Below are 72,089 nucleotides of genomic sequence, written 5' to 3'. Positions count from 1 at the left end.
AGAGAGTAAGAGGGTTTTGGATTGAGAATATTGCAAATGAGGGAGGTTTAGATGCCTTTTTATAGCTAACAAGTTAGTTTTTTTACCCAAAATAAATAAATAAATTTGTGCCAACCGTTGCCCAATATGCAATCGCATATGCTATATGCAATCGCGTACATCACTTATGCGATCACATATGCTATATGCAATGGCATATTTTTGCATATGCCACATATGCGATTGCATATGTGTCAGATCGCATATGCGATCCACATATGCAGTCGTACATGGCAACAATACGTGGATCACACTGCAGGAAATAGTGGTGATCGAATCCTCATTCCCAAGTCTCGATTATCTCATATTCACACTCTTACGCCACCTCTCGTCGTGCCCTCGAAGTTGGCACCAAGTGGGGTGACTTAGGACCCAAATTCGAGGGTGTGAACTAGATAAAAGTCTCACGTGGGCGGATTCCTCATGTGTTTGCATAGTTAAATTTATGTTCAACTTACAACCAATAATCAGAATCGCATTTATTAACAGTGTTATCCTAAAGCGGGCAAAGATAACTAAACCAAAGGGTATATCTAAAATGAATAAGTCTACAACTCCCTCAAATGGGGACCACGCCACCATAATAAGTATGATATACTAGATGCAAACTAATCAAAGAGGAAAGGGCTCCTCGACTCCTCACTCCTGCTAACCTTTAAGGAAACAACATCGCCCCACCCTACTCCTACATTGCTTGTATATATATATCAAATGGAAGGCGTTAGAGGCCAATATAACAGAGAAATGCATGCAAAGAATCTACTCATGTTGGGGATGCGCATCCAGCTGGAATTGAACGGCCCATAGTGAGTTAACCAACCAGTAAAATACAAAAGGGTATTCTCATACTGACTACCCACCTAATAAATCCACAAAAGAAAAGGGACACCCGTAATCCAGCCACAAAATGCTTAAAAATACACCCATACTGGTTAGGCACTTGCTAAAATCCTCATGCCTCGAATGTGTATCTGCCCAACCATTGTTAACCCTATCCACAAGCAATTCCATTTACAAACAATTCAATTTAAAAGTGAATCAGTTAACAAACAATCCAGCAAACAATTCCTTTGACTGGTGACCTTTCCAAATTTATAACAACAATACGCCAAAGATCCTTTCAATCAAAAGTCTGAATTCGGACGCACAAAAGGGTTTGACCCAAAAAGCCACCTGGCTGAGATATCCAATTAAAGGACAAAGAAAATGGTTTTTTACCCCCACAAGATGGAATTTATCACATAGGTTAGCCCACTAATTCAGGGCGTGTTTTCATTAATTCCACAAGAAATGAGTAATTTAAAACCATAAATATTTGATAAAGTAAAAAATTAGAAGTTATACGTACTTGATAAAGTGACAAATAAACCCACAAATATAATTCACAAAAGTGGCAACTAAAAACCACGTCAATAATTCATTAAAAGGGCAATTAAAACCACGCAAATAGTTCATGGAATTGATAATGCAATTTACATACTTTCGTTATAAAAGTAATGATCTTACTACATAAGCAACTCACACATATGGAATCCAACATCACATAATCATCCATACAACAGGGAAAATTTCAATACCTAATCCATGATTATAAGCATATTAACAATCTAGCACATGTAGTTCGTAGCATTGCAGGTTAGAATTTCACACATGAATGAACTATACACAAGTTTCACATTAAGCATAGACTGGAGAGTTGCGTACAACTTTAGGGCAACCATACAATACACATACAGCAACTAACACCAAACTAAAATGTCAGGAAAAGCTTGGAGGGTAGATCTTCACCTCATACGGTTGGAATTCCTTGGTTTCAACTACTTTGGGTAATGCGCGATTCAATTGCAACAGTTCTTATAGCTTAAAATTGGGAAAAGTCGAAACCATACCATTAAAATTTTAATTTAGCGCTAAACTATTTAATCTAAGTTAAATCAGAGGTTAATTAAGAAATTAATACCTACCTAACTACGGAGTCGAGTTGACTTGACAATCTGGCCCTGAACTTTGGCCCCACATGGGTGATCTAACGCCGATACAACACTACACGACCCATGCATCCAACTGGCAGTTATTAATCACCATTCAGGACTTCGAAATCTAACATGTACGCACCAGATAGGGCACATGCGACATGCACACGCCAATCGAATGGAATGCAACGAGCATGCGCCAATGAAAGGTCTCACAATGCGCATGTGCTGGGGGATTCAAACCACCCTTGCACAACCCCCCCCCCCCAAAGAAATGAAAGAACGATAGAAAATGGATTTTATAATATTATATAAAAAATTGATGGGGTTGCAAGTGTATTGAAAATCGGGGACTGTATATCGAACCAACAAAGATTATCAGTCGAACCAAGGGGAACTAACGGAACATTGGTTTCTTAGGTTTCCAGGCTAACACGAGTCACTCGAATCAACACGGTTGTAGGTGGAACTGATGGAACATGACTACCTCCTATAGATGAAAAAAAAAATAATCAATGTTCTAAAGTCGTAGGGTTCTAGCCTATGTATTTCATTGGCTAATTGTCTAAACAGGACGTTCTATCCAATGCATCTCAGCATGGATTCCATTTAATCACGTAACTGGGTCTAAAGGGCCGAGGATCTAATGAACCGGGTCCCACAGATTGCCAATATGGTTCGACCGGCTAGGGTATGAAGTTTAGTTAAGTCATGGGTTTAAGTTTTAGCGAACAATTCTAGCGTCTTTGAGTATACATACATGATTACCTATTTTAATTTATTTATTTTTTTTAAAATCACTGATAACACCCGAGGACATCCAATGCCCGAGTATTGGAGGGTCGTGGTGTTGTAACCCTCTTTAAAATAATTTCATCCTCAAAAATGTCTAGTGTTTCTATTAAGCTCAAGCTTAGCGATTTAGAGTGTGAATATAATCATACTAGCTCCTAGCGGTTCAATTTTGCGCACATGGTTGGGCCCAAGTTAAGGGATTTATAAGTCAATTTATGCAAGCCTTATGACATATACAGTTATCCATTAAGTTTAAACTTGCGTATGCGACACACCTAAACATGCATTCATAGCTCCCAATTATAAATATGGTTAGATAATGTTTCCTAAATATTCGATTTACCATGACCTATAAATGTAGAACATACTGCATGATACATGGTCTAGATCATGGTAAATCGAACCGCCACTGGACAACTATCCCGAGCTGTTGGGAGGAGCGTGTGTCCCTGCTAGCAGAAGCATGATGTCAATCCTGAAGGTAGAGATATATTTTTCGCTTCCTCCACTCTATGCACTCCAAATGGGCTTAAACGTCATCCAAAGGCAGAGTTGCAAACAATGATAGAGCATGAGGAGAAGTTGGAGTCGTAGTAGGTGGAGGCGAGAGATGAGGAGACACATCGGGTTGAGACATAGGAGGGTCTAATGGGGCAACCTCCAAAGGTTGAGTTGGGGCTGGCTGGGATGACATCTTCACCTTTCTAATGTTGATCGAGTCCACTAACTTCATTGAGACTGGGCGCTCTGAAGTAGTCAGAAGGCCACACTCCTTGTCATGTTGGCATATGAATGACCAAACGATAGGGTTAAGTGGCCAGAAATCAGAACGGAGATGATATGCCACATGATCAAAGAGGGAAGGTAGATCTGGTGGTGGCGACTGACTCGGTATAACACCTCAACCATAAACGAGGTCAGGTCAGTGCAGTTGCCCAAACAAGAGTGAATGTTCGATGTAAAAATAAGGTGGAGAATGTGATACGGGGTTGTCATCTTAGACGCCCTCAAGGCATTACCCTTATACCAATGCACATCCTGGCCGTTGTATAAGAATCAAGTCCATTCCTCCCTTTAAACCTCGGATGATAGGTAGGACATGGGAGGTACGTATGTGGATGGTGGGACTTGGATGAGACTATCGATCTGGGTGGTTGTCACATGGGTGACCTCCCCATTATATTCCACGAAGCTTGAGGGATTAATGCTCGGCTCGCAACAATGGGAGAAAAATAGGTGAATGGTGTTCTCGTGGACGGGCCCCCCCAAATGATAGAATGGGCTCCCATCCTACCTGAACAAGGAACTCCATTACTATGAACCCTTAAAGGTACTCCACCGACGCCCCGCCCTCGCAGACGACAGGGCGAGAAGCGAACTTGACCAATGCAGTACAAAGGCTCTATCTCTTCGTCAAATAGAGAATCGATGGAGGAGGAATGCGAAACCAAGGGCTACAAGGCGGATGGTTCATGGATCGGACAACGACCATGACCACGACGAATAACATATTTGGTACAGGTAAAAGACGAGGGGCTAACGTCGTGTCAAGCCTTGGTTCGACGCTCCTCTCGAGCCGGGGCACACGAATGATGCATTTGGGAGATTTGGAAGGAATAAAGAAATGAGAAAAATGAACAAGATGAAGATTCATGAACTGGAGGAGGAAATCGAGAGAAATCCATAGGGAAATTGAAGTTTTTGAGAGAGAATAGAGTTGTGCATGAGCCAGGCTAGCTCGAAAAACTTGCTCGACTTCACTTGATCTAGCTCGGTTTGACTCGGCTTGAACGACGACTCGAGGTGAGCCAAGCTTCATATGACCTAGCTCGTTTGAAAATAAGCTGAGATCGAGAAGAGTGGAGCTTAACTCGGCTGGGATGGATCTTGATTCCAAGCTTGGTTTGATCGAGCTCGGCTCGGCTTGAATACTACACACAAATGCCCTAAAGGCCCTATCCCACTCATCCCTTTCTTTACCTTTCCACCTTTCGCTTTACAAACCCAGCCCGTCGCACCTACTCGGGCTCCTCTCTCTCTCTCTCTCTCTCTCTCTCTCTCTCTCAATCTCTCTCTCCCCTTCTCCTCCCCATTCGGCAACTCACTTGAGCTCCACTTAACATCTCAGTCGCATGACCCACACCCACCAGGCTTACTTTCTCTCTCTCAACAACAAGGTACCCCTAAATCTAATGTTTGATTTTTTTTTAATTTATATAATTATTTAAAAATAGGAAAACGCCAAATCCCAAAATTGAGATTTGGGGTTTTGAATCTATGATTTGCAAATTGAATGTTTTAAGGATCGAGTTGGGGCTGGGTTGGAGTTGAGAGCTCGAATGATAATCTCGAAGGCAAGCTTGAGCTCAAGTGGAGCACAGACGAGTCAAGCCAAGCTCCAATGGTAAGGTCAAGGAGAGCACGAACAAGTCAAGCCAAGCTTAGCCCACCTCGATTCGACTCGACTCAATGTATAACCCTAGGAGAGAATGAGGCAAAGGAAGGTGGGATCGACACCAACCGAAGAGAGGGAGAAGAAAAATGAAAAAAAATGAGATCAGTTTTGGGGATTTTAACCTAATTTTGCGTTGTCAGTTGGACCGACAAAATATTTTTCTACTCTATAATTAATTACTCCTTAACTCAATCGGTAGAATCGACAGAGTCCTAAAAATGCCCAATACTTGATCAAGTACAAGTGAATGAACTGAATGTGTACGTATAAGGGTTTTCCTAACTTAGGTATGACACAATTCATTTATAAACAGATCACTTTAGAATATAAGGGGGTATAATTCAAGGTTCCAGTGTGGCGACTTGCTTTCCCCAACCCCGAACATAGATTTTGGGTCTAATCAATTACTTTAGAACTTTTAAAGAAACCTAGGGAGTGTCGATCTTATGTTATTTGTTTCCTACTTTAGTGGTTTAGGCAAGATGGAAGAATAGTTATAGTGGGTACAAGCCGGATACACCGATCTTCTACCTAGCTAGGGCAAAGAACTTGTAGTATCACTTTGCAATCCCGGTGAAATTCGGTCTTTTGCCTAGCCGGGCAATGATGCCACTGATAGTCGCCCGGATTTAGTACTTGGGTCAAACCGCGAATACCTTGCTTATGCATGGTTTTGTAAGTACATGGTCCTGAACATTCTAACCTTAGGGGGTTAACTATGAGGAGCAATCTCTATCAAGCCTAATGTACGACCCAATGGGTAGTTAAATTCTCACAGAGTCCTAAGTTTGTTTCTAAGTTCCAAATGGCCATCTTAAGCCGATCAAGGAAGCCTAAAATGATGGATTCCTAGTATATCCGATTTCCCTAACCCTAGAGGCATCCTCACCAGGTTTGATCCTCCGGTCTTATACATTCCAAGATTTGATCATTATGGTTTGTATAGGGCCCATTCCTAATGTATGGTTATCCCATACTCATGCTCTGATACCACCCTTATCACGCCCCCGAAGCCAGCACTAAAGTACGGGGACTTAGGACCCGAATTCAAGGGTGTGAACTTGATAACAGTCGCATGTGGGCGGATTCCCAACATGTCTGCATAGTCAGATTTACATTCAAATTACAACCAACACTCAGAGTCACATTTATTAATACAACATTATCCAAACACGAACAAAGATAACTAAACCAAAGAATATCCAAGTAAATATCCAAAATGAGTAAGTCTAAAATTGCCTCAGATGGGGAACACACCACCGCAATAAGCAAAATGCATTGGATGTAAGCTAATTAAAGAGAAAATGGCTCATTGGCTCCCCACTCCTGATAAGCTCCAAGGAAATGCCATCGCCTCGCCCTACTCCTAGATCGCTAATATATGTCGAATGGAAGACATCAGAGGCCGACACAGTGAATAAATATCCACAAGATTATATGCGCAACATAATAGCCAAGCATAGGTTATGAAAACAGTGAAAATATACAACATACAAACTATATATGGTATTCTAACACAATGCAATGTAACAGCCTAGCAAGTAATTTAATAGATTAAATCATATCTAATATGCAAGGCTGCAAGGAGTCTACTCATAGTTAGGGATGCACATTCAACTGGAAATTAGACAACCCATAGTGAGTCAACTAGCTAGTAAAATACAAAAAGGGCATGCCTATATTGACTAGCCAACTGGTAAAATACATAAAAGAAAATGATGTCCATAATAAACTAGTCAGCCGGTAAAATGTTAAAAAATACACTCATATTAGTTAGGCACCCAGTAAAATCCTCATGCCTCAGATGCAAATCAGCCCAACCACTGTTAACCCCATCCACAAGCAATTCCATTTACAAGCAATTCAATTTAAAAGCAAATCACTTGACAACAATCTAACAAACAATTCCTTCAATTAGTTACCCATCCAAATTTATAATGATTGTATGCCAAAGATCCTTTCAATCAAATGTCTAATTTCAAACACACAAAAGAGTTCTACCTGGAAAAAAGCCACATGGCCGAGAAATCTAATTAAAGGATAAAGAAAGGGATTTTTTTCCATAGGAGATGAAATTCATCACACAAGTTAGCCCACTAATCCAGGGCATTTTTTCCATTAATTCCATTGGAAATGAATATTTGAAAATCATAAATATTTAATAAAGTGACAAACAAAGCCACAAATACAATTCACAAAAGTGACAACTAGAAACCACATCAATAATTCATAAAATGGGCAACTAAAATCACACAAATAATTCATGGAAGTGATAATGCAATTCACATTCTTTCATTATAAAAACAATAATCTCACTACATAAGCAACTCATACATATGGAATCCAACATCACATAATCATCCATACAACATGAAAAATTCCATCACCCAATCCATGATACTAAGCATACTAAAAGTCTAGTACATGTAGTTTGTAGCATAATAGGTTAAAATTTCACACCTGAATGAACTATACACTAGTTTCACATGTGAGCATAGATTATAGAGTTGCATACAACTTCAGGGCAACCATATGACACACATACAATAGCGAACACTAATTGGGATTCCTTGGTTTCGACTACTTTGTGCAGTGCGTGATTCGATTGCAACGGCTCCTATAACTAAAAGTTAGGCAAAGTTGAAAACCTAAGATTAAAATCCTAATTTTACGTTAAATTGTTTAATCTAAGTCAAAGCAGGGGCTAATTAAGAAATTAACACCTACATAACTACAAAGTCAAGTCGAATTAGTGATCCAACCCCATACTTGGGCCCACACGAACGATTTATCGCTGTCACAACACTGCACAACCCATGCTGTAACACCCCAAAATTTTGCCAACTTGGGAATTGGATGTCCTTCGTCGTTACCTCTATTGGATGATTTTGAACTTAAACTTAAAAATGAGAAATAATAGGATTAAATCTCCTATTTTGCGATGCTTTCAAACTTATACATAGAAATTTAAACCCTAGGACCGCCTTGGTCAGTATTGTCATATGTGACGTACCCAAGTACATGAAAATTCAAGTCCAAGTGGCTCGATTCTAACTGAACAAATTTTAACCCCAAGCGCCAGAAGAACTGCTTCTATTAGAAATTGAAATCATCTAGCGTATGAGTGTAAATTTTGGATTATGGATAAGGATTTGGAGACTAGTTATGCCAAGAAATGTAAAGGACTGATTATGCTAAAATAATTGAAAGATAGACTTAGTTTGTTTGATTGCGTTGGTGTGAGACCACATTCCTTCGTTGAATTCTCTTGATATTTATAAGTTTCTTTAAGAACACTTAGAAATAATTTAGTCTTGGTGGAAACTTAAGTATCCCTCAAATTAACATTAGGTCCTATCAATACACCCCTTAAAATTGTTTCCTCAAGGACTTATTACAATTGGAAAGATGGAGTGGCGGAACTATAGACAAGCAAAGTATCCGCAGTATGAATTAAATTCTAAATCCCGATAGTTACTAATGAACTCAATGCCCTGATCATGCAGAATATCTGGATCCACCAGGATTTTGAAAATAATACGACGAACTTTCTACCATGGCTAGGCAGAAGGTTGATGTATCCAGTTGTGGACGCTGGAGGGCGGATTTTTCGAGGGGTCGGGAGATTGACTCTTGATTTCCACTGGTTGCTTCGCTCGAGGGCTTTTATTTTAGGGTAAAGGGGGTTATATTTGACAAGAATAATCACTAACCAATTATTACAATCCTATATTCAGTTAGACCCTGAAGAAACGCTTAAGGTTAAGAACCCGAAGATCATTGACCCTAAAATGACTCATGAGTTTACGTTCTAGATATTTTGAATTAGGGACCGCAGTTATAAAGTGGGAATATGTTAGGCACCCACTCTACCCATACGAATATATTATCTTTAATTCACAAGATCTGACTAATTTATGAGGAATAAGACTAGTTCTCGCATGTAGAAAATATAATGTGATGCAATGACAATGATGATTAATTGATTTGAATTTCTGATGGGCAAAATCCGATTACATCGACAAGCCGCATAGCATACTTTCGAAACGATCAAGTGCATGGTGCAAAATATGTATGTATGAGATGTTTGATAATGTATTGATACTTATGATAAAATGACGACCAACCGGCTAAGTTTATGGTAGACTTGTTCCTGATTATATCGATAGGCCTCAAAGTATATGCTCTCCAGTCAAATATGAAAAACATGATGAAATGCAATGAATATGTCAAAACGACGACTAATTGACTAAGATTTATGGTCGACAGGATCCGATTATATCAAGAAGCCTCAGAGCACACATCCGTTAGTTAGATGCGATAAAACAATGAAATACAATGTAATGCTGATATAAATGAGGAGGAAATGAGTTGAGAAGGGAATGAATGTTGCATGATGTTAATACTTTGGTTTGATGAAACTAATTAAAGCTTAAATGGTCAGATGAGCGGTAGTGTGGCAAGGCTAGATTGAGTAATTCAGATTTAAACTTAGGTGACCCAGGAGGCTTAGACTTTCACTAGTCTAAGCTAGACCAAGGTTGGGCTCTCTCTCGCTCTCATTATAACTCTCCTTGCTAGAGGAATGGACCATGATTTACCGAATGTAATAAGGGACTCCCTCTAAATTCCCGATACTTGAAATGAGAAGGGAAGGGAGCTATTTATAGCAACCAATCCAATTTTCTTGTAATTCATGGTAATCCTAGGGGAAAAATGTGCTTGAAGAGATAAGATTAGAAATTGCCACATGACATCATCTCATAGGTTGGATGAGGTGGTAAAAGGGTAATTTTGGGTAAGTAGATGGGTATCAAAGTAAATACACTTCAGCCACACTTGGGATTTAAAAAAAAGAGAGCTTCACATGTTTGAGGGATGCTGCCCTAAAGTGGGAGAGCGCCACATGGTCGACGGCAACCTGGCTGCCGTTGGTCCCCAGTTGGACTCCTTGCTTTGGCAAGCAACATCCTCTAAGTGTGTGAAGGCTCTACTGTGAAGGTTGCTTCTTTGAGGTTTCACCTATTTCTCTGATCGGGCTTACTTTTGGGTTTTAGTTCGGGCTTGATTTTGGGCTAAACCAGTGAGTTGACTGGCTTGTAGGGTTGGGTAGACTGACCTAGTGAGTTGACTCACCAAGCTGATTCAAGGCTCTAGGGTTATAGGTTTATGGGGTTCATGGCTATGCTGATTGGGTTGACTGGTTTGAATGGGTTGAACGTGCTGAGTTTATGGTTTATGATTGTGATTCTTAGGGTTTAGGCTTCTAAGGTTATGGTTTGGGATTGTGCTTTGGTTGTCCATCCATTAATTCAAACTCAATCAGCTTGTGGTGGGGTGTCTACACCAGCTTGGACCGTTACACAACCTTCCTTCCATGTTGGCCCGACCACCGACAATCAAAAATTTATTACTTCACCACTGAGAAGTATTAAAGATAGCCTATAGGAGTTTAGGCCCAAAGAAGTCATTTTAGTGGGTACTATATAATTAGAAAGTTATGTCCTAAATTATAACCCGTTTTAATGTACGGATCGATGCATAAATTCTTGAGCCTTAAGGGTAGAAATACATTTTAAGGGGGATAGAACATTATAAGCATAATCAAGTTAAATTGGTATATGCATCCATCCGATCAAAGTGGCGGAGCGGAAGCGTGGTGGCCTCATAGCCCACTAGCCCAAGATTGAAGGGAATTGATCCATTTTATACATATGGTTAGATCACTAAGTAAGATTTAAATCATCCTTAGAACGTCAACAATGAATTGATCGAATGAGAAATACTATGGTTAAAGAACTATACCAAGTCATATATGTAAGATCGAATCACAAAAAAATAGTCTCAATAATGGGTACGAGTTGAATTACTATAGGCGAGGCCAGTGTATTCATAAATAGGCTCGTTAAATACAAACCTAATGATGAGGATTTTCTCCTCATTGCTGGGTTCGATGAAATCGAACCAGTTTCGATATCATCGATAATTGTCGGGATTTTTCACCGCTGGTCGCTGGACAGTTTTGGTCCTATTTCGATATCATCAAAGGACCTTAGATGATATCAAAGGTTGTCATTGAGAGACCTTCGATGACATCGATAATTGTCGAAAATTTTCACCCCTGGTCGCTGGACAGTTTTGGTCCTATTTCGATATCATCGAAGGACCTTAAATGATATTGAAGGCTGTCATCGAGAGACCTTCGATATCATTAAAGAGTTACGCAGATGCGATTACGAAAACACAGATTCTGCGAAAATTATTTCATATTTTGACTTTACCTCTTTCTATTCTTATATAAAGGGGTGTATACGGGATTTGGGTGAATTCCAGGGTATTCTAAGGTTTTTCTAAAGGTTTTTTAGGAGGGCTTAGGGCTATCAAAGGTGTGAGAGAGAGAGAGAAAGAGATAGAGGAAGCTCGTGGAAGGGAGATTCTGCTCGTAGAGGTGATCTACTTCGCAGTCCACTTCTCAGCGCTTCTACGTCCTCGTGATCGGTGAGATCTCTCCGTTTTTCTTTTGCTCTCTTATTGTTCATCCACTCATACGTGAGTGAAGAAGGTTTGATCCAAGCAGTGTGTGCTTGTAATCAGTTGTAACGTTCTGCCTTATAGTGGATTGTTGATCTGGACGAGGTCCCTTGGTTTTTACCTCTTTGAGGGTTTTCCACGTAAAATTTCCTGGTGTCGTATGGTTTATGCTTTGATTTATTCCATTGCTTTATTATTCCATAATTTTGGTTTGTTTTAGGAGGCTACGTCCTAAGGTTTTGTGCAAGGCCCCCAACAAAAGTGGTATTAGAGCTGAGTTCATTGAACGGAATGGGATCGATTTCTGAATTATGGAAGGTGGCTCATCAAGGATGATTAACCTCAATGGTTCTAACTGGACCATATGGAAGGCTAAGATAGAGGACTTGCTTTATTGCAAGGACCTATATTCTTCAATTTTAGGCATATCAGCAAAATCCAAGGATATGTCTAATGATGATTGGAAGAAGATGGACCAAAAGGCGGTAGAGTTTATTAGACAATGGCTGGATGATTTTGTGTTCCACCATGTGTTTACGGAGATCTCAGCCGCTAGCTTATGGCTGAAATTGGAAGGGCTGTATGAGAGGAAGACAGCCGGTAATAAAATCTTCCTGATAAGATGACTTGTGAATCTCAAGTTCAAAGATGGTGGTTCTGTGGCCGAGCACATGAATGAGGTCAGCAATATAGTGAACCAGCTCTCCGCTATGAAGATGGTCCTGGATGATGAATTATAGGCTTTGCTATTGCTTAGTTCATTGCCTGACAGTTGAGAGACATTGGTGGTGTCTCTAAGTAACTCCGCACCAGACGGAAAGATATCCATGGAATAGGTAACCAGTTGTCTCTTCAATGAGGAGACAAGGAGGAAGTCTCAAGGGTCTACTCAGCAAGAGGCCCTTGTGACACAGGAACGGGGGAGAGGAAAGAACAGGAAGGGCGGGAAGGCCCGAGATAAATCAAGAGGCAAGTCGAGTACCAGGAAGGATGTTGAATGCTGGAATTGTGGCAAGAAGGGCCACTATAAGCATGAATGTCATAAGAATAAGAATGACAAGAAAAGAAAAGGAAATGAGAAGGAAGATGAATCAGATTCCACTACGGTCGTTTCAGATGGCGACGTTGTAGTTATTCTTTCGGCAGATTACGATATATGTCTCATGGCTACGAGTCAGGACATCGACTGGGTGATTGACTCGGGAGCTTCTTTTCACGCGACTCCACGTAGGGACTCTTCACAAGCTACAAGTCGGGTGACTATAGGACCGTGAAGATGAAAATTTCTGGGGTATCGAAGATCGTAAGAGTCGGTGATATTTGTGTGAAGACCGATGTAGGCTGCACATTGGTTCTCAGGGATGTGAGGCATATCCTAGACCTTCGCCTCAACTTGATGTCAACGGGAATGTTGGATGATGATGACTATGAAAGCCGGTTTGCTGGTGGGCGCTAGAAGCTTATTAAGGGTTCATTGATCACAGCTAGAGGAAAGAAGTGTTACACCATTTACAAGACAAGTGTCAGTGTGTGCAAGGGTGGGTTGAACGCAGTGGAAGATTCTGCTATTGACATGTGGCATAGGCGTCTAAGCCACATGAGTGAAAAAGGGCTTCAGCTATTAGCGAGGAAGTGGTTCTTTTCAGACGTGACAGGTATACCTCTCAAAACCTGTATTGATTGTTTATCAGGGAAACATCATAGAGTTTCATTCGTTAAAACTGCTTCTCATGTTAATAAAGTGCATGCATTAGATTTGGTTTATTTTGATGTTTGTGGTCATATGAGGATAAAAATCTTAAGTGGGGCATTGTATTTTGTCACTTTTATAGATGATGCATCTTGGAGGGTTTGAGTTTATGCTTTGAAACCTAAGGACGAGGTATTTAGTGTATTTAAATTGTTTCATGTTATGGTCGAGAGAGAGACAGGTAGATCATTGAAGTACATCTGCACTGACAATGGTGGTGAATACATTGGCGACTTTCATGAGTATTGTAAGTCCCTGGGTGTACGACATGAACAGATGGTTCCTAAGACCCCTCAGCATAATGATTTAGCTGAGTGAATGAATCGCACCATTATAGAGAGAATCAAATGCATATTATCCCATGCGAAGTTGCTCAAGACTTTCTGGGGAGAAGCAATTCACACATCAGTGTATATGATAAACAGGTCTCCATCAGCCCCCGTTGAATGGAGAAGTGCCTGAGAAGGTGTGGACTAGACAAGATCCATCATACAGTCATCTCGGGGTGTTTGGATACAGGGCATCCGTTCACGTACCAAAGGATGAGAGGTTTAAGCTCGATATGAAGATTAAACAGTGTGTGTTCTTGGGGTACGGTGATGAAAAGTTCGGTTATAGATTGTGGGATTCGACCGAGAAGAAGTTCATCAGGAGAAGAGATGTGGTTTTCTTTGAAAATCAGTGTATATAAGACATTGGTAAGGCAGAGAAGAACCAGCCTAGTTCAGGTGAGCTAGAGGACATGGATCCGATTATTCCTCCCGTGGTGCCTGATAATGGGGGAGTATAGAAAGGTGCGGAGGATGAGGGAGTTCCTTTAAAAGATAGACCAGGGAAGCAGCCCCCACTTGATCCACCTGTTGAGCCACAGGTGAGGAGGTCATTTAGGGACAGACAGCCATCCAAGAGGTACTCATCGCATGAGTACATTATGTTGACTGATGGGGGAGAGCTAGAAGATTATTCTGAGGCCCTAGCCGACGAGCATAATGGGGAGTGGTTGAAAGCTATGCAAGAGGAGATGGAATCCTCGCATAAGAACCACACATATGATATGGTGAAGTGGATACTGCGGTATCTAAGAGGCACATCCAGGTTGAGCCTATACTATGGTGACGATAAACCTGTGTTAGAGGGTTACACAGATGCAGATATGGCAGGCGACATAGACTCCAGGAAGTCTACATCGGGATTCATGTTCATGTTTGTAGGGGGAGCGGTTTCTTGGCAGAGCAAGCTATAGAAGGTCGTGGCATTGTCGACGACAGAGGTCGAGTATATTGCAGTCACAGAAGCATGTAAAGAGATGCTTTGAATGAAGAGGTTCCTAAAGGAACTTAGTATGAAGTAGGAGCAGTACGTGGTCTATTACGATAGTCAAAGTGTTATACACTTGATAAAGAATTCAAGTCAGCACTGCAAGTCGAAGCATATAGAAATTTGGTATTACTGGATCAGGGATACTTTGGAACTGAAGGTGTTACAGCTTGAGAAGGTCCACACGGATGATAATGGGTCAGACATGATGACTAAGGCTTTACTCAAGGGTAAGTTTGAGAAACCAGACTGGCTTGAAGAAGGTGAATTCCTCCTGAGTTGAAAAGGGGGAGATTTGATGGAGATTTTCTCCTCATTGTTGGGTTCGATGAAATCGAATCAGTTTCGATATCATCGATAATTGTCAGAAATTTTCACCGCTGGTTGCTGGACGGTTTTGGTCATGTTTCGATATCATTGAAGGACCTTAGATGATATCAAAGGCTGTCATCAAGAGACCTTCAATGACATCGATAATTGTCAAAAATATTCACCCCTGGTCGCTGGACAGTTTTGGTCCTGTTTAGATATCATCGAAGGACCTTAGACGATATCGAAGGCTGTCATCGAGAGACCTTCGATATCATCGAAGAGTTACGTAGATGCGATGGCGGAAACGTAGATTCTGCGGAAATTGTTTCCTATTTTGATTCTACCTCTTTCTATTCTCATATAAAGGGGTGTATGCGGGATTGGGGTGAATTCCAAGGTATTCTAAGATTTCCTAAAGGTTTTCTAGGAGGGCTTAAGGCCATCAAAGGTGAGAGAGAGAGAGAGAGAGAGAGAAAAAGAGGAAGCTTGTAGAAGGGAGATTCTGCTCGTAGAGGTGATCTACTTCGCAGTCCACTTCTCAGTGCTTCTACGTCCTCGTGATCGGTGAGATCTCTCCGTTTTTCTTTTGTTCTCTTATTGTTCATCTACTCATACGTGAGTGAAGAAGGTTTGATCCAAGTGGTGTGTGCTTGTGATCGGTTGTAATGTTCTGCTTTATAGTAGATTGTTGATCTGGACAAGGTCCCGTGGTTTTTATCTCTTTGAGGGTTTTCCACGTAAAATTCCCTGGTGTTGTGTGGTTTATGCTTTGATTATTTCATTGCTTTATTATTCCATAATTCTGGTTTGTTTTGGGAGGCTAGATCCTAAGGTTTTGTGCAAGGCCCCCAACACCTAATATAAGCTTGAGTTAATTTCATTATATACAAGCCAATTAACACCCAGATTTTTGCCAACTTGCCAACCCATAACCCGAAACCATGTAGGTGCACAATAGGCCCCACTTCATGCATGGTATATCTAGGGGTGCACACGGGTCGGTTCGGTCTGGTTTTGGGGTGAAACTGGAACCGAACCGTTCCTAACGGTTTTGCAAATATTGGAACCGGAATCGGACCGTTACACCCTAGAACCGAACCAAAATCGGACCGTGAAGAACGGTTTGGTCCCGGATCGGATCCACGGTTCTGGGCTTTTAAAAATCCAGCCCAGTTAGTTGATTTAAAAAAAAAAACAAAAAAAGAAGATGAAATAGAAGAAAAAGAATAATTTTTTAGGCCACATTAGTACTCTAAGTCATACGATCGGTTGTCTAATAATATTTACTTTGTATCCTCTTCTTTAAGTTAATGCGCTGATTTTCATATAAAACGATCAACATGGCATTGCCAAGATTTTTTATGGATAGGATTTTTTATGTATATGAAATGTTGGCACAAAAATATGGATGCATCATAACTCATGATACACAGCTGCTGTATAGCCTGTATCTGATCATTTCTCGCATCGCAGATTTCGGCCAACAGGATCATTCATAAAACACACTTCTACTTTAGACAGATACTCTGTGGATTATAATCATCTATGTACGGACACACTGCTTCCATGGATGCTGCCCATAATTCCACAAATCTAGCTGTTCAAATACGGGGCCCACGTATATTGGTCAAACCCTAAAATCACCATAGCTATCAACAAGATGACTGAGAAAAACCCTATAAAGAAAAAAGGAAAGAATCAAAACCTAGAAAGAAAAGGACGTGGACTTAAACAACTTAGGGTTTTTTTTTTTTTTTTAAAAATACATCGAATCGACGGTTCGGATCCACGGTTCCTGTCATGGATCGGTTCTACGGTTTGGATATACGGTTCGGATTAACGGTTCGGTTCGATTCTACAGGACCCTAAATCGGAACCGATCCGTAATCAACGGTTTTCAAAATTTGGGAACCGGAACCGGACCGTTAGCACCCTGGAATCGGACCGATCCGGTTACATGGTTCCAACGGTTAAATGTGCACCCCTAGGTATATCTATCTTGCTTGTATGTTTTTCCAACATATTTTAGGGCATGTTCCAAAAAATAAAGCAAATATAAATTTCAAGTGGACCACAATAAAGAAACGGTGATCGTTGAACACCCACCGTTCAAAACTTTATGGGCTCCACCATAATGTTTGTTGACCATCCAACCTGTTAATAGGGTCAAACTGACATGGATGAAAGAGAAAAATAAATATCATCTTAATCAAAAACTTTTATGGCCCATGAAAGGTTTTTAGTAGTCAGTAACCCGTGTGGTGTGGTCCACTTGAAGTTTGTATTTTTTTTTTTCATTTTTTGGGATCATACGTTAAAATAAGTTGGCAAAACAAATGGATGATGCGAATATACAATGCATGCATCGACCTACGGTTAGGGTCGCACCAACGTAGCCGGTTCCGAGGTCATAGCCAAGTCGCGCTCAGATTCTACCGCCTGCTTGTTGGAAGTGAAAGGACGATGGCCGATTCAAACATGGAAAATATTAGGTACGCTCGTATGATTTTTTCTATTAGAGTTTCACATTTTTCGCCCTTCTATGATTTCTGGCATAGATATGAAGGATTGAGATAGAAAAGTGATTTTGGTCGGATTTCACACACAACTTTTCTCTATTTTCTTTCCCATTTTTATTTTTATTTTTAAAAAGGGTTATGTAAATGTTATTCTTAATTGAGTTTTAGTTCTTCAGTTATTCTGAATTAATATAAAGATTCCGCTTTTAAATGTCTGTAAGTTTTTGAAGTTGTAAGTTACATGTAATTCTATTTGAGTGTAAGTTGTAACTTACTTACAGGTAACTTAGTTTTTGTGTTTGTATAATTTGTAAGTTAGTTACAATTAAGATGTTGTATATTCACACTAACTTGAATTTGAAATATTAAATCATTTAAAAATTAAATTGACACGTAGAAAAGCTTGGATAAAAATATGTAGTTTTATTAAACCCATCAATATGAATAGTTTGACTGATTCTTAAACTAAACTAATCATTATGTGGATCCTAAAAGTGGGCTCGCGTGTTAAAAAAACATGTAAAAGTGGGCCCACTTATATGTAACTTAAAAACTTATTGGGGGACAAAAGTTTTAAATCAAAGCAATATTTGTTTTTCCCTTCATCCAAGTCTTTAAGACCTAATTATCAGGCAGAACGGCTAATAAACACTACAATGGGCTCTAAGAGGTTTTTAATCGTGAACATTCGATTACTAACACTTTCCTATGGTGTGGATCACCTAAGATTGAGATATGTATTAATTTCCTTATTTTGGGATTAAGCCCTAAAATGATATGAAAAAATGGTGGACAACATGGATAAAACACATGCAACATGGTGGGGCCCACAAAGCACCAACCAGTAGCGATCTAGCTATTGACCAATGTCACTAGCCAAACTAGAGTGGACCATCAAAGTGGGTGGGATCCCATATTGTGGAGCCCATTATGATGTGTTTTCCTCACATCCACGTCATTCTTCATGTTAAAAGCTCATTCTGGGAGACGCGAATTGCGTCATAACCCCCCATCTCTAGCCACAAATGGGCAATTCTATGGGTAGGCCTACCAAGATTTATCTGTCTATTGATGCCATCTATCCCCTTTCTTTGGTCAATTTAAGGTATAAGCACAAGAATGAGACAGATCCAACACTAAATGAACCACACCATACGAGGCTCTTGCATTTAATACAACCCAAACTTATTATTTGGTGTGTTCCACTTGAGCGTTTGATACCCACAGATTTGCTCATTTGTGGCGCCGGTAGGAAGTCCCATTTTAGGACATGATAATAAAAAAAAAGAAAATCCAAAATAATTGACCATTAAAAACTTATTGTGTGCCACACAAGTTTGTGAATCATAATATATGTGTCGTCTCTTCTTCAGAAAAGCCTTTAGCAGGAAGTTCTTGCGCAAGAATTCTGCATGCGGCCCACTGCAATGTTTGTGGGAAAGCCACTCCGTCCATCCGTTTTTAGAGCTCATTTTATAAAATGTGAGCTAAAATAAGATGTATCCAAAACTTAAATGGGCCACACAAAAGGAAACAGTGGGGATTTAGTGACCACCGTTGACACATTTATACAGCTACAAAAAGTTTTGTATTGGTTTAAGTTCATTGTCTTTCACTTCATCTCAGTGAAAATGACCTTATAAACGGTTTGGATTGAATATAAACATCAAGGTGGAGCCTAAACATCAAGGTGGAGCCTAGGAAGGTTTTAACGGTAGGCATTCCTTTTCCCACTGGTTCATCTCGTGTGGGCCGTTTAAGTTTCGAATACACCTTATTTTTGGTGGCATGTACTACAATGAGCTCTAAAAACGGATGGACGGAGTGACTTTCTCACAAATAGTGGCTTTGGCAGGAAATCCTCATCCGAGGTTATCAGTACGTCGGATGGCAAATAAATATTCCAGTGCGCCAATAAAGATTTTAATGGTAGGGATTCAGTTAAGATTGTTTCTTGTGGTGTGGCCCACTCGAGATATTGATCAACTTCAGTTTTCGGATCAGATCGTAAAATGAGCTTTAAGTACGGATGTACGGTGTGGATATAAGGAAAGTACATCACGGTGGGCCCCGCAGTCAGGGATCCGAAACCGCCCATGGGCAAACAGCGCCCATTCCTCACTGACGCAGAAGAAAAAAACACGATGAAGAGGGAAAAAAACAAAAGAAATACAAAAAAGAAAAACAAATAAGGTGAGGGCTTACCTTGATAGAGCAGAGAGAGAGAGAGAGAGAAGGAGACGGTGAGAGAGGGAGGGAAGGAGACGTTGGGTCAGAGCAGGTAGGTGCACTTTCGCAGCTGTGTTTCCACTTCCCTCTCCCAAATTCGAAATGGATAGCCGTTGCCTGTAACAAATTAACCTGTGACTTGAAAAAACCTAATTCCCTTGTTACATTTATTGCAATCTTACCTGATAGAAAGTTACAGGTTGAGACTTTGTTACCTGTAACATTTCTCCCCCAAACGCAAACTGTAAGAAAGTCACCTGTAACTTTCTTACATTTTACACAAGTTAGAGGCATCCAAACGGCCGTTTATTTGTTTTTTATTTATTTATAGGTCATTGATGTGAAGGGTTTTTGCAATTTTTGCAATTTCTTCATATTCTGCTGTCTTTGAGGTCATTACGCTCTCATCTAGTTTGAAAATTTTCTTGCATTTGGGAAACACATATGCGGAGAGAGAGAGGGGGGTACGACCGCTGCCTGCTGGTGCCCACCTCAAACCCTTCACCAATTTTCTTTTTCTTTCTCATTTCTCCATTTCTTTTGTTAATCCGCTTCCTCTCTCAATCCGTTTCTCTTCTTTGTGGTGGTTGGTACCATTATTACCACCATTGCTTTGATTAGAATGGGCATAAAAGAAATGTTAAGAATATTTAAATAAAATAAAAGTACATTAATAAAAAAAAATTAATAATAAAATTTCACGATAGGGCTAGGTACTTGCCTCGAAGCGATTCGATCCATGTAAATTGGAGGCCTGCTGTTGATTCACTCTGATACCATTGAAATATGGCCTAGATGGGTGGGCCCACAAGATCTGACCGTCTACACACTCTTCGGACCTTTGCAAAAGCTGAAGATGGATGATGTAGGTCCAATGGTCCACCTAACCATTACGGGAGCAAAGAGAGTCTTATCACCTCGCTGATTCTACGGTTATGATGGCCCTCATATTACAATTAACTGTTTAGATCGGCAATAGGGTGAGCATATGGACAATGAGTTCAATGCTTATTTTCTCCATATTTTCTCCGTGGGGCTCGTTACTATTGGATACCGTTTATGAGGGATTGCTTCCCCTTTTTAAAGAGAAGGGTCAAGAGAGTTTGGATGAGGCTGAGAGTTATTTATCTCATCCAATCTTATCCTTTCCTTGATTTGAAATTGAATTTATAACTCAAATTCAAAACATTGGAGGGAATTTTGAGAAAAAAATGATCGGAATGAAAATTGTGTGAGAGCTACTACTAGTGGTTGCTCACAAGTGGAACTCGTACTTATATCTGAAGCAATAAACAAACATCCATAACCCTCTCACCTATAGAGGCTGAACGCATTACATGTTGTACTGCAAGTCAGGAGTGTGTATGGGTTTGCATATTCTTATAAGGTATGGGTGTTGTACTAGGCATTTGTAAGCCTATATCATTGATGATAGATAACATCTCTACCACGTGGCAAATGACCACAAATTCCAAACACCACTAGAAGTCTAAGCACATTGAAATTAAGTTTCACTGCGTTTGTGATCAAGTGAGAGATAAGAAGGTCGTTCTTAGCTGCATTTCCATCAAGGAGATGTTGGCTGATCCCGGCATATAGCTACAAATCTATTCCAAGTTTATGTAAGGCAGATGGGATTGAGGAGAGCTTGAGTGATGTGATTGTATCATATACCTTTCATATTTCATTAATGAATAAACGTTTTGTATTGACCACTTATATTGACTAGGCGTGTAGATCATCAATATTTGCCTTGAGATCGTGGATGATTTCTACCTTTGTTAGTAGGTTGGTCACTTACTCACAAGGGTTAATCAACCTTGAATGTACAAAAGAGGTACAATCAGGGTGATGTTCATACGTTGAGGTGTGAATCATCCTCTATTGTGAAGAATATAGGATGTGAATACGAGTGATGAGACGTCGTATTCGCCTTCGTTCCTAAAGGACTGAAGATGAGATCAATCAAGTCGACATAGCATAATCACCCCATTTCTCTTCTATGTGATTAATGTTATGACTTGAATAAAAGCTAGGTTGTGAGGATATGACATGAGTCATATCTCATATATAATGACTTACGTATTGTATAACAGACATATGCCTAGTATTGTTTACTTTACGGCGTGAATGGTAGCCACGTGCAGTGAACTTTTATCTACAGACTGCTTTGATTCGATCTAATCATTGCAACGTGCGAGTAGCCAGTCTCATAAGTGACTTTGTGTCCTAGTTTATCCTCATCTTATGCACATGAGGATGAGATTGAGTGTCGCTATTTTAGTGTACAAAGACGAAGGGCCCTTAGATTGACCAGAGTCAGTTATGCTAGGAAAGCAACTTAGTTGATTATGAATTATACATTTGCGCGACAACTATACCAAGTTTCTAGATCCATTAATATGCACTTGAAGACTTATCTACTGACAATATTAAGTTTTTGATAGATATTTGTGAACAATATTATTTTTCAAAAGTATATGTATTATAGTATGACTTTAAAATGATTTAAGTCGATGTTTGTGAAAAAATGAGTTTTCAAAATTACTCAATAAGTTGGATAAGCACCAATCCCATAATGTGATGGAGTGGAAGATGTTGAATATAGGTTCGTGGGGCTTACTTGTGGGCAACCACTAGCAGGTGGGTCCCACACAATTTTCAGTCCTATCCTTTTTATCAAAATTTCCTCTAAGATTTTGAATTTGAGTTTTAAATTCAATATTAAAATTCAATTTTAAATTAAAGATATGGTGAGATTGGATGAGACGGGATAACTTCTAACCTCATCCAAACTCTCCCGATCATTTCCTTTAAAAAAGGGAAGGGATCCCTCGTAAACGACATTTGATAGTCATGCGCTCTAGAGGGAAAATAGGGGGAAGGTGAGCATTATACCCATTGTTGATGCAGGACAATTAACCACTTGCTCTAAAAGCTCGAACTAATAGAGCATGGTGAATCAATCCCTTTATCTCATAGCCTAGGCCCCAAATCCATGGGTTAGGTCCTCTGCTGAACCCTTCTCGTGGGCCCTAAATCCATGCGTTTCGCTCTCTTGTGGGCCCTAAATCCATGGGTTCCGCCTCACATGAGCCACCCGCCTCACACAGGCCCCAAATCTATGGGTTATGTGGGCCACCCACCTCGAGTGTGCCCCTGCATTCCATAGGCCACCCCACTCAAGCCTGGTGTGAAAATGCCCCTGCATTAATTGTCCATCTGGCCTACCCCATGATTGATCTAAAATGTTGATCGTAATCAGGGGCCATCTTAACTGTAAAATCAAAGGGGCGATAAGACATCTCTATTCCTGTATTGGTCAGGTGGACCACTAGATCTGCATCGTCTATCTTTGGCTTTTGTGAAGGTCCCAAGATCGTGTAGACCTTCGACCCTTGTGGGCCCACCCATCTGGGCCATCTCTCACTAATGCCTATAAATAGGAGATTAAAAAAAATAAAGGGATTGTTTACATGATACTACCTCATCAATATGGTATTCACATCCCGACACCTATTTAAATTAACTTTTCATTAAGCTACCTCATTAACCAAGTTAGTTGGTGCACATTTTTGTCATTTATGAATAAAGCACACGTAATCTGACAGAATTTGGAGAAAACTAACGGAAGTTGCCGCTATGACAATTAACTTGATTAATGAGGCTGCTTAATGAAAAGTTAATTTAAATAGGTACTGTAAATACCATGTAAATGAGGCAGTATTATGTAAACATCCCTATTAAGAAAAAAACAATTAGTCCATGGTTCAAACGTTACAAGCAAATAATTATTAACTAGACTATGGCTCAAATTTTACAAGCAATATACATTATTAATCAGATTATGGAATCATCCGGTGAATCAAACTTTCTATGTATAGTCTAATCTAGAAAGGTCTGATAATTTGGACAGTATGAGTTGAGTACTTGAGTTGCAGGCATGCCACGTGTACAATTCTGCACAAGAAGGAGCTGATAAGATGTGTATTCCATATTTGCATGGTTAGGTGGGGTTTTACTTCTACCTTTCAGAAAAAAAGATGGGATTTTTCTTCTGATCTGTGGCGCCCTGGTCCGATATTCCAGACCATTTTGTTGGCCCTGCTGTGGATGTTGTATGCGTGAAAAATCTCCAAGATGGGTGAATCTAAGCTGTAATATTTGTGGTCTAATAGATAGCTGGTTGAGAAGAGAAATACAACAACTGCTCACATTCAGTGTAAAAGAAGTTCACAGATCGATAAATGGGATCTTTCAATCTAGGAGATTTTTGGGATGGTCCATACCGATGGGACTTAGCAGACCAAACAGTGTATATTGTGTACTAAAAACCCCCTTGTGCTGTGCAAAGATGCAGGTCATGTATCATGTAGTTCTTATTGCGAGAGTATCAAACAACTCCGGTTTTGATGTTGCGGTCACGACTGTGCTGTAGCTAGGATGGGTATGAGGCTCCCCTTTGTAAGAGAAAAATAGTGGCTGTTGAGTTGATTGTTAAAGAGAAAAATAGTGACTGGTCCAAACTCCAAGGCCAAAAATCAGATGCTTATTATTATAAACTTCCTAGAGAAACTTTTGTTTGATGTTCCATCCTCAATTTGGTTGGCAATTTAGACCATTTGGACTGTTACGTCTGCTGTAAATACATGTTGAAGAGTCAACCAACATTTTTTAAAATGGTGGTTAACTGACAATAGGGCTTTAAATGGGCTGGGTTAATTCGATGTGCTTTCGGGCTTGGCTTGCTTTGTGATGGGCTTAGGCTAGAGTATCAAGCTTGAGGGCCTTGGGCCTAAAATGCCCGTTTATCACCAGGGGGCTCGGGCTGTGTATAATGGCCCGTCGACCTGGCTCAGTCCATTTAGGGTTTTCAAGGGTATTTTTGTCATATATGGTACATGCATATGATATATAATTATATATACTTAACCCTCCTATTCTTCGTCTCATCTTGATGTATCCGGGCCACACAAGCTGGTTGATCAAAGATTGGGCCCATCCAAGGGTAGTTATCAAGGGGGATCTAGACTATTGAATCACTTGGATTGAAGGTTTGAACAACTTCAAGGGTCCACAGTGATCAGGTGGAAGATCAGTGATCCTAATGTGTCTTGTGGACGATATTAGCAGTCGTTTACTTCGTTGTTAGAGTTAGAGTTGGTTGAACCGGTTTTCTTTTATTATTTTTGTCACATATTTTGTGCCACTTTTTGGGTATCAAACAACATTTGAATAACATGAAAGTGGTTGAAAGCCTATTGAGTTGGCTTTCAAACAAGCTAAAGATCTTGTGATACTGATATTTGTTTGATTTATGACCAATTTACACGGAGCCTATGGGGTTATGATGGGATTTTAGGGTATTTTGGTCATTTTAACATTTTAGTTAAAAAATTGATGTTTAGGATTAGAAGCAATGGAAAGTAAGGATTATGTTTAGGTTTTCTCTTACTTTAAGAAATAATATACATACATGGAAAGGCGCCTTTCTAAGGAGTTTTGATGGAATAGAAAAAGATATTTTTTGTTGGCATGTGCTGCTTTCTTTATCTTTAAGAAAAAAAGGTATGTATCCAGGTTAATATTCTCTTTGTTTGATTTGGTTGCATCACATCTGTGTTCAGACCCACACCATTTCTCCCTCCCTCTCTCTCTAAGGATTATTTTACATGTAAAAGCACAAAGCTTGGGCTCATGCTTGGGCATATCATAAACGTTTTGGGCTGGGGTTGGGCCAGTCATGGACAGGCCTTAGGTGGGCCCATTGATGGCCCAAACTGTGATACGAGTGTACCCCTTATCTCAATGCAATAACTTCGCGATAATTTTGTGAAAAACAGAAGGGTATTTTCATAATTCCATCAAAGGCAAGCCTATAAATAGAGAGAAGGATGGGGGAAGAAGGAGAGGAGCTGCCGCGAGACGCGAAGATTGTGATATCGGTGCTGAAATCGATGGGGGTGCGAGAGTATGAGCCTAGGGTAGTCCACCAGTTCCTGGAGCTGTGGCACCGCTATGTTGTTGATATCCTAACTGATGCTCAAATCTACTCGGAACACGCTGGCAAGCCAGCCATAGATTGCGATGACGTCAAGCTCGCCATCCAGACCAAAGTCAACTCTAGCTTCACCCAGCCCCCACCCCGAGAGGTATGAGTAGCATTGCTTTCTTCTTGTCATCCATACAATTTAACAGTAGTCCAAAAAGAATCAAATACATACGAAAAACCACAACCATCTTGAATATGCAATGTATTATGCATTGATCTTATTGGAAGTTCGCACAAGTGGGGCCCATGGTTCAATGATCCAAACCACTAATATTATGGGCCCTACAATGGATGTTCCATGCACTGAAAATCGCCCAGACTGGAAGAATCCTAACCCTTCAATAGGTGGTCAAAAGATAGATGGTTAAGAATGAAAATATGGCAATGGTTCACATTCAATATTCTATTGCTAGGATCTTCTGGGCCTTGGGGATTTGGTGCATTGGCAGTCCATCCACAATTGGACCTATCATGTCAATGGTTTAGATAATTGAATCATGCCCCCAATTTTGCAAAATGAAATTATGAGCGTGCATGGTTTAATCTCTTGGTTGACATTTTTGCATATCTTGTTAGCATGTGGAGTGTATGATGAGTAATAAAAATGTTGCATTTTCTTGTACTTTATTATTGATTGGATTAGGATGTCTCTCTTTTTTTTTTTTTTTTTGACGGATCAAGTGAGCTTTATTAAAGAGTCTGAAAGGACAAAATGTCTAAACAGCAAAAGAATCACAAATGAACAAAGACTAATACAACCCGGACTTATATCCCAAACAAAAGAGATGTTTCATCCATATTTACACCCTTTGCCCCAGCCACCCACTCTATTACATTCCTTAGAAAGTGATGACACGTCAATCCATGAACTTTGCTTGTTGAGAAAGCATCTTCGATTATGCTCCCGCCAAGTATTCCAAAGAATGGCTAGAATAGTCATTCGCCACGGAGCTTGCCAATCTTTGGGGATGGGGCTGCCATGCCAGGACTAAAACAAGTCCCCAATCGACCCACTCAACACCAAAGGTTTGTAGGAAGGTGGACCATACATGCCTGAAAAAAGAGTAGTGGATAAAGAGGTGGTTAACCGACTCTGTGTCATTGTAACACATTAGGCACATATTGGGGAGGACCATGGATCTACGCTGAAGGTTGTTTGTGGTTAAGATTCAATTCCGCCCTACTAACCAAGCGAACGAAGCCACCTTAGGAGGGGCCCCATAGAACCAAACTGCATGAAAATGCTCCCCTCCTCCCCTTGGCTCCAAAGAGCCCGAGAACCTCTTATAGAATGACTTGACTGAGAACTTCCCGAAAGGCTTATCCGTCCAAACCATAGAATCCTGTTGATCTGGAGAGGGAGAGACATTGTAAAGCCTTTCCAATAAGCGAGCAAGGTTGTTCGCCTCCTCATCTGACAAGCCCCTCCTGCATGGGGGGCACCATACTCCATGCGCTCCTGATATAGAGAAGCAAGAAGCAATTGTAATGTTCATTTGGGGGGCAAGAGATGCCGGCGATGGAAACTCTAATTCCAAGGAACTCTCCCCAAGCCAAGGATCCTCCCAAAACCGGATGCACTGTCCATTATCAAGAGAGAACGTCACCCCGGTGTTGAACAATGGGGCAATTGATATGATGGATCTCCAAATACCGGACGCTCGATAATGCGAAGATGTTTTAATCTCCCATCCGCCCTCTTGGATCCCATATTTAGACGCGATGGTCTCTGTCCACAGCTTACCTCCGTCTGAACCGAATCTCCACTGCCATTTGTTGAGAAGAGCTATGCTCATGAGTTCCAACACTCCTAAACACCTTTTCCCACTTGAGCAAGTGGTATTTGTCTTTGTCGCTTGCTCCTTTCCATAGTAAATCTCGCCTTAGTTTCTCCAATTTGTTCAACATTGGCTTTGGACATTTGAATAAGGACAAAGTACAGTTGGAATTAGGTAGAACAGATTTGATTGCAGTAATATGAGCTGTCAATGTTAGATGACGACACTTCCATCTAGAAAGCTTCCGTTCAAACCTTTCAATAACCTTGTTCCAAAGATGTTTCACCGGTTTTCCTATGCAAAGCAGGAGATCCAAGTATGATGAAGGAAAGGATCCAGTATGGCATCCAAACACCTCCGCTAAAGTTACCAATTGCTCCTTAGAAAGCTCTATGCCTAGCATTTCGCTTTTCATCACATTCACCTTGAGGACTGAAACCTCTTCAAAGCATCCCACTATTTTTCTAAGATTTTCCACCACGGCGATCTCTACATCACAAAATAAAATTGTGTCGTCTGCGAATTGTAGGTGAGAAATGCTGGGCGTGTCTCTTGTCCCTTTAAAGCCTGAAATTGGTCCTACTTCCTCTTGGCAGCATTCTGCTAACCGCTTCCACAGCTACTATAAACAAGAATGGGGAGAGGGGGTTACCCTGCCTCAAGCCTCTAGAAGCTTTGAAGAAGCCTTTGGGATAACCGTTAACAAGAACTGAGAAGGTAGCTGAAGATGTAGATTCACGCATCCATTGAATCCATTTGCCCCCGTATCCAATTCTGCCCAACATGTATTCTAGAAAATTCCAATCAACATGGTCATAGGCTTTTTCAATGTCAAGCTGATAAATCACTCCTTGATCTTCCCCTTATACCTTGAATCAATGCACTCGTGAGCGAGCAATGCACTGTCAAGAATTTGTCTATTAGCCACAAAGGCGCCTTGATTTTCAGATATGACGGAGGGAAGGACCCTCCTAAACCTGGAAGCAAAGCTTTTGACCAAAATCTTGTAGGGGATACCGATTAGGCTAATAGGCTGAAAGTCTTTGATTGAGTTGGCCCCTTCCTTAGGAATGATTGCAATAAAGGCAGCTCCCATCCCTTTAGTCAACTGGTCCTTGTCACAAAATTCAGCTACAAAGTCGACGACATCCTTTTTAACTATTTCCCAGAATACTTGATCGAAGGCTAATGGAAAGCCTTCTGGACCTGGGGCCTTGTCTTTCCTCAAAGAATCAACTGCACTTTTAATTTCTTCTTTTGGGACTGGCTTCTCGAGGGACTCCCTTTCCACCTGTGAGATGCAATCAAACGTTAAATCGTCCAACAAAGGTCTTCTCCTTTTCCCTCTAGAAAGAAGCTTTGAGTAGAAGTTCACTATGGTCGAGCAAACTTGGCCTTTATCATCGATCCGGTTCCCATCTATATCCAAAGAGCTGATTTGGCTGTTTCTTGCCCTTGCGCTTGCAATACTATGAAATAAGCTTGTATTCTTATCACCCTCTTTTAACCAAATTGCTCTCGGCCGTTGCCTCCACTTGATTTCTTCTTCCTTCAAGAATTTAGAATAATCTGCCATCAACGAGACTTGCTTTTGGCAATCTTCCTCAGTTAACTTGCCTCCTTCCTTAATGTCTAAGTTATGAATTTCAGACAACAAGTTTTCCCCAGCGCTGTTCCGTTGCTTAAGAAATTCCTTTTTCCATGCATTTAGCTTTCCTTTGAGCATCTTGAGGTTTTGGGACAATCGGTGACATGCAGTCCCTGACACAGTGAATGTTGACCACCAATTTATAACGAGATCCCGGAAACCTTCGACTTCCAGCCACATAAGTTCAAACCTGAAAGGTTTGGGCCCCCGACTGTCTTCTACAACATCTAATAATAAGGGACGATGATCCGAAATGGGTCTTGGGAGACCGTGTAAAGAAACCAGTGGAAATTTGTTGACCCACTTTGGTGATAACAGTCAAATCGAATCCCAATTAAGTTTTGGAAAAGTTCAATGGTACACCTACGTTTATCCATTAGTTAGGTTCATTTCTCTCTTAATTGCCCACATCTACCTATTTTTCAAAACATTACTATTATATGCTTGGTGGACAAGATAAGCAAAGGTGTCATTTTCAGGACCAAAATCACCCTCTTTTTTTTTTGCACCAGAAAAACTGCTCCCTTGTATGCCCGGAGAGAGAGAAAGAGAAGCTACTCTGTTTGATCTATAACCGAGTTCTGCTTGTTGCAAGGATACTTGCGTGGCTCCTTAAGGTACACATTGCAAGTTCTTCAAATCGGAACTGCACAAATAGTGGGACCTGTTGCTGATGGATTATAACCCAAAAATTGAACTGGAAGTATGATCTGAACTCATCATTTGGTTGACATCTAATAGACTATAAAATCAAAACTAATAAATGGTGCAATTTTAACAAAATAAGTCAGGGAGTAAGATTGTCTAATCAATCAGATTTTGAGTGTATGACCAATCTATGGTGGGTCAGATTTGAGTTCATCCCATGTGTTTGGCAAAGGCCTCACCTCCATCCTAGCTAGTGTTCAGAATATGGTAACATTACATGTATCGAAGCCTGTGGATATGGGAACATGTATCGATATTGCTAGTATCTGTGATATTGGGAAAAAGGTGGGATTTTTCAGTGAAAGTTCCGAAGATGTTAAAAGGACATGTTTACACATTTAGGAATCAAAATATTGCAAAAAACAACTAAATCATGTGCTGTTGGAAAAATCTATTATAATTATAAGCAAAATGATTTTATATCATTCAAATACCATGCAATGCAAGTAATAAAACATAAACAAGAACGGGCGGTTGAAATCACCTAAAGAACATGGTGGAAGGATAGGTGTGATTTTTGAAAAATAAGTTGTTGATGATGGGTCCTAGTAGATAGTAAGGACCTGATTGACAAATCACCTTAAGGGAGAGACATCAGCCATAAGAGGGAAGGTCCATCAGGTTCTAAAAGAGAGATGATTAAGAGATAGAGGGCTCACTGTTTTCAAAGCTGAGTTGTAGAGAGAGAGAGAGAGAGAGCGTGTGTGTCTATTGGTCATTTGGGTCATTTTGGTATCTGTGGTGATTAAGAGTAAGTAGTTATGAAGATCAGTTTGGCTACGATTGTTGCCTGGCTTATTTAGAGATTAGGAAGTTGTAGAGGGGGCTGCATTGTATTTCAAGACTTCTTAAGAGATTGAAAAGTAGTTGTAGGGAAGGCTGCATTGTATTTCAGTTTAAGAGATTGGAAAGTAGTTGTAGGCAAGGCTGTATTATTTTTCAAAGCTCAAATTCTAACAATTTTGGGTCTTTTTGGTATGTGTGGTAATTAAGAGTAAGGAGTTGCCAAAATCAATTTGATTAGATTACGGTTTACTCAGTGTGGTCTCGTATTTTGGCGGATTTTGAGATGGTGTGGTTGATGCCATGTTCAGTGACGGATCTCCTTTGGGTGTCGCATGGAGGTAATGGGGGGAGAAGAGAGGTCTTCATGGCTCATGACTCTTCCGGCTGTGTGGTGGTCCATTTGGACCAAGAGGAATAGGTGCTGCTTCGAGGATTCCTCTAGATCAGCTGAGTTGGTTGTGAGTCAAATTAAATTGTGGGTCTCGGAATGGAAAATTTCCAGTTGTAATCGGTAGTGGGGGTGTTGGCCCTTGTAGGCCTTCTTTCTTTTCCTTTGTTTTTCCCTGTTTTTCTGCTTTGCGAACATGCCTTAAAAAAGAGGTTATGGTTGTTGCCTCACTTATTAAGAGTTCGAATAGTTGAAGAGAAGGTTGCATTGTATTTGAAAGCTCAGCTTCTATTGAAGTTCTATTGGTTATCTGGGTCTTTTTGGTGATTAAGAGTAAGGAGAAGATTATCTCTAAGACTTCTATGGAATTCTTATTCTGAATAAAAGTGGAAGCATACTCTGTAAACTCAAAGAAACTTGACCTGATCGGATTAGATTTCACCGAGACTCAACAAAAACTTGCTTTATTCAAGATTGGTTTGACTCGACTCAGACAAATTCTTATTGCGAACAAGGTGGACGGATACTCCGTAAACTCAGAGAAACTTGACCTGACTGGATTAGATGAGGGAAAATCTCATGTTTGTGATGTTGTTGTACACTTTGCCCGGCTCTTCTGAAAGAGGATGGAGTCATCTGAGGCTCGATAACCTCAAGCCGCAAACTTTTGTATGTGGAAGCCCAGAGCTCAAAAAAGACGATTAAGAAAAAGGAAGTCAAAGAGGAGTTTGGGAGGTGTTGAAGGATGATTTGATGGCTTTTGTTTCAAAATATGTTGGAAGAGGGCGTCTCGCATTGAGATTGGAAGCATCATTTATTGCTCTCATCCTGAAAAAGGAGGGGGCTGAACGTTTAAAAGATTTCAAACCAACCAGCTTGATAGAGGGGATGCTATAAGATATCTGCAAAAATATTGGCATATAGGTTCCTGGAGGTGTTGGGGAAAGTCATTTCAAAGTTGCAAGGTGCTTTTGTTTGTGGTAGACGAATTCTGGATGTTGCTTTAATTGCACATGAATGCATTGGTTCATGACATAGGGAAGGTAGAAAGGGAATAGTTTGCAAGCTTGATCTTGAGAAAGTTTATGATTACGTGGACCGACACTTCTTAATTATATGCTTCTTTAACTTGTTGTGGTGGGAAATGGATAAAGTGGACCAAAGGTTGTGTCAGTTCTGCTAATTTTTTTAGTGTTGGTAAATGGGTCCCTTGAGGGATTCTATAATGCTTCGAGAGGCCTCAAGCAAGGGGATCCCTTGTCCCTATTTTTGTTTGTAATTATGGCAAAGGCGCTTGGTAAGATGATAGAAAAAGGGGGGGCTTAGTGGGTCTCGTTAACGGGTTTAATGTGGAGAATGCGATGTTTCAAGTGTTTCACCATTAGTTTGCTTAATGACGCAGTCCTTCTGTATAGGCGGACAAAATGAGGAAAAATTATTTGGTGTTTCGAACTTGTTTTGGGTTTGAAGGATAATATCGACAAGAGTGAGATGTTGGGCATCTGAATATTGAATGAGAAAATGGAGGTTTGGGTTGCAAAGTTGTCCGTTTCCCATCATCTTACTTGGGTCTTCCACGTTGTATTGGTAAGCTGGTGAAGCACTTGTGAACAAGGTGCTTGAAAGGAAACTTTCAAAATGGAAACGCATACATCTTCCTATGGGTGGAAAATTGACCTAAATTAAGACAACTTTGTCTAACATGTTATATTTCTTGTCCTTGTTTTAATGCCCGATCTTTGTTTTGAACGGATTGGAAAGGTTAACATAAGAATTTGTGTGGAAATGAGCAAAAGAGAAGTAGAAGTTTCACCTTTTCAATGGGAAGAGTTGTGTAAGCCGATAAGTGAAGGGGGAGCAGGTACCAAAGAGTTAAAATCTATGAACTTGGCTCTTTTGGCAGGTGCTTTGGAGATACATGGTGGAAGTAGGAGGTTTATGGAAAGAGGTGATATTTTGCAAGTATGAAGTTAGAGAGGGAAGGTGGTTTACCAAGGAATCCTCCTTCATAGAACTTCGAAAGTGTGAAAGGCGATTGTGAGAATGATCAAGAAGTTTTAAGGTAGGAACTGGCTTTTCATTGGGCAGTGGCTTGTGTAATTGTTTTTGGGAGGATGTTTGGTGCGGGGATAGATCACTATGTGAGATTTTTCTAGGCTGGCCACTTTGTCTCTGGAGGCGAATATTCCCGTATTTCAAGGTTTCTTAATTTTGGAGTGTTCTGGTGTGGTCTCCTTGCTGAAGAAACCTTTTGGATGAGGAATTGGAGGATTTTGTCCAGTTGTTTCCTTTAAATGCTGAAAGGTATGCTTGGGTGTGGAAATGGGAGAGATCTGACAAGTTCTCGATTCGTTTCTTTTTATAAGGCAATTAGTACTCAAGATCCAAGGCCGCAAAGTGCCCAATTGCATTCTTTTGGGCACATGGTCCCACCGCTAAGGTCATGGTGCTTGGTTGGTAGGTAGAGTGAGGTTCTCATTATGGATAACCTTTAGAGAAGGCATATAGTTAGCCCAACATCTGTTTTATGTGTATGCTAGATGCAGAGGCAGTCAATCATTTGTTTCTTGATTGTCTTTGCTAGAGCAGTGTGAGAGTGTTTATTCAGCCTGCTTCATTGTTGCTGGGTGATTCGGAAATTGATTCGGGGTTTTCTCCTTGATTGGCATGGGGGTGGAATAGGCCAAAAAGGAAGCTTTGGGGGCTTTTCTGTTTAGCTGGGTTCTGGGCCATTTGGGGGGAACATAATGATAGATGTTTTTGGAACTGGAGTAGGTAGATGGAGGAATTTTTGGAGGGGCGCTTAGGCCTCCTCAATTTAGCACCTTTCTTCATGTTCCCTAGCTTCTGTCTTGGTCTTGCATCTTATAATTTTTGGTGTCGATATCTCATCTATGCTTCTTCAATAAAATTTCAGTGGCGGTTTTTGCTTGGCTAGTTGGATGGAATAGGGTGTTGACGGTTGATAACTTGAGGAAGAGAGGCCTTGTCATCATTAATGCATGCCCTTTGTGTTGGCTAGATGAGGAGTCAATGAGTTATCTTTGCATGCACTGTCCGTTCTCAAGGGAGGTGTGGGAAAGATTTTTTGGGCTTTCCAGTGTTTCTTGGGTTTTGCCGAGATCAATCGAAGATTTTTTTAGGCAGTGGCATGTTGTTGGTCATGGTAAAGGGGGGCAAAGAGTTGTGGAGGCTTTCGCTCCTAGCCGGACTATGAGTTATTTGGAAGGAAATGAACAATAGATGCTTTCGGGATATATGTGGCAATCCAAGGGGAGTTTTTCTAAGAGCAGAATCAAATGTAGTTGAATGGGCAGGAGTCTCTTATAAAGTTGTGGCTTCTAGTTTAAGCAGGCTGTGGTGTGAGTTGCTTGTTTTGGGTCCTTTTTCTCTCTTTTCTTTTGTGTAATCTTTCGGTTCTGCTGTTTTCATTAATAAATTGTCATCTTTCAATAAAAAATAAAAAATAAAAATAAAAGATAAAAATTTCAGTTATCTTAAAAAAAAAAAAAACAAAACACCAGGCCTTGGTATTCAAGATTCAATCTGTCTTCAGCTCAACTCAACTCAACTCAGTTGACTTTCAAAGCAACTGTGGTTTTGGTTCTTTAAACCATGCATGGAACCAATGCCATTAAGAGTAGTATATGAATACTTGCTTCTTACTTTTCGACATCGTAACACGCAAGGGTCATTCAAGCAATGTGCTTAGATGGTCTTCTTCTCGAGGTTATATGACTCATGATACTTCTTTGTAAAGTAAACAATGTCTGACAGCTACCATCCAAGATTGACAATGTAGTGTGGAAAACAAACGAGATTGCCAACCCCCCTGCTGAAGAGAGGGCATCCTGGTTGTTACTATGTTCACACGCTAGACCCTCTTGCATGTTACCTAACAATATACTTTAGGTTTAATTTGTAATTTGTTGTTTATTCATAAAATTAGCTGTCCCTAACAAAACAATTTAATATTTTAGGGTGCGTTTGGTTGTACCAAATATCATGAAATATCATGATATTTTGCACCAAGTTAGACTGATTATTGATGAAATTTCATGATATTCGGAACAACCAAATTCACCTTTAACAATTAACTTATATTTCTATAAAAGATTAAGGAAAGTAAAGGGTATTAAATCTTACTAGTTCCAACAATGATATCTCTTCAGTCTATTGCATATTTAGCATTAGATATGATCATGATGTGATCAATATCTCTATATAGTGCAAGTAGTGTTTGGCCAATTTTACCCTGCAAGGTGTGAACTATTTGATTTTGGAAGGAAAATGGTATGTTGGCCACTCAACCAAGGGCATTTTTGTCATTTTCAGTTCTTTCATGCAAGTAACCCGCTCCCGCATCTCCTCCTCTTTGAGTGTAGCCTACATGGACGGCATAATATTAGGGAGAGCCCATGCAACAAAGGCTTTGTAAGGTCCACTGTGGCGACTGTTTGACAGCACTCTGTACATCTTTTTCTCCAACTCGTGTTAGGACATCAACCCCAAAACAAGGCATATCTAAAACTCTAGTGGGCCAAAACACCAAAAAAAGTTGGACGGGTTCACCTATTGTTGAGACCATTATGGGGTCTCTCTCTCTCTCTCTCTCTCTAGCTTGCACTTGTGTCTAGTTGCACCCTTTCCCTCTATTACTCTCTCCATTTTCTCTCACCCTCCCCGCTTTACGTGTTACCCATGCCATACTCCCTAGTTACACATGCCATAAAAATTGTGTATTGTAGAGCTCATTGACTATGCAATATTATGAAAAGAAGAATCTAAACCTGCAACCTATTGCATGGTTAGCTTGCAGCACAACAGCCCCGATGGGATAGAGAGGAGCATGGATTTTGGTGGAAAGAGGTTTTGAGATCTTATGGTCCAAGCCTATATGCACGACGAGTTCCCATGCAATGGCTTGCATTGTTTAGAGTATCCCCGATATTACAATAATATCCCCGATATTATCCGTGTCTCTAGCTCAACGATACTATTAACAATGGTAGCGATACTGACAACACTGGTAGTATAAGAAATTCTAGGTATTAGAGATATATCACTAAGTATCACTGATGTATCGATATCGCGTATGTATCGCCAATATTTTCGATTGTGTAAATTCTAGGTGTCGCTTTTATTGCTGATGTATTGATATCGTCTATTTATTACCAATATTTTCGAATGTGTAAATTTCAGGTGTCGCTTGTATCGTCGGTGTATCAGCGATATTTCAATATTATCACCAACGTATCATATCGCCAAAAAATCTATTTATTAAAAAATGTTTGGATGGATGGATATGATGGATGTTTGGGTGGATAGATGGAATGGATTGATGTTTGGATGATTGAATGGGATGGATGGATGGATGGGATGCTTGGATGGTTGTATCATCATGCACGTGTATTGTGTTTATATGTTTATTTATGCATGGATGTAGAGGTGGGCACCGGATGACTCGATCCGGCTAACTCGACTCGTCCAATTCGATCCGAACTGAATGGGTGAGTTGGTTCGAACCGAGTAGGCTTTGCCAAATCCAAATTCAAACCGAGTCGAGTTCGAGTTACCTAGTAACTCGACCTGACTTGACCCGAAACTCGATCCGTTAGACCCGACTTGATCCGAAACCCGTCTCTCTAACCCTACTTGCTGCACCCTACCCCGACCCGGTCCCAAAATCTCTCCCTCCCTCCCTCATCCTCCTCATCTTCCAAGCCTGGCAACCACCCACCACCTTTACCCTCCTCATCTTCCAAGCCTGACCCCTCTCCCTCTCTCTCTCTCTCTCTCTCTCTCTCTCTCTCTCTCCCTCCCTCATCCTCCTCATCTTCCAAGCCCGACAACCACCCACCACCTTCACCCTCCTCTTCTCTCTCCTCTCCACTCTCTTGGTCTCTCCCTCCCTCATCTCTCAATCCGACTCGGTGCCAACTTGACCTGACTCGATACTTCTGTCTGGATCAGACTCGGTCTAGATCAGTCCAGGTCAGACCGGACTCGGATCGAGTTAGGCATGTTGGACTCGGTATCGAGTCGGATTGAGTTCGGGTCAGGCCTATTTCAAAACCGGATTGAGTTGAGTCAGCCCTAACTCGGTCCGACTCGACTTGATGCCCAGCTCTACATGGATGTATAATGTATGAATGCATTATACATGTTTGTTTGCTTGTTTATTAGTTTAATGAAATTTAAATGATTGTTATGTTATTATTAGACTAATTTCTTACGACAACACATGCTTTTGGGTCCCATTAAATGCAAACTTATTATGTATGCATTTTTTTTTGCAATTTTTTTATTCCTAAATATGCAAATATGTATATTTTAGCATCTCTTAAAGTTTCACTGAAACATTCCATCATTTTCCCCATGTTTCCCCCGCATTTTCGGAAATCAGCGTATTATCAGCGATATCGATATCGTTTCCGTATCCCCGGTCAGCAAAACGTGTAGCGATACTAATACTTTGAACACTGATGGCTTGTAGGTGAGCATTCCTCTAAGGAATGATATGATTACAGAAATACCAAAATTATCTACCTTGACATCAAGTGCCAGATACAATATCCATTTTTTTAAAAAAATTCAAGGTAAGTCAATCGATAAAAGGAAAAACAAAGAATAATAAGAAATGATACTTTTTAATTTTTGAAAAGAATAATAAGAAATGACACTCCTGTCATAGGAATAGAAATAGCCCTTCTTGTTGCTTCAATAACGTATTTTCATTTTAAATAGATAAATCATTTGATCTATGATTCACTTGAACAAAACAAGGAAGCCGGGGGAATAAAAGAACCTTCCCTGTGAAGTAAAAGAGGTACTCTTTCTATCGGAGAGTTTCGAATCGTTATCTAAATGGAATATCTGATAAAATGTGTATTATTATATTGATAAAGTTGACATATTTGTAGGATAAGCCTTCAACACTATAACCTAATACCAACATGACAAATCTTGTTCTTAGTAATTTCACAGCTGGGAATTTCTCAGGAGATTTTCAGATTTTCATGTTTTCTCACATTATTAGGAAAATCTTGCTGAAAATATAATATTTTAAAATATATTATAAATTACTAATAATTTAAAAAACCTGAAATATGTAAGTATAAAATTATTTATTTTAACTTCTAAACAAATTTCTGTTAAAATTGCAATAAATTTGCGAAAAATTAAAAAACTGCTGAGAGTTTGAAAATCTCATGATCAATAATATCGTTTAATAAAATTCCTGAGAAAATATCACGAGATTTTCAAAATCGCAGGGATATTTGTCCCAATGCCTGATACAATGGCATAGAAATAAAATGCTGCAACATGGAAGGTGCCTCAAGAAGATCCTCTTTTTGCTTTTCTGGTCTGGGCTTCAGAGCCACTTCCTTGCTTGAAACAGCTTAGTCTTGACCCAGGGTCATGTCTCGGGAGTGTGGGTAGACTAAACTTGACTCAAAAAGTCGAGGAATAACTCATTCATATCTGCTCAAGAAAGAAAGAAAGAAAGAAAGAAAGAAAAAAGACTCGGTTATGTTTAGTTTGCTGATGTGCATGAGCCCCTACTCGTGGGTCCAATGGTTCTATGATCCATCCCGTTTATTTAATAGCTGTCACTGTGGTTGAGGGATGTACTAGAAGCCTATCAAATTGGTAATCCTAACCCTCAGATATTTTATATGTTTTTTCATTGTGGTCCAATGTGGTACTTTGCCTCTCAAATGCGATTCTTTGGCCATCAATAGAAGGTTATGAACTTCCCAAGAGGTATCCCTCCTCCACAGTGCATCAGATCATCTGGACCCAGAATCATGTGGCTGCAAAAGGAAAGGTATCTCATCCATTAAAAAACTGTATGATTTGCTGATGAGGAGCGAGACCCAGCCAGACGATCTGACCCATTCAGGTGTCCTGATTAAATGTAGACTTTTGTTACTGTCCATTTTCATCGGATAGCTAGACAATAGCGTGTCATCCATTGGTGGGCCACTCCAAACCAATAGCATGTATTACTCAAAGGTGGGTTTCACCTGTCGATTACTTTGTCACAAGAAGATGTCGTGCCAACTTTTAGTAATGCGGTTAAGGACTGCATTATTGACATAAAGCTATTTGCTCCCATGCTTTCAGGTGCAACTCGAGCTGGCTAGGAACCGGAACAAAATTCCACTGCCGAAGACCAATGCAGGGTCTGCAATCCCACTCCCCCCTGAACAGGACACGCTGATCAGCCCCAACTACCAACTTGCAATGTCAAAGAAGCAATCCCCCCAAGCAATTGAAGAAATGGAGGAAGAGGAAGAGGGGGCGAAGGCCAACCCTCCACCCGAAGACCAGAAGACAGATCCGCAGCAGCAGCAAACTCCTCAAAGGGTTTCCTTCCCCTTAATGGCAGCCAAACGACCAAGGTGAAAACATAACTCAACTATAGCAACAGAAACCTCTCAGAAACACTGGAAAAACTGCAATGGAATGGATGGTGGACTAGAAGGAAGCCCATGGAATTGGAAATTGCAAGGAGTTTCTCAACTGGTAGTTCTGTTTGTATATCACATGAAGCCTGATTTGTATTGCCGCCTGCCATGGTTTAAACATCTGTTTTGAACCATGTGAAGGTGTTCATGATTTGAATTTAGGGCTTGTTTGATAAAACTTATTTTCAACACTTATCACTGAATTTTGGTATTTTCAATGATTTTATCTTATTTAGGATGTTTAATAAATCTACAAAATTAAGTGTTTAATTTTGATTTTCACTAAAAAAATGGTTTTTTTTTTTTGTTAATTTTTAATTTTTATTTATTTTTTTAGCTACCCTCTCTTGACTTATCACTTAACGAACAATGTGGCAAGTGATTTTGCTCCGTGTCAATAATTTAAAATGATAACAATGGCATTTCTCTTCTAAAAAACATGGCAACACTTTTTGGCCGCCTTATGAGCTTTGATCACAAATATAAATTGTTACTCTCGAGTATTGGTGTATTGCTAGACATTTGGGCTATACATGCGGTAATAAAAATTTGACATTGTGGTCCATTTTTCGAGGTGTTTCTATATTTCTCCTATGAAGTAGACCGCACATCTTGTAATAATCATTGATAGTTTTAAGTGGTTGCATGTCCCGAATGAAGATCGGAGCGTTGAGATCTTGTACGTCGAATTTATGTGTTGCCACCACACATTCGGGCCACATGTATGATAATAAAGGTTTAAACTTTGTGGCATATTTTTTAAGGGAAGTGGATTGCGTAATGAGTAACTCAGTTCACTTGGTGTATTGAGTAAACTCTGTGAGGTTCACCATGATTTATGTATTTTATCCACTCCGTTCATCCATTTTACCAGATAATTTTAGCGCTTGAACCCAAAAATGAAGCACATCTAAAGATCAAATGGATTACGGACCACACCACAGGAAATAGTGTGAATTGAAAATGTCTTGGGGGCCACATAAGTTTTGAATCAGGCTTATATTTGTGTTTTCCCTTCATCCATGTCAGTATGATCTTATGAATAGGTTGGATGACAAATAAACATCAATGCGGGGCCTAGCAAGGTTTCAACTGTGGAAATCATTATTACCACTATTTCCTTATGGTATGATCCACTTGAGATTTAGATTTGCTTCAATTCTGGGATCAACCCCTTAAATGAGCTGGGAAAACGGATTGACGGCGTGGATAAACCACATACATTCATGGTGGGCCCAACTGAGTTTCCTCAGTATGATAAGAGTGTACTCAGTGAGCAATCCGATTTCTTTTATAAGGTCTTTCTAGGTTTCTTTTGCAAAGTGGACTGTACTTATTGATCGTTTCAAAAAAAGTAGTATGTCCAAGTAGAGATTGGAGCGTAGAAATCTTGTACATCGAAGTTGGTGTTGTTGCACGTTGGGCCATATGTGTGGTAATAACAATTTGACTTCGTAGCTCAGTTTTAGTATTTTTAGTCTCCAGTGTTGAGATAATGGCTGCACAATATTGTGTATCGTAGCTAGCAAAAAAAGTTTTAAAAAATGTTCAATTTGATGTCAGTTGTTTGTGTCCCATTTTTGGTATTTTTCTTCCCTTTAGGAGATCTGAGCCTTTTATGATGTCCAACGCTTTAAGCTCCATAAAATTAAGGGCTTGCTCGTTTAGATTGGAGGACAGAAACGAATGTTGAAGATGGTCTATTCCTTCAATGGACCATATTTCCTCATCCATTGATCGGAATTGGACAAAATTTGGGCTAGGTGTGTTTCTTGATGTGTTCTTCAAAATGGTTTGGTAAGATTAGACTATGCTTTGGTAAGATCTGGTCATATCAGATCATGGCCATTCGATCTTGTTTTCAATGGATCTGATTCAATTCAGTTCAAATTGGGCTGAAAATCGTTCTCTAGCCCAATGAATACCCACTGAACACATCTGACAGTTAGAAATGATTAGATGTTACTCCAATCAAAGAGATGTGAGCTATGAATGTCTAGACTTGTTACTTGGTGAGATTAAATGAAGACCTATCACAATCAACCCATATTCAAGCCCAATATATAGGCAGTCTTGATTGGTATGGTACACCTACTAGATATCCGAGCCATTTATGAGATATTTGATGCAGATCTCGCTTGTATGTCTAATTAACATTCAATCTCTCTTTACTTGCAATTCACCATTAAACTTTCTAAAATAGGAGTTAAAACTTACAAATTGAATGACATTCTTTCGGTGGAATAAACAAGAGGAAAGTACTAAATTTTTATCAGATTGCCAACAGGTATGCCAAATTTAGTAGCATGGTAATAACAGGTTTCATCTCACACTCCACAAAAAATAGAAATTGAGATAATATGGGCAAAATATGATATGGTCAATTTTGAGATACTCATAGTTTGTCTTTACTAAGTTTTTATGTGAAACAAATGCTTATTTTAAGATATTAGGACTTTTTCTGAATAAATTAACAAACAAAATTTCCAGTACTTATAAGTATTAAAATTCAGCACTTTAAATTTTCAACATTAAATTAATTTTCAGATGTTAATTTTCAATTAACCAAACGGCACCGTAGTTAGGTTATGAACAAAAAAAAAAAACTGGAAGGTTTTTGTTTAGTGTGCTATGTTGGGCAGGCAAAAGCTACAATGTAATGCTCAACTTGAGAAATTTTTTTTTAAGTGATCCAAACCGCCTAAATTATTAAGATCTGCTGTTGATAGCCCATGCCCCTAAGATTGTCCCAGATGGGAAAATCTGAAACTTTAATTCGTGTCCATCAAATAGATAAAGGTAAAAAAAAAAGCCAAAGATTATTTGAATGAGATCTTCGAATCTGGGGGCTTCTTGGTGCATGGACCATTCAAGGTGAGCCCATCATACGAACGGGTTGAATCAACCATGACCCGAACTCTACAAAACAGAACCAAGAGCCTAGAAGAGATGAGATGCACGTTACGAGCCAGGTCCAAATGTTTAATGATTTGGATTTTACAAAAAAATTCAATCGGTTGTATGTATGTGTTGCGTTTAACTCTGCATTGCCTGGTTCTCTGCTACTACTTCAGAAAGGAATAAGCTGATTAAAACTCCAAAGTGCATTTGCCTCTTTAAGTCCTAGCTTGCAGTGCAAACCATGGGTCTCGCCCTGGTTCAGGAGGTGCAGAATGGTGGGTAGGTTGATTGGTTAACTGGTTTGATGTGGTGGTTGACTATAGTTATGTGGTGGGTCCAAAGATGACTATTGGATCAAGTGATGGTTACTTGGTAGTTTACCCAAATTACAAGCTCGAATTCAATTCTTTATGGAGGCAAATGTTCTCTTAGAGTGGGCGTGTTTGGTTTTTTCAATTATAACGATAAATGGTTGGAAATGGGTAATATTGATTACTTACTATTGTAATTATATTGTGACATTATCTATGTTTAACTGCAACGATGAGTTTGTTATTTTGTTTGTTTCACTCCAAAAATAATAATTTTATAATAAAAAATGTAATGATTATAATTTCCTTGTTTTTTTTACTAGTATATTTGACTCTTGATATACATGCTGTAATTTTTGTTTAAATAAACACGTTGAAATGATGATGGCCACTGATTTACTTTGCATTATACAAGAAATTGAAAAATCAAACACCCTTTTAGGCCCTGTTGGGTTCTGCATAATTACTTGTAATTTAAGGTAAATAAGTAATTATGATTTACTTTGGCATTTTCTCACGTAGGATTTGACAGGTAAAGGGTTACTTTTTTTTTTTTTTTAGCTTGTTAGTACACCCACTGTCATTTCACACTTCACTGTTAGCCACCCCCACTAGGGAACCGGTACCACGACCTCAGTGATGGTAACTGTCACTCAGTCTACCACTTGAGCTATGGATCTGGGTGGTAAAGGGTTACTTGATTCACACGGCGTCCTTCCCATGTGAACATACCAAAACTCCATGGGCCACACCATGATGTATGTGTTTTATCCACGCTCATTTATTTTGGTTGAATCATTTTAGGACATGAGCAAAAAAATGAGATAAATCCAAAGCTCAAGTGGACCACACCAAAGGAAGTGACACCCATCATTGAACCCACTATTTTCTTTGGTGCAGTCCAATTGAGCTATGAATCTACCTCATTTTGAGTTTTTGTCTTAAAATGATTTGAGAAAATGAGTGGATCGTATAAATATAACATGTACATACATCATAGTGGAGTCCACAAAATTTTCACTTTTAGTCGGTTAAGTTTAGCTCAAAATTCAAGATGAAAATTTTCTTATATTTTGAACATATGACACTCCTCATTATTGTGCAGTTACCACAATTTACCTGTATTAACACCAATCAAATAAGTGGATGGTCCGGCTGACGGTTTTATGGTTTGTAACGGGACAGGATTAGGTGCGGCATAAGCCTCACCTAAGACGGTGCTGCCCTTACCATGGCTCCCACATTGATGTATGTATTCTATATCCATGCCGTCCATCCATTTTGGTAGATCATTTTAGGGCATGAACCTTGAAACAGATCCAAACCTCAGATGAACCATACATTAGGAAACAGTGGTGATTAACCATTAAAAATTTCTTGTGGGCCACAAAAGTTTTGGATTAAGCCAATATTAGTTTTTTTTTTTCCTTCATCCAGGTTTGTGTGACCTTATCAACGGGTTGGATGGCAAATAAACATTAGAAAACATTACCGTGGGCCCTAAGGAGTTTTTAATGGTGGCATGGAGGCGTTGGACGTGGACCTTTATGTTCTCTTTTAATGGTCACCAAACGAAGGGTTAGGATCTGCGCATAGGGGAGATTTTTGTGCATGAGCAACTCAAGGGTAGACCAACCATATCAACGTACGGTTTGTCCCATGGGCGAGACATGGTCCCTCTTTTACTTGTTTAGGAACTCCAAGAGCTAATAGGCAAACGAGCCACACTTCTTGATGGAATCTGCGTGAGTCAGGTACCAATAGCAACGGGAACCTATCTTGTGAAGATGGATCCAGACCGTCGAGTCAGTGGGCCACCACTTGGACGAGCCATGGATGAACAAAATGAGCTTAATTTATAAGTTCATGGCGACCAAATCAACAGCCAGATGTTTTTTATTTTTTATTTTTATTTTATAGCCGGGAAGAATTCGTGGATCAGGCCATTTGAAAGCATCTGATTGGCAAAAAGCTTTAGCATTGGACAATCAACAAAGTGGTATGTTGATGGTTAACATTCATCCGCCATGCATTATAGGCGGGCACATCAATCTGGATGGTCTAGATCCATGCATATCTGGTGGATAAAAGGAAAGCTTCGATCCAAATCGTCTGCAACGCCTGTTTTAAGCAACGGCTAAAACACCCAAGCTCTTTGGGGGCCACCATGTTCTATAGGCCAAATCCACTCTGTTCATCAGGTGATAACCCTTGTGTTGGCCACACACACAAACCTATGGAAATCTTTTTAAATCTTCTCAAAAGATTAAAAAAAAAAAAAAACATTCATTCCATCTCAACAGCTTTGAGAACTGGCCATAATTTAGATGTAGATTAGGAGAAAAAAAGAAGAAGAGCCTGGCTCATTATACAGAGCTTAAACAAGCCATTCATCAAAGTTGCAAAAAGAACCAAAATCAAATATCACTTCCAACAAGCAAACAAAAACAAAATTCAAACAGCTCATAAGATGTCTCTCTTGGATTTGAAATTCAAACAACTCTTACCTTTTTCTTTTCTTATTCCCTGTGAAATCTCCCTTGTTGAATTGTCTGAAGTCGTTAGTTGTTTCGGCTGTGTTTTGCTTCTTCATACCTTTCTTCCCTCCGAATCCAAATTTGGAGTCTTTGAATCCCTTACCCTTCCTACTTTTATCCATCCCCTTCTTTCCAACTTGCCTTGCCCGCCCTCCAGACCTATCTCCCGGGGCCACACCGGGCCTCCTCTTCTTTGACCTCTCAAATGCCTTACCGTCTTCGAAATCCAGACCCAACTCACTGTCATCTTTACCGTCATCTGCGAACCCACTTTGTTTCCTTTGTTTCCTCCATTTCTTAACGGATTCTATCTGATCTTTCTTCTGCTTGGACCTCTCTTTCAGCTTCTGGGCATGAACCTCTTTCGCTATGCGCTTAGCTTCCCTTGCTTTTCTCCTCTCTTCAGCCTCCTCGATCCGTTTCTTCTCCACCAACAGCCTTCCCTTCACTTTCTCCATGTGATTATCTGTCTTCACCATCTCCGCATAATAGTCCGGAGGCCTGAGAAAGGGCAACCCCATAGACTGCAGCTTCTCAAAGGCCTGCCTGGTGCCCTCCAGTGCCTGGGTATAGAATGCCAGCTCACGTGCCAAGTCATCATTCACATCAACCTCTTGCTCCTGATCAAAATCGACTGACAGTTTGTGGATAAAATCCAAGTTCTCGGGCCAGCTTATATCTCCAAGTTTCTCAAGAAGACCATCTTTGTTGTATACACGGTTCTTCGAAGGTTCGGCCAGCACCACTTCTTCTTCTTCAGATTCAGATTCAGATTCCTCCTCAGTAATGTCCCCCACTTCATTGTCCTTCCTTCCCCCATTAAACAATAACTGTTTTTTGATAATACCCATCACAGACAGACGCTAAAACCTGTACCAAACACACACAAAAAAGAAAGGTAAGACCAATCGGATCAAAGAGTGCCTCAAATAGCTTTACAAAATAAAATTCCTTCTTCCTTTTCTCTCTCCTATCTTTTCTGTTCATATATGAGAAAGCTAACAAACACTCTACTGAGCTATGTTTACATCCATACAACAGTGAACTAATAAAAGTAATAACAAAGGCACAAGAAAATATGGTGTTAGGTTAGACTAAGGCTTCACATGAACTCCAGCATAAGCAAGATGTGATTATTTTGAGTGTACTGTACAATTCAATTGAATAGTAGGATCTGCTATTATAGAGAAGGAGAGGGAGTGAGTGTGTGCATTGTACAATTCAATTGAATTGTACAAGCTGCTACATGAGAGATGCCCACAGTAGAAAATGAAAAAATAAATAAAATTGGGACAGGCTATGACCAGCAGACAGACTGAACAAAATCTATAAACTGACCTTCCAAACACTAAAAGATTGCAAACAATTAAGTGAAAAACTGGAACAGAACAACAATAAACCTTTTACTGTTTTCAGCTCAGTACCAGAAAGTCTCATTCATTATGTAGAGCTTCAAGATTGATGGAGAAAAATAACCAGCACTTGAATTGCCCAAAATAATGAAGTAGTTAAATAGCTCTGATGTCTCTTTGGATCATTTTGTTCAAATGACTGTGATATTCTTCTGACTATGGAATGGTGTTGTAGCATTTTAACTAATTGGAGATTAGGACAATCTTGAAAAGAAAAGAAGAAAAGCCTCAACATTTAACCCAGAAGATTTCACAAAAGAGGAGAACTATTTCACAAACAAAGCCTTACGAGTAGGGTCTTACTCTTGCCCTGGTGGTAGACTCACCAGGTCAAGGGTTATTTATTTATTTATTTAATATAAAAAGCAACGATTTCATTAAGCAGAAAAACAAAAAGGAACAAGGAAAACAAGAAAAACAGAGAGCAGAAAAGAGAAGCAGATCTGCTGAGATAGCAGAAAGCCTCTAGCAACCTAGAAAACTAAGATTACACATATGTAAGTCCTTAACATTGCTAGCCCATTCGATCAAAACATTCTTTTAGCCCTGGATCCCACTGCCCTAACTGTAGAAGAAGTATCATTAAAGCATCTTTCGTTCCTCTCTTCCCAGACAGACCACCAGATTGCAAGAATGGCCATGCGCTAGATGGTAGATCTATTCTTGTCCAGCTTGAGACCATGCCAGGATGAAAGAAGACTAGAAGTCGTCTCCAGAACGCACCAACTGATTGAAAAATTCTGACAGAAATCCACCCAAATTTGAGAAATAAAGGAGCAGTGAACCAGCAGATGGTTCACAGATTCTGCCTCCTGCATACAGCAGAGGCAAACATTAACGATCTGCATACCCCTCTCAGAAAGGTTATCGATGGTAAGGATTCTATTTCGGCCCACCAGCCAGCCGAAGCAGATGTACTTAGGGGGCGCTGGGTATTTCCAAATGAATGGGGAGACGGCATGGGAAGAGGGCGACGTAGGATAGATGTGGGAATAAAGAGACTTGACAGAGAAAATTCCAGATTTATCTAACTTCCATACAATGCTGTCGGGCTGATTGAGGAGGGGCATGGTCTTGGACAAGCAGTCCTGAAGAGCCATAAACTCCGAGACTTCACTGTCGTTAAGATTCCTAGTACATTTGATATCCCAAACAACTTGAGCAGGTGTGGCTGAGAAGCATTTATTGACAAAGATATTTTTATTGGGGGCCAGATGATAGATACCAGGGAACCGAAGTTTGAGGACATCATCCCCCACCCATAAGTCTTCCCAGAAGCGAATAGACAGACCGTTGCCCAGCTCAAAACAGCTGTTCTGGAGAACCGGAAGCTTTGCCTGAAGAATCCCTTTCCAAATATGAGAAGCCTTATAATACAAAGATTCTTTAGTCCACCAACCACCTGGAGAGGAACCATATTTGCCTTTAATAATTAAGGACCAAAGGGCGACCTTTTCTGTGCCTAGCCTCCAAGACCATTTACCTAGAAGAGCCTTGTTCATGACTTTCAGATTTTTGCCATTAGCACCACCTTCCCTAAACAATTTACAGACTTCCTTCCATTCCAAAAGATGAATTTTCCTCTGATTTTCCTTTCCATACCACAAAAAATCTCTTCTGATTTTGTCCATAGACTTCAGAACCGGGCCGGGCACTCAATCAGCAACATGAAATACAGAGGGAGGTTCGTAAGAGCTGCTTTGATCAGAGTTAACCGACCTCTCAGGGATAGATAACGGCATTTCCAAGTGGCCAGATATTTTTGGAACTTGCTAATCACCTTGTCCCACATTGATTTAGGAGAGGGACCCACTGTGAGGGGGAGGCCAACAAACGAAGTTGGGAACGATTGTATATGGCAGCCAAGAATGTTAGCAAACGACTGAAGAGTTTCTGAAGGAACGTTGATCCCAAGCAACTTAGATTTTCCCATGTTTATCCTTAGGCCAGAGACGGCCTTGAAACAACGAAGAGCTGTGGAGATTTTCAATGTACTGAGCTGAGGATTCTGAGAAGATTAATGTTTCATCTGCAAATTGGGTATGTGTAATGGGGTGCGTCATCCCTGGCATCGCAATATCACGAAGAGTACCTTGTTCCTGCCCGTTGATTAGCAATTAGGAAGAGAAGAGGGGACAGGGGGTCCCCTTGGCGCAGGCCTCTAGAGCTTTTAAAAAAGCCTTTAGGGGACCCATTAAGAATGACAAAGAAATGAGTTGAGCCGATGCAAGCTTCTATCCATTTTCTCCACTTGGCTCTGAAACCCATACGGGTTAGCATATAGAGAAGGAAGCCCCAATTGACGTGATCATAAGCCTTGGCAACATCTAACTTGCAGAAAATACCTCTAGAGTGAGTCTTGTGGCAAGAATGGAGGATTTCATTTGCGATCAGAGCACCATCTGTGATCTGTCTACCTTTGATGAAGGCGTTTTGGTTTGGCAAGATGAGTTTGCCTAGGACTTTTGATAGGCGGGAAGATAAGGTTTTAGCGAGGATTTTGTAGGGGCTCCCTATCAGGCTAATGGGTCTGAATTCAGAAAAAGACGCAGCCCTTGCTACCTTAGGAATGAGAGCGATGAAGGAGGCCCCAAGCCCTTTCGATAACCTGCCTCTACTGTGGAATTCATGGATGAATAGGAGGACATCTTGATGGATAGTCTCCCAGACGGACTGATAGAAACTGATCGACACATCAACTGCAGCCTTAACCTCTTCTTCTGAAAATGGAGCTTCAAGGAATGCTGCGTCAACAGCGTCCAAAGTATTGAATGAGACGTAGTCGAGGCGCGGTCTGCTCCAATTATCAGAGGATAAGAGATCGTTAAATTTTTTATGGCAAGATCTACAATCGCCTGCTTATCCTCTACCCGGGTTCCATTATCGGAGATACTAAGAATAGCCTTTGATCGGAAGTGCATGTTAGCAATATTGTGAAAGAATTTGGTGTTTTTGTCTCCCTCAGCAATCCATCTGACTCTGGATTTTATCCTCCAAGAGGCTTCTTCTTCTAGGGCTCTGTTCGATAGGTCTTGGATGATACTAATGCACCTGGCGAGGGTGTTTGATGAGATCGGATTAACATTAGACTCTGAGTCAATAACCTGCAATTCCGATAGAAGAGAATCAACCTCAGCCTCTCTTTTCTAGGCTTCCTGCTGACGCCACTCCTTTATTTTGATTTTAAGGAGCCTAAGCTTGCATATAAGCTTATGCCCAGCAAAACCGTCCACCTGGAAGCTAGACCACCAGTCGATAATCTTCTCACGGAAACCTTCAATTTGAAGCCATGAAGAGCTGAATCTAAATGGTGTCGGGCCCCAGTTGTCCTCCTCCATCGACAGAAGAATCGGGCAGTGATCTGATGTGGTTCTAGGCAAAGCGGCTTGGAGAACAGTGGGAAAAGCCTCAATCCAGTCAAGCGAGACAAGAAATCTATCCAACTTGGACTGAACTGGGGACCTTCGTCCATTGGTCCAGGTGAATCTAGCCCCAAGTAAAGGAAGGTCGATAAGCTCGACTGATCCATTCGGAAAAATGGAGCATGGCTGAAGATACCCTTCTCCTTCTAGAGTGATCTTCCGCAAATTGAATGACATTGAAGTCACCCACCACACAGAACGGACCTGAAAAGGATTGTCTAGCCCGGGTTAACTCGTCCAAAAAATCGGCCCTAACGGAATCGACATTAGGCCCGTAAACAACACAAATGAGACATTGAAAATTGGAATACTTATCTTGGAGCTTGACCGACACCGAGAAAGAGGCACTTGAAGAAGACAGGAGATCCCATTTTGACGATCTCCATGCAACAAGGATGCCACCCGAGCTTCCAACCGCGTCCAGAGATGTCCACTTCACATCATTCGCCCTCCATAGAGTGGTCAGCAGGTTATCTTTGAAGAGAGGAACTTGGATCTCCTGGAGACATACCACATATGGATTTTTCCTATTGACAGTAGCTTTAATTAGGCTCCGTTTTTGCTTAGAACCCACTCTCCTAACATTCCAAGAGATAATCTTCATTGATCAACTAGACTTCCCCGGTTTCCCTGCCTCCGATGCTTGGATTTAGAGGCTAACACAAGCCCTGGGCTGGATTCCAGACCTTGAAGTTCGCGATTGTTGCTGAGCTTGGATTTATGTTTTGCTGGAGATCTAGACTCTAGAAAGGGTCTTCCTCTGTTCTCAATACACTGAAATAAGGCTATGTATTCCTCCATACGATCCCCGAATGATAAGCCAAGAGACCTTCCAATGTGCCCGATGGCCTCTCTAATCTAGCACTTATTCTGCATCTTGTCGAGGAGGTCAGACCTATTTCCTACCGCTGGCGTAGGTTCGGACTCAGGGTCAGCGATCATTTGAAGAGGTTCAGCTACTAGAACCCGGCTGGAGGGATTGTCTTGAGAGAGCATGATAGGACTGAGATCTAGGGATTCTCTGGAGGGTAGGATGGAATTTAGAAGGGGGGGGGGGGGGGGGGGGGGTTAAGAGGTTGTGTGTTTTTCAAATGGCCGTTGGGGATTCGGGATGGAAAGGGTTGTCTGAAAGGGTGTCGCTGGGTTAGGGAGGATGGTGAATGAAGGTAATGGCTAGAGGTTGAAGGCTAGATGAGGGTACACTAGGTTCTGAATCAGACGAGAAACTGCCTTGAAGACCCAGAACCGGACCCGAATAGCAATCCCCGATCGAGTTGCAAGTGACGTGTAGGCGTCTTGATTGACGTTAGGCCATGTGGTCTGGGGAATGACTAGAGGAGCCGACATGAGTCGACATTATGTGCAACGTAGCGTACCGGGGAAGCTGAAATGTATGGGCTATTAAAATCTCCTAACGAAGGCTAATTACATGGGCGGTCCAATGACACGCACATGTTATTATCCCCTGGATCATTCGCCTTGTGACCGGTCTTTGATCCCGTATCCACCGCCTGGGATCCATGCATTGAGACAACGTAGCCGCGCGTGATGGGGCACGACGCTCGATACCCTGTAGCAGTTAGAGAAAGCGGCCAGGTCGGAGTGATCGCTCCGCGTGTCTCTCGAACAGCTAGGATGCGATCTCCATCCTTGATGGCCATAGAAGGGGCGTCAGAGGCCTATAGAGGTACACCGCTGAAGCATGGAGCGGATACACGCGCATCAGACGACGACGCCAGGACTTCCACCGGAGCCGGAGAAGGGCCTTCCCTGGCGCGCCAGAGGTCTCACCCTATCGAGGATATGCTTCTTCTAGAGCTTCTTTGATGACCGGAAACTCGAGAGTACGTTCGTCGATGATGACCCGAACAGTGGAAGGCAATGGGGAATCCTTCTTCCTTCTAACCCTCACTCTGATGACGACAATCTCTTCTCCCAGTCTCGTCTTGGGAGTCCAGTTCCAGGTACGATCCAAGGTAGGCTGCCACCGAGATGAAGAATTCATCAAACCAGAGTTTCATCGGGATTCCCCAAACTTGGAACCAAACATTCTCCATGCCGAATCTAGTTCAAGGGTTTTAGTACCCATAGGTGGTGAAATCCCACTGCGGCATGAGTGTGTGGGTGTGTGGAGTGTGTGTGTGCATGTGTTAAAAAAAAGCCTTGCGACGAGAAGATGCAGCATTGTTAAAAGCAAGAATCAAGGAGACCCATTCCTCATCTAGGTCTGTGCCAGGTAGAATTTGCACCAATGTTTTCAATAGCGTGAGGGCATTCACCCGTCTGAAGCATGAGCTGTAAGCTACATGCTATTTCTAGATTTCTAATTAAAATAATAGAAAAAATTGGGCAAATAGCAAAAAATAAAGAACGATGAAATTAACAAAAAAAAGAAAAGAAAGAAAAGAAAAAAAAGAAGAAAGATGATCAGATACAACCACTGTATCATGTGCAAGTACATAAAGATTGTTTTCCTGCCAACATGTCACATGTGCAAAGCATCCAATCCGTCAAAAAGGTGGGACACACCGCCATGACCATCTGAAATGAAAATCATCAACTCATCAATCAGGACACAACATCAAAATCAGTGAACAGCCAATGGTATGACTCAGTGTACTGGTTTTGCCCACCCAAATCTGCCTGATTTTCATTTGAGGTGATAATCATGGGGAGTCCCACTTTCTGCCCATATTGGATCCTCTACACACGTAACATGTTGGTGGGAGAAAAATGGTTGTATCATAACTTATGATACAACACCGCCAAATAAATTCTCAAGAAAACATCTAAAAAAAAAGGCATGATTTTTCAAGGGCTACAACCACTACCTAAAAGAGCATTCAAGACAAGGTATCAAAGGCCAAATCACTTGTATTCAAGCCAAAAACAACTGCACCAACCAGTTTCTAAGCTAACTACCTTAGCTAATGTCCTAATGAAACACTAATATTAGAACAAAAATGGTCTCAAACTCTTAATGGCACATGTGGGATCCATTATGTTGTGTCTATGCCATACACTTGACACATAAAGTCAGCCCCACTATGGCGATGGGATGCCCCAAAAATCATGCCTATCCAATCATCAGGTGGGCTGCACCTTAGAAAACAATGGGCAGCCACCAAAAACCTCCAAATCCTGTGGAGGCCCACATGATGGTTGGATCGACCCTGCTGGGTAGGTTGAATACTGCACATAAATACATATTGTAAAAAGGAGAAGAAATTGCTAGAAATCCTAAATCTTCATTAAAAAAAAAAAAAACAACCTTAATGGGGATGGTTAAGGGTAAGAACATACCTATTTCTTGAGCTTTACAAGAGATAATATCAAACGAAAAGAAAAAAAACTAAAGATGAGCTCCAAAACATATTGATGTGAAAAGGGAAAAAAATCACGTTTGGCTCCAATGCCCCTGAATTTAGCCACATGATCTTCTACTAGGGGCAATTCAACAGCCAAAATTCTGTCAAGGATGAGAGAATCAAGCAGCTAAAGTTTTGAGCCAGAGGTGAGCGTGAGGGCTTGCGCTTCAAATGCTCTCTTCGAAAGCCTTATGTTTCATAAAGGCTAGACTCCTGAGTTAGTTCTATACTATTTAAAACATGGTTGTGACAACTGTACACTTGGCATAGTTGTACAGATGGTTGGGATTTCTTACTCAGGCCCTGTTTGTTAAATCTGAAGTCTAAAGACCGAATCTGAAATCTGAAGCCTGAATCTGAAATCTGAAGTAAAAAAACTTGTTTGATAATTATGGCTGAAGTCTAAAAATTAAGTATTGAATCTTAAACAAACTGTTTGTTAACAAACATCTTAAATGTCTGAAATATGTTAATTTGACACATTTGTCCCTATCTCTCATTTGGAAATGTTTTACATTATAAAGAAATTATTTTTTATGAAATGAAAATAAAATCATTATATTTAATTTAAATAAACTAAAATACTTAATAAAAAACTAAAAATCATCCTAAGGCCCTCAATTCCTCTTAGCAAGAAGATTTTATAGGATTGAACACCAGTAGCAACAAAACCTTCAAATAAGCCCACCTTATATTTATATGCTATCCAAACCGAAAAAAAAATAAATCATATTGATCTAAAACTTCTGTGACCCCAAAAAGGGTTTCAATGGTAGACGTTCAATCTCCCGTCGCTTTTTGCAACTTATTTTTCGTCTCAAGCTTTAATATGAGCTTGCCAAATGGATGGATGGTTTGGATATAACACATACCTCATGATGGGACCCATAGAACTTGTTGACGTCAATACAACAACTATATAGCTGGTGTGAGGTACACCAACCAATCCGCATCCTACTTGGATGTGGATTAGCTACTTACAGGTTGAATTTGGCTACCGAAGTGACGTCATCAAGTTCTATGGGCCCACTATGATGTATGTGCTTTGTCTACACCGTCCATCTATTTGGAGATTTAATTTTAGGCAGATCCAAATATATAGTTGACCCAGTGGCGAGATTGATGCCTACCGTTGGAACCTTACTAAGGCTCACCATTATTTTTATTTGAAATCTAAATCCAACCTGTTCACAAGTTAACACGAACATGAAAGAAGGGAAAAACAAATATCAGCTTGATCAAAAACTTTTGTGGCCTATTTAAGTTTTTAATGGTGGGCGTCACTCTCCCCACTGTTTTCTGTGGTGAGGTCCATTGGAGGTTTGGATTTGACTCATTCTTTGGATCTTTACCTAAAATTATATTTCCAAATGGATGGAAGGCGTGGATATAAAACATACATCATGATGGGGCCCACATAACTTGGTGACGTAACTTCGGTGGCAAGTCTCGTCACTCAACCTGTCAGTATCCAATCCGCGTCCGCGGAAATAGATTGGCTACTCCCCTGCCACCAGCCAATGGCTGATGGTCGGTGCTATGTGGGCCCGACCATGATGTGTGTTTCATCCATGCCGCCCACCTATGTTTATAGATCATTTTATGGTATGAGACCAAAAATGATGTATATCCCAATCTCAAGTGGATCACATTACAGGAAAACAGTCTTGAATGAATGTTGACAATTAAAAACTTTTTGGGGGCCACAAAAATTTTGGATCAAGCTGATCTTTGTTTTTTCCATTCATCTAGGTCTATATGACCTAATTAACAGATTGGATGTCAAATAAAGAGTACATTAGGCCTTAGGAGAATTTTAATGGTGGACATCCAATCACTATTGTTTTCCTGTGGTATGGTCCACCGAGCCAATCTATTTATATTTAAACCAACTGTTGCATGGTGGCCCAGATGATGGTTTGATCAACCATGATAAATAATATACAGCCACTACACACTACAAAAATGGTTGTAGAACAAGCTTATTCTACAATATTGTACAGTACCAACTCCCAAAAATGAAGAAAAAAATTGGAAAATAAAATTAATAGTCACTATAAATTAATATTAAATCAATCACAATAAAACCGAAGTTATTAACTGAGATAAAGACTAAAACAAATACCTATATTTAGCTTTAAATCAATAAAAAAACGGAAATCTTCAGCTCCACAGCCGTACACACTTCAAATGGGGAATCTTGAAGTTCTCCTTTGTTTGGGCTCCAATGTCCGTGAAACTTCAGCCGTAGGACCTACTCTCAGAGGACCGATCAATGCCCTAAAGTTTCATCTCTAACCGTTCCTTGGATTGGGAGAATCGACGGTAGGAAGTTTTGAAGGAAAAAGGGCTTGCCGTCGAGGGTATTAGGGGTATCAAAAGAGGGCTTTTAAAACCCTCTTTCGAAACCCATTTCTTTTAAAACATACATTGATTAAAATGCCTATGTGAGTTTCACACCATTCAGAAAACTCATAAATCTTAAACGGGTAAGGAAATACCCACCATTGAAACCATCTGAAGGCCCACCGTGATGTTTATATGCCATGCAACCCATTCATAAGCCCATTCCCATCAAAACAGATGGACGGGTTGGATGTCACACAGACATCACGGTGGACCCCACAGAAGTTTGGGTTACAGGAAAGTCGTCGCGTAGTCAAGCAACAGTCTGGTCCACCCATCAGGTGGGCCACGATGTTAGAAACAGATGGACAGCATAGAATAATTTGGGCAAACACCACCGCCATTGAAGAGATGGCCGAAAATGCACATGACAGTAAGAGAGAGAGAGAGAAAGAAGAAGAATCAAAACAGAAATAATGAAAAATGAGAAGAAGGTGAGAATGCATACCTGCGAAAATAGACGAGAAGAGAATAACACGAATTGAAGAGAAGCAAAGGTCGATGGCGGGTTTTTAGGGTTTTGGAAAATATCCGCAATAGTGTAACCCGCGCCTGGGGGAACGACGGGACTCAAGCTCTGTGGGTCCCACCGTGATGTATGTGTTTTATCCTCGCCGTCCATCCGTTTTTCCAGCTCATTTCAGGCCATGAGCCAAAAATTTATTAATATCCAAATCTAAAGCGGACCACACCATAGAAAACAGTGGGGATTGAACGCCCACCGTTGAAAACTTCTTAGGGCTCACCGTTATGTTTTATTTTCCATCCGACCTGTTTATAAGGCCACCAGTACCTGGAAGAAATTAATAACAATAAAAAAAATAAATGTAAGCTTGATCCAAAATCTTTGTGGCCATAAGAAGTTTTCAATGGCGGACGTTCAATCCCCACTGTTTTCTATGGTGTGGTCCGCTTTAGATTTGAATGTACCATAAAATTATATGAAAAACGCATGAACAGAGGGGATAAAAGACATACATCACAGTGGCCCCCTACAGATCTTAGACTACTTTGGTGCCACCGGTACATCCCGTGGCAAGTGACTGCATACCGAGCAAGAAGTGAGCTGACTAAATTATTTGGGCCACCGTGATTTACCTATTTTATCCACTCCGTCCATTGATTTTATCATATAATTTTTAGGTGTTTACATAGAAAATGAAGCATATTCAAAGCTAGGTGGTAATCTGAGTGAAAGATACCTTGTTTTAATTGATGTCTTGGTATCGATCCCATAGAGGGGGTGGCTAATAGTGAAGTGTGAACTGACGGTAGGTGTACTAACAAGCTAACCAAAAAAAGAAAAAGCTCAAGGGGACCACACCTCATGTGAATTAAACTGTCTACTTCCCGCTGTTTCATTTGTTGTGATCTATTTGATATTTTTATATGCTTCAATTTAAGTTTCAACCCCTTAAATGAGCTGGAAAAAGGGATGGACGGTGTGGATAAACCACATACATGTGTTTGATTACGCAATCCGATCTCCTCCACTTCCACTTTCACAAATCGAGTGACGTCCTAGGAGCGGATGGGCACATAAATATTTCTGTGCCCAGGCCTGTGTGGGGTCCAAAAGAATATTATTGACAAATCCACTCTGTTTATTTATTTTTAAAGACAAAATTAGGACACAGTTATAAAAATTAGAAAGATCCAAATCTTAAGTAGGCCACACCAACAAAACAGTGGAACAACAACGTCCATAATTGAAACCTTCCTAGAGCTGAACATAATGTTTATATGTCATCCAAACCAACGTCTAATCCCCACTGTTTCGTGTGGTATGGCCCACATGATTTTTGTATCTATACGATTTCTTTATATCCTATTGTGGTCTTCCTAAACAGATGAACGGAGTGGATTTTCCAGGACATCACTATGGGCCTCACACAGTTCCGGTCACAGATATACTACCTCAATGTGGTGTGTTGACGTCATCAAGTTATGTGGGGCTACATTATATATGTGTTATATTTAAACGGTCCGTTCATTTAGCCAGATAGTTTGAGGGCTTGAGCCCAAAATTACCATGATTGAACGACTACCATTAAAAATATTTTGGAGACCAATGAAGTTTTGGATCAATCTTATATTTGTATTTTTATCTTCATTCAGATTCCGGTGTCTGGCATGTCCCGCGATCTGCTTTCCTCATTTTAACGGGCGCCGATTAGGTATTATCCAGAGGTTTTACCCTAATTGTAGGGCATACCTTGATTACATGTTGTATATCCACTCTGTCCATCAGTTTTTACAGCCAATTTTAGGGCATAATCCCTAAAATTAAGCATATCCAAATCTCAGGTGGACCACACCACAAGAAACAGTAATAATTGAAGTCTCACAATTAAAAACTTCCCAAGGCCTACTGCAAGCAGATCTGTAATGTTTATTTTCTATCCAACCCGTTCACCTAATAACATCCTTAAATTGGCTTAAAAAATGAAATAGCGGCATGGATATAAAACACATTCATCAAGGCGGACCCCACACGGTAAGGGTAACACCCACTAAGCTGTTTCTCGGGTAACAGCTAATCAACTTCCCATTTTATTCTTCGAACCCAAAAATCATCATCATCACGCAGGTAGGCCACACTACATGGAACGGTTGGGATGGAATGCCCGCCATTAGTTTTTTTTTTTTAGGACCCACTGTTATCATGTTATGTTTATATGCCATCCAGTCCATTCATCTGATGTGTCTCGTCAGGAGGAAAGCATTACCCAAAAATTACAGTATTCTAAAAATCAGGTGGACCATACCATGCGACTTTATAGGGTTTGGGTATAAAATTTTTAGTGGCCCACATGAGAGTTTAATCATCCAGTGTAGCTAAATTTTTTTCTTTTTAAAAACCCAGTCAGAAAAGTTAAGGGGTCTTTTGGCACAATGGATTCGAGGGGATTTTAAATCCTATGGGTTGTTTGGCACCATAAAATCCCCTCAACCAGGGTTTGAAATCCAAGGGGAGACCTTGGATTGCATCTAAAATCATTCCCATAGTTGCATGTGTAACATGTATATCACTAGACTATTAATCTATTGGACACATGGCCCACTAATGATATCCTAAAATAATTAGATTATTAATTGCATCATTATAATTACTTTAATACGATGATCAGCACCGGCCAAACATTGTCCATGTAAATCAACGCTAAAAAATCATTGGTTAGTCACTCGGACATGTGGCCCATCCGGGACTTGAAATTTCATCGCTTTTTTGGCAAAGTATATACTTCAGCAGGCTCATTACAACCATTGTGTCAAAAATTACATAAGTTTACTAATTGGAGATATTAAAGTTGATTTAGTAATTAAATTCAAACCCCTTCAAATATATTATGAATAACTACTTTTGGATTAACGTTGATTCTCAGTCTATGGTGCCAAACACAGCAAGAGGATTCCAGGACCTAACTGTTTTGTGTGAGTTAGGACGGCCTGGACGGGGTCTGGGTACTACCCCCCCGCCTGTCCAAAGCTCGGCACAGCCAGGCGGCTCTGAGTGGCCCACCATGATGTATGGATTTATCCACACTGTCCATCCATTTTCCCCTATCATTTTAAGGTATAAGTTCAAAAATGAGGTAGATCCAAAGCTCAAGTGAAATACACTATAGGAAACAATGGTGATAATTATGCCCACCATTGAAACCTTCCTAGGGCCCACCGTGATGTTTATTTGCCATCCAACCTGTTCATAATGTCACATAGACTTGGAAGAAGGCAAAACTCAAAAGTCAGCTTGATCCAATACTTTTGTGACTCCCAATAACTTTTTAATGGTGGGCATTTAATCGCCACTGTGTGGCCCACTTAAGCCTTAGATCTGCCTCATTTTTGGGCTTTTAACCTAAAATGATATGAAAAAACATGGATGGACAGTGTCCCAAACATCACGGTAATCCCCTTAGAGCCCCAACGTGTTCCATGCTCCAGAGAGGCAGGCAGGGGTAGTACCCAATCCGGCAATGGCCAGGTAAGCCCAACAGGTTATGGGTGGATTTATTATATTTAGGGCAACCTATATTTTCATAGTGGGACAACCTTGATAGAAGGGTGAGATGTCATACAGAAAATATAGTGGGCCCCATACATCAACTAGTTGCATGGGAACATTTATCTTATATTACAACTTATCAATCACATGCTTAGGCCTCATTTGGATACATCGTGGTAAGCTACTGACTTAGCAGCTGACAACAAATCAGTAGCCTGAATGGGTTCAGGTCTTCGAGAAAGAGACTCAAGACCCAAAAGAAACTGTACCAGGCAAGACCCAAAACTGGCTAGCTAGGGGGTTACATGTACTATAGGATGCAACCAGAACCCGACTGACGGCCTAACCAGCTCTGCAGCAAAATTACCAAGTCCCATGGAAACACATGATGTTAGTGGTAGAAATGGCATTTTATTAAGGTTCAAGTCCCATGAAAACACATGATGTCAGTGGTAGAAATGGCATCTTATTAAGGTTTATGTTATTTACAAGAGGATATGATAGGATAAAAGGTATATAAGTGTCTCCAAGCTTTTATATATGAGATATCTCAACCTACTTGGGTGAATTCTAGTGCATTTTCATCCGGATCTCGTGCAAAGATTGCTGGTCTCCCAGATTTGCTGAGAGTGTAGCTGATACCTGCAAAAAGAAGGGTAACCTGCATGGTGAGTCATCTTCCGTAGTTTTTTTTTTTTTTGAAGTCATAACAAAAGTTTTGTAGTATTGTCAATGACCCATAAATGTGATTTCTGGCTGCTACAGAAATGATGAAAGGATACATGAAATGAAGTTTTGCTTAAGCCCACACACCTGAAGCCCTGGCCATCCATTCACAAGAGCATGTCGGTGTGAGATCCAAGCCTCCCGTCAGGTGGTACAGTATACAAAACAAATGGATGACTGAAAAACTTGTTTCAGTCATCTGTTTGTTTCATACACTTCCGCAAAAGGGTGGGATAGCCTGATTTTTAGACCAAAACACTAAACAGTGCGAGGGGAGGCAGCTCGTTGATAGAGATGAGATATCCGACGCGGCAGTGGCCCACTTTAAAGCTCTCCTCTCCTTTGAAGGATGGTCCGGACCTCGTCTTGATGGTATCCCCTTCCTTTCACTCATAAGTTCGGAAGCAGATGTGTTATAGGCCCCTTTCTCGGAAGAGGAAGCAAGAGCGGCAATCGATGCATTGGAAGGAGACAAATCCCCTGGTCTTGATGGTTTTCCTATCACGTTTTCCAACGCTTTTGGGACACTATTCGTACAGATGTTATGAATTTCCTATTGGAATTCCATAATCGGGGAAGGATTTCTAAGGGCATAGGTGCCTCTTTCATTACCCTCATTCCCAAAGTTGCCGGCGCTACTTCTTTTTCGGAATTCAGACCCATAAGTTTGATAGGAAGCCCGTATAAAATTCTGGCCAAAATTCTATCCACTAGGCTATTGTCAGTTATGGGGAGCCTGATTTCCAAGTACCAGAATGCATTTATAAGGGGAAGACAGATCATTGATGGAGCTCTGATAGCTAATGAAGTTCTCCATTCTTGCCACAGATCGGGGAAAAAAAGCATCTTCTGTAAGCTCGACATAGAGAAGGCGTATGACCATGTCGACTGGGGTTTTCTACACTATATGCTTCTTCGTATGGGGTTTGGAGATAAATGGAGGAGATAGATTAAATCCTGTATCGAGTCGGCTCGATTTTCAGTCCTTCTCAACGGTGTGCTGAAAGGTTTCTTCTCTAGCAGCAGGGGCCTTCGACAGGGAGACCCCCTCTCCCTTCTTCTCTTTCTCATAATTGGAGAGGCCCTCTCTCAAATGTTGCTCAAGGGTCAAAGCGCTGACCTTTATCGTGGGATCTCAATGCCTGGAATCCCCTGCCAATTCCTCATATCCAATTCGCTAATGATACTTTGATCATGATTGAAGCGGACTCCGAACATGTCATCAACCTTCATACAACTCTAAGATGCTTTGAGGTAGTTTCAGGTTTAAGAATTAACATGTCTAAGTCAAAGGTTTTTGGGGTGAATTTATCGGACCACGACCTCACCATTTTCGCTGACTCATTGGGATGTAAGGCCGCTTCGTTTCTAAGGACTTTTGTGGGGCTACCGCTCACTGTAGGATCCCCCCCATTATCTGTGGGATAAAGTGGTAGAAAATTTCCAAAAAATGTTGGCTACTTGGAAATGCAGATACCTGTCTATGGGAGGGAGGCTTACCCTTATTAAAGCCGCCTTATCCAACATCTCTATCTATTTCATGTCCCTTTTCCGATGCCCGAACTCTATCCTGCGCCGGATCGACAAGTTGAGACGAGATTTTCTATGGTGCGGCAAGAACAATCAGAAGAAATTCCACCTTCTGGACTGGCAAAAAGTGTGCAGCCACTTTCGGGAAGGTGGTGCGAGCCTCAAAAATCTGAAAGTCATGAATCAGGCCCTTCCTGGGAAATGGTCCTGGAGGCTGGCCTCGGATCCAGAGGCTTTATGGAGTAGAATCGTCAAAGGTAAGTACGGGTCCTCTTAGGGGGGATGGTGGACAAAGGACTCGACAGCATACAAAGCTTCACATATTTGAAGAGGCGTCCTTCAAGCAAAAAGGCCTATTGTGGAGAATGTAGGTTTCGATCTGGGGAATGGTGCCGTAATTCGTTTCTGGGAGGACTGCTGGTTGGGGGACTTGAGGCTGAAGGATAGATTCCCTAATATTTATCGCCTTGCTGTCATCAATGATGCTCCTATCGCCAGCTTTTATTCCTTATCCGGCGCAGGTGTTGTTTGGGACATTCCCTGTCGCAGGAATCTTCATGAAAGGGAGGTCAATGAATATGCCGGGTTACTTGATTGCCTCTCTAGTGTTAATCCGACCCAGACGGAGCAAGTTAGAATTGTCTGGAAGAGGGACAAAAATTCTCGATTCTTGGTAAAATCTCTGTACGCAGCTATTGCCCCAAGTCCTTCTCACTCTTCTTTCGCTTCTCCATTCATCTGGAAATACCCAGTTCCCCCCAAGTTCATCTGCTTCACATGGCTGGCGTCAACAAACCGGATTCTAACGATCGATAATTTGAAAAAGAAGGCATGCAGCTACCAAATATCTGTCTCTGCTGTATGGATAGCGAGGAATCTGTCGACCATCTCCTGGTTCACTGTCCGTTTATTTCCCAGATTCGGGCAGACTTTTGTTCCAGATTTAATGTCAGCGGGTGTGTGCCGGTCTCTGCTTTCCAGCTGCTGACCCTCTGGCATGGCTGTAAGCTGGGGAAAATCAGATTGTGTGTTTGGAGAATGGCTTTAATAGCAATCTGGTGGGTGGTCTGGAACGAGAGGAATAACAGATGCTTCAACAACTCTCAGTCTTCGGCTCAAGTAGTGGGGTCCAGGGTGAAGAATTTAATTATTGAATGGGCTGCTAATGTCTCTTTCCTCAAGGATTTTAATTTCATGTTCCTAGGACAGTAGTCTGTTTTTTTCTTTCTTTTTTCCTTTCTTTTCTGCCACCTCGGCAGTTGCTGTCTTTTTTCCTCCTCTTTAGTGAATTCTGTTACTTTAAAATAATAATAATAATAAAAAAAAAAACACTAAACAGTGTGGCCCACATGATGGAAAGTTGGATCCAGCAGACGTCTGTCACATTGGCATGTATACTTGGGTGTTAATGGATAGGGTGGGCTCTACCAGATGTATGACAGAGTAACATGATTTGTTTGTATGTTAAAATTTTAAAATATTAAAAGTATGAGTTTTCTCCATCATTGTGCTCTTGAGATCAACATGAATGTTGGGCGGAGTGGAACAGCCTGATTTTTCTATCAGAAGATTTAAACAGTATGGTCCACCTAATAGAAATCTTGATCCCATACGTGTGCCATATTGGCATGCACGCTCAGGTGTTGATGGGTGGTGCTCCATATGTGTGGGCTTAGCATATGCATGAGAGAGTGACATGATTTGTTTGTATTTGAAAATTTGAAGAACCTACAAAAATAGTGTTTATCTAACAAGGATGCTAGACTAGTGCACAAACACAATGCAAAATCAACAAGAAAAATCTTTCAAAAATGGCAATGGTGCAAATCATAATCTCTAGAACACTACATAATTGATGAAAAACAGAAAAGACGTGCAGATATCGAGTGCGATAGAATAGGATTTGATCGCTTAAAGCCTTAAAACTTCTCTTCTCAAAGCATATTTATGATCCAAATCAAGAAAATTTATTGACTCCCATGGATTCCATTTACATTAAAACTTCAAGGGGCCCATGGGAGATGCCCCCTTAAGTTGTAAAGCACCTTGAGGTACTCCCGGTAGGTAGTTCTTACATTCCTTTCTGGTATTTGGTCACACTAAAAACAGAAACCATTCCATATATATATATATATATATATATATATATATATATATTACACACACACACACACACAGTATTGTGGGACTTGTATGAGATTTCCATTTACTACCCAGACAAAAATTCAAATTTGGAATCCATGTTTCAATGGTTCTCATGGATAAATCATCACTGGATGATTATCATTTTTTTTCCTTTCTTTTGCCTTGGATTCCCAAGTACCAAAACTGTCCTTAAGGATATTTGTGCCTTTTCCACTGAGAGCCTTCTAGTCTATGAACATGATATTCTATGATGGAATGATCACTCCGTCTTTCTAGTTTATTAATGCTCCTGACAGTAGGACTCTCTTTGCATGATTAATGGTCTATTATGCATTCCTTCACAAAATGATAACATACCCGAGGCTAGCACCAATTCCTACATTTCCCATACAATCACCCATATCAAACAATATAGAACCTTTTGAAATAAGTTTGATTTTGGAGAAACTAAGCAACAGAATGTAATATTGGCTAGAGTTTCTGACCGTTGACTTACCTGCTTTATCGAAAATCTCTTTCAGCTTTGACACATCTTGAACTGCAATACAAGCATGACGATCTCGGCCCCCATGTTCAGGACGCCCGGTTAAGGGGTCTGGATTTGGAAGCTCCATCAAGTGAATCATCTCAGAACCCACCCATAACCAAGCACCTCTGTAGGGGAGCTTTTCATGTGGCCTTGCTTCATTTATCTTAAGACCTGACTAAAATAAGAAATTTTCAACAAACCGCTCAAATCAAGAAGAATGTTATAACATTTCCCAGTGAAGAAATCCATACCTAGGACATTCTGATAAAATTCAAGTGACCTTTCAAGGTTTTGGCATAGAAATCCAACATGATGGATGCTAACAACTCCAATACCTGCACAAACAATGTAACTCATGCGGAACGGAAAATGAAAACTAACAAGGTGAAGTACCATAGCAGCTGAGTAAGAGGAGAAGGCTAATATGCAAAGCTTCTCTATCTTTTAATTAGTCGTAATGAGCTTTGCTAGGCACATCCGCCTGTGCGATAAAGCTCATGTACATGCCACACACATGCCAGCATGGCACATAGGTGCGAGATCCAATCCATCCGTCAGGTTGGTCCGACTCTTTTCCATAAAAATACATCTAGTCCACTCAGCATGTGGGTCCCAATATTGGAAACAGTTGGATGGGTTAGAAAACTTCAGCTAAGTTTTCAGAGCTGGACATTCATTTTGCTAACCGTGTGACAAGTGGATCAACCTGATTCTTGGGCTAGGGCATCAATGTAGTGGTGCCGTTCTCATGGATGAATTTGATTGCGGACCTATTGTGCCTTGCTGACACATGTGCTCTGTATTTTTATTGCACGCACATGTGTACTTGGCAAAGCTCAGTCGTAATTGGGCTTCAATAAGGAAATCATAGCTTTTATTTCCTTCATTCTACGCATAACTCATCTGCTTTTAGTTCCATGCTAGATAGGACTAATAGGTTTATAAGGGGGCATTTGGATCGTAAGTTACTTTAGATAAGCTACTTATGCCATTATCTTGGTTTCTACTTATTCAGTAGATAAGTATGTTTTGTAAACAATATACTTATCAGCTAAGAAGTAGAAAAGCATGTTCGGTTTTCAACATCATAAGTATTTATCCCTCAAGTCTGTTTGGTCCCCCTCACATCCACCATCCATCATGTGGGAACAACCTTTGATGTGGACCATTCCTTGTGCAAGCCCCACCTTTGATGTGGGCTGTCCATCATGCGGGGTCTACCTTGGATGTGGGCCATTCATCATTAGGGCTGACCTTTAATGTGCACCGTCCATTATGTAGGGCCCACCTTTGATGTTGGTCATCCATCATGTGGGACCCACCATCAATGTTATTGTCCATCATGTGGGGAAATATCCGCCACCCATCATGTGAAGCCCACCATTGATGTGGACCGTACATCATGAGGGGCCCACCTTGACGTGGATATCCATCATGTAGGGCCAACCATTATTAATTGCCCATCATGTGGGCCCCACCTTCAATGTGGGTTGCTCATCATGCGGGGCTCCCCTTGGATGTGGGCCATTCATCATTAGGGGCCGACCTTTGATGTGGATCGCTCATCATGTGGGGCCACCTCAATATGGGCCATCCATCATGTGGGGCCCAACTTAAATGTCCTTTGCCCATCGTGTGGAGCTCACCTTCGATGTGGACCGTCTATCATGTGGGCCCAACTTTTGAAGTGGGTTGTCCATCATACCCTCCCATTTTGGATGTGGGCTATTTATCATTAGGGGCCGACCTTTGATGTGGACCGTCAATCATGTGGGCCCCACCTTTGAAGTCGGTCATCCATCATACCCTCCCATTTTAGATGTGGGCTATTTATCATTAGGGGCTGACCTTTGATGTGGACCATCCATTATGTGGGCTCGCGTTAATATAGGTGATCCATCACGTGGAGCCCACCTTTGATGTGGACTGTCCCTCGTGTAGGCCTCACCTTCGATGTGGACAGTCCATCATGTGGGGTCTCCCTTGATAACCATGAGAGAGAGAGAGAGAGAGAGAGAGAGAGAGAGAGAGAGAGAGAGAGAGAGAGAGAGAGAGAGAGAGGTTAAAAGTTAAGAAGCTTTTAAAAAAAACTTATGGGGATTGGGGATAAGTAACTTTAAGCACATAAGTTACTTTTGCAATCATGTTTACCAAACTAACTAAAGTAGAAAAAGTAACTTGGGGCCTGTTTGGACTTTGGATACCACCAAATAAGTTACTTTTTCTACTTGCAGTAGTAGAGAAGTAACTTATTTCAGATAAGTTTCGTTTAGAATTGGTTATAAGTAGCCTTTTTACTTAAAATCACTTTATCACTTTACCCCCTTAATGACTTAACATAAGTTAAAAAGTAACTTATTTGGTGGTATCCAAACAAGCCCTTAGATTTTTCAGTAACCTGACATGACTTGGCTTGGTAAATTAAAAAGAACTGTCCACAATTGCTGTTAAAGGATGAAACCAGCAATATGTAGTTGCAAGTAGTTTGAAGCAAAGAGGTAACAGATTTGGGTTTAAGAGCAGGGAAGCGTCTGTTTTGGAATGTTAGCAACTATAATACAGTTAGGAAGCGGGAGCAGGCCGCAAGTATGAAGCACGATTAGAAGTGGAAGCGGCTCCTTGATAGAAGGATTGTGCAACTAACTATTGCCTATGTAACTTGGAGAAGATCAAAGAAGAGTTACGTGAATGAATAACTAAAGAGAGAATATTCAAGGAAAATTGTGGATGAATTATACACCCACAAACATGAACACGTTTTAGAAGTCTAGACATTTCTAAAAAATTAGTTCTAAACTTATAACAATACAAAAAACCCGAATGTATGAGCTCCGAAACTACTCTAAATAAAATCTCCCAATCCTAAAACCTTTAACCCAACTCATTAAACTAGAGCATTTTATAACCTGTTAGAACTCAAAATATACTACATATTTTAAATAAAACTCCAGCTACAACTCATATCTTCAAAGTCTTGGAAAATTTCTTTGGAATCCCTGTATTTTGCAGACAATACCAATGATCCCCCTGTATTTACCAGAATATCAGTAGAACCGCATGATGAAGTTTTCATATCGACCAATGCCTATAAGCCAAATTCAAACCAAACTTTAAGTTATTTTAGTCGAAAATACCTGTGAGCTTCCATTTACTTTTAGTTTACATTCCTTTGATTATGTTGTGTCTGTGAGTTCTCAGTTGTACAGGTGGGGTGCATGGCTCAATGATCTAAACTGTTGATATGATGGGCCTCATCCTAGATGGCCCACCAAAAAAAATAAAATCCAACAGATTTGAAGATCATAGCAACAGAATATTTGGCTTGGCACTTCTTTCATTGAATGCATTTTCTCTATTAGCTGCCGATTTATTGGACCACCTATTGAAGGTTTGAGATATTTTTTCCACCTTGGAGATTTTTGGTGCATTGGCCATCAATAGTGGTGCCGACAAAGTCAACGGTTTGTACTGAGTTGTACAAACCAAAAGCCTGAACCTGCACAAACTCTTGGTCCAAGCTTTGCATAATATCTCAATTTTGAAACTCTATGAGAGCATTACCATTGACACACCTTCATACAACTACCTCACACTCAACATATAAGCACCTCAATTAAGACCACACCAATCATAACCCTAACGTAGTTTAGGTGTAGCTGTAGCTCCTACATCAAATTGATTGGACAAATCCAATCTTCAACTAATGACATTTGTATGCTGATTTGGGCCAAGTTCAGCATACAAATATCATTAATTAAATGTTGGGTCTGTCTAATCTTAATTAATTGGGATAAGGCCTGGATGATGGCGATGATGATGTTTAATTTGGGCCAGCGACCATGTTCATTTTGATTGCTTGCTCAATGGCCACCAAATACAGTTAGGATTCTATTTTCAGTGTGATTGGGTTATACGCTCCATCTAGAGTGGCATCCATAATTTGGCTTGCAATTGAATGGCACATGCATGCTATAGATAGGCACCACATATGATCATTGATTGAGGTACATTTACTCTCACTGTTTACTTCTAGATCTGGATTTTATCCACAAATCTTGGTTTGTATCACAATTCTAGTCAAGGTGTACCAAATTGGTTATGTATCGGCCATAACGGCCGAGTCCTTTACGCGATATGAGGGTCGAAATTGTGACCCCCCAGTTTTTGGCTTGGATCGGCGGTTACGGGGGCCGTAACGGCCATTACTGCCCCGTAACGGTCACAAAAATTTTTTTTTTTTTTTTTTTTTTTTTTTTTTTTGTTTTGTTTTGTCTTTTTAAGTTGTGATTTTTCTCATTTTTTGACACTTTTCTTTTTCAAATTCTTTCCTAAACTACTCTACTACAAATTCCGACTACTCTTAGCTTAAATTTGAGGATAAAAACAAGTTATTTCAAGGATTTTGTTGAATTGAAGTTCTGTGGGCCATTTTTCGAAAAAAATATTCAAAAATAAGTATTCGTACAATTTATTTTTTTAAATCTTTGTTGTTATGGTTAAATATGATGCATTATTCAAATTAGAACATATGAATGTGCATTTTACAGATTATGCGACTGATTTTCTTGTGTGTGTGTGTGTGTGTGTGTGTGTAATTTTGGAATATTTTCGGTCAATTTTTTAAAATTAGCAAATACCTCAAATGTGAGATATTTTGATATTAAATTCATTCTAATATGTCTATCATTAGTATTAGATAGTTAGAAAATTAAATATATGAGTTTTTGCAGTCAATTCCAGGCTGCCAGGTTCATAAATTCATCAAACCACCCGATACAGCTTTCTCACCGAGTGGACTGTTACACCACCATAAACATGTTCAAAATTATAAATGAATGCATATTTGGAATATTTATAATTTTCTGGATTTAATGATATTTTTTTAGAACAAAAGAATTTCTAACCGTTACAGGGGTGTATCGGCCATTACGGGGTCGTAACGGCCGATACGACCCGTAACTGTATCGGTAACGGTGGGCACCTTTACGCCCACTGTTACCACAACGACACATCTTGGTTCCAGTTTGTATTTTAGATCTAGCTTGTGTTTTTATGCAGCTCATGCAACCCAAAATTGGCCTTGACCACCATGGACTATTTTTTGACTTATCAGGTGGTCAACAAAAGCCGCAAAGGACATCTAATGAACTTGGCTAGACTTTTATTTATTGTTTACATGCCAACTCACATTGCAGGGGCTTTAGCTCAGTCATATTCTAGTGTTTAGGTTAGGCTTGAAAAGTGGGCCTGGCGTGATTAATCATGCAAAATAGGTATATATCACTTTTTTTTTTCCAAGCAAGGATTGGTTGCATGCTATTTAAGTTGTTGCTATACACACAAAATCTATTTTAGATATAACTCAGAGGTGTCAATGGGTGAGATTTCGATGACAAAAACGAAGAGACAATAGCATCTTGAAATTGTGTATACAATGTATATAATAGTCAGCTATAAAATAGCATCTTGAAATTGTGTTTAGTGCTTTAATGCATGGTATTAACATGGTTCTCCAATTGCTTATGTGGTTGAGAGTTGTCACGCTTAAGAGTACTAGTGTCGATTTTTCACTAGGCCTTGGTGGTGGTCGTCAATAAGAATCTAACAATGATTTCTAAATGGGGGTAAGAAGATTAGGGTTTTGCTTTATATACAATGTAGAAACTTATGGACCCGTATGCCATGGAGCAATCATTTCCATGCCCCCATGCCATGGAGTTAGACACTTTGGTTCACCTTGTGTTGTACATAGAAGGTTTTTTTTTTTTTTAAAGAGTATTCTAGAAAAGATTCAAGAGAGTTGTCGAGATCTGTGAAACATTCCATAATTCTCTAGTAATTTCTTGTAGTTAGAGTAGTGTGGAGAATTCTAAAAATTTTCTAGAGTATTCTTGGTCATTGGATGATCGCCTTATGGCATCATCCTAACCATACATATGTAGTTCCAGAATGTTCTTATGCCTATATAAAGAGGTAAGCTCCTCATTTCTAACCATCCATAAAAGTTGTAAGCTCTCTTTGGTTCTAGTGCAATACGAGTTCTTTTATCTTCCAACTTCCAAGTTCTCATGTCATCTCTCTTCTCTTTAAGTAGCTAGGCTAGCACTTGGGTGATTAGCTGACTCACTTACGAAGGAACTATGAAGGAGTGTAGCACAATCAAGCTTAGACCGTGCAACATTTGTCTCACATAAGCGAGTCGAACCACCACCCGAGTGTCCATCATGCAAGTGTCTCACTCAATATCCACAAGATGCCTTCACCACCATAGGGTGCGGTGTTGGTGAGCTACATCATTACATTCCACACGTTCACCTTTCACCCTCCAGCGAAATCGCCTTAAAGTAATGCTCCATTTGCCATAGGAAGAAGTAAAACTCCTTGGCACCCTCAATCCATTAAAAGACTAAGGGTCTGGTATATGCATCCTTGGGGCATCCCTCATGGGCCATTCCTCCATTAGCCATGGTCCTCTTCCATAGGACATAGTCACTCATCTCCTCCATTTGTTCCTAAAAGTGCATGAGGGTCTCCATCATCCTAGCTGAAAAGCTTCTATCTCTCAACACTGCATGTCAGCCACCGCGTTTATAGCACCTTGCATTTCCCTTTTTTAAGTTCTTCAAGTGTATCTTTGAGCTCCACCATGCTATTGACCATTACATCCATCATTTCTTACCCATCTCCCATGAATAGCTCCACCTTTGCAAGTTGTGCCTCCATTGCAACAACTAAGTAGCAGAACCTTTCCCTCCTTCACTTGCTTGCACAATCGTTGTTGTTGGTCACCTTTGACGCCATAGCACTCCGCTTGATCTACAAGAATTATGATCCCCTTCATAACCTAGCTTTGATATGACTTGCCACAACCCAAGTGTTCACCCAAGCATCGACCGTGCAACACTCATCTCACAGTCCCAACATGAGGTAGTCAACCAACCACCCAAGTGCTAGCCTAGCTACTTGAAGAGGAGAAAGCACAAGCGAGCTTGGAAGGTAGGAAAACTTATGCTGCACTAGAACACAAGAGACCTTTAAA

The 72,089-nt window shown here is 40.5% G+C and overlaps 3 protein-coding genes across 5 annotated transcripts in view; 1 reads left to right on the top strand and 2 right to left on the bottom strand.

Annotated features, from left to right (window-relative positions):
- Positions 1-19,809: 19,809 nt before the first annotated feature.
- LOC131232713 (transcription initiation factor TFIID subunit 9) lies at positions 19,810-40,028 on the top strand. Its single transcript, XM_058229136.1, has 3 exons — positions 19,810-19,972; positions 25,764-26,072; positions 39,411-40,028. Exons 2-3 carry the CDS (start codon positions 25,815-25,817, stop codon positions 39,690-39,692), a joined length of 540 nt encoding a protein of 179 aa, XP_058085119.1. The 5' UTR covers positions 19,810-19,972; positions 25,764-25,814; the 3' UTR covers positions 39,693-40,028.
- A 5,251-nt stretch (positions 40,029-45,279) lies between these two features.
- LOC131232886 (probable rRNA-processing protein EBP2 homolog) lies at positions 45,280-56,709 on the bottom strand. Of its 3 annotated transcripts, none has more exons than XM_058229398.1 (2): positions 56,560-56,709; positions 45,280-46,373 (listed from the first exon to the last, which is right to left on the bottom strand). In XM_058229398.1, the coding sequence occupies exon 2, from the start codon at positions 46,352-46,354 to the stop codon at positions 45,470-45,472; it is 885 nt and encodes a 294-aa protein (XP_058085381.1). In that variant the 5' UTR covers positions 46,355-46,373; positions 56,560-56,709; the 3' UTR covers positions 45,280-45,469. The 3 variants fall into 3 exon arrangements, with proteins under 3 accessions (XP_058085381.1, XP_058085383.1, XP_058085384.1); XM_058229400.1 differs by lacking the exon at positions 56,560-56,709 and adding an exon at positions 55,831-56,096; XM_058229401.1 differs by lacking the exon at positions 56,560-56,709 and adding an exon at positions 52,779-52,874.
- Positions 56,710-60,513: 3,804 nt separating this feature from the next.
- The window catches only part of LOC131232835 (glyoxylase I 4), a 17,505-nt gene continuing 5,929 nt past the window's right edge, over positions 60,514-72,089 (bottom strand). The window contains exons 3-5 of the mRNA XM_058229324.1: positions 65,302-65,385; positions 65,018-65,221; positions 60,514-60,762 (exon numbers count right to left, since the gene is read on the bottom strand). Of these exons, the coding sequence (XP_058085307.1) occupies positions 60,671-60,762; positions 65,018-65,221; positions 65,302-65,385 (380 nt within the window). The 3' untranslated portion in view covers positions 60,514-60,670. The remainder of the gene's footprint in view (positions 60,763-65,017; positions 65,222-65,301; positions 65,386-72,089) is intronic.

Source organism: Magnolia sinica, chromosome 18, assembly GCF_029962835.1.
Source record: "Magnolia sinica isolate HGM2019 chromosome 18, MsV1, whole genome shotgun sequence".
NCBI classification, from domain to species: domain Eukaryota; kingdom Viridiplantae; phylum Streptophyta; class Magnoliopsida; order Magnoliales; family Magnoliaceae; genus Magnolia; species Magnolia sinica.
The sequence above is the reverse complement of the archived record's forward strand: the minus strand, read 5'-3'. Positions and strand labels throughout refer to the sequence as shown.

Excerpts from the sequence above, each read along its gene's own strand:
- LOC131232713 (XM_058229136.1), top strand. The coding sequence starts at position 25,815 with ATGGGGGAAGAAGGAGAGGAGCTGCCGCGAGACGCGAAGATTGTGATA. Across the intron at positions 26,073-39,410 it reads CCCAGCCCCCACCCCGAGAG|GTGCAACTCGAGCTGGCTAG; the intron begins GTATGAGTAGCA and ends CCATGCTTTCAG.
- LOC131232886 (XM_058229398.1), bottom strand. The coding sequence starts at position 46,354 with ATGGGTATTATCAAAAAACAGTTATTGTTTAATGGGGGAAGGAAGGAC.